The sequence below is a fragment of the Trichosurus vulpecula genome, chromosome 2 (assembly GCF_011100635.1).
Source record: "Trichosurus vulpecula isolate mTriVul1 chromosome 2, mTriVul1.pri, whole genome shotgun sequence".
Classification (NCBI taxonomy): domain Eukaryota; kingdom Metazoa; phylum Chordata; class Mammalia; order Diprotodontia; family Phalangeridae; genus Trichosurus; species Trichosurus vulpecula.
The window spans coordinates 142,382,820-142,454,908 of record NC_050574.1 but is presented as its reverse complement, the minus strand read 5'-3'; the positions used below and the strand labels follow the sequence as shown (position 1 = coordinate 142,454,908).

Sequence of the window (72,089 nt, the reverse complement as noted above, 5' to 3'; positions counted from 1 at the left end):
GTTGCAAATGGTCAATGGATATTGTTGGGAAATATATGGGAATTTTTAAGTATTAAAAGATATAGAAAGAACAGTTAGGAGTATTTACCTACTTCTCTGTTCTGTGGGGGTGAAAAATGGACATTGGTAAAACTGTCTCCTCCCCGTGTCACAGATGCACCAGCAAAATATTAGCTGTGATAACCAGCTATTCCTGGTGACTTGTGACTATTCTCTATCATTTCTTGAATAATGTGTTTAACATTTCAAGCCCTTCTCAATCTGTCTTCAACTTATCTATTTTGCATCTATTTATACATGCACATGTCCATACTTCCACCATTAAAATATAAGTTCTGGAAAACAGCTGTCTCATTTTTGTTTTGGTATCTCTGTTGCCTACCACAATGCTGCTGGCATTTAGTAAATTCTTAATAAATGTTTGTTTAATGAATGAATGAAAAAAATAAATATTGGGCACATTCTGCTAATCAGGTGAGATGCATATTGCTTAATTCCTGACACTAGTACCCATTTGTGGATTGAACTTGCTCAAAATCTCTTCTCTATTCTGGCCAAAATGGAAATGTTCCAGTGTTATTCTTTGGCTGTTGGTGATCATAGAATAGTAGTCTCTAAAGTGGGGTATGTGTACCCCAAATGTGTACAATAAGATCCATTGGAGTAAACAAAGAAAACATAATACATTCCTTTTTCTATTTATTTTGTCTAAATAAAGGAAAAGTAAGCTTCACTAATATTTAATATTCATCTGTGCCTCCCCTCAATTCTTATATCGTATGACCATATGTCACTTGTAATGCCCAAGATATCCTAAGGGGAAAATGTGAGTTTCATCATGCTGAGGGCAATAGCAGTACCCTCAGTCATTCATTTGCTTTTAGCATATTGTAAAATATTACAATTCTTCTCTTCCCAGTTAACTGTTTCGATGTATTATATTCTCTGCTTTAAACTAAACTAACCCTTACAAAATGGACAAGTAGTTTAAAAGGATTCCTGCAAAGAAATGTATTGAAATTAACACCTGCAATCAGAGGCTAGAGAAAAACCAATTAAAGGCTAGTTTTAGAGACTGTATTGGGCTTAACAATTAGCCAGTCTATCACTGATGCTTCAGAGAACTAATAACAACTTTCAGGACATAGGCCATAAGTAGTTGTGATGTGGTCCTATCTAGCAATGATATTACATTTACAATGTAGTCACTATATTAAGTCTAAAGCCATTTTCTACAGAGATCAAGGTGTCAGGGAAAGAATGTATCCTTGAGGCACTGGGGTAAATCGTGGTAATTCTGTTCTTGTAATTCAAAGAACATAGCCCTTTATAAAAGCTATTTTGTAAATGAAATTAGAGAATTAATCTCTGGAGGCTAGCCATGGGGAGTGGAACACAACAATATGGAAGGTCAAACCAATAGAATTAGACAAAGACATTCCAGCCTCTTAGAACCAATCCCAGAATCCCACAGGAGAGATACAGCCAGTCTCCAGAAAAAAAAATTCAGACTATCAGCTATGCAGTAAGAATATGGAAACAAATCAACAATAATAAAATGGCAGGCTGACATTTTTCCTACTGTTAAGTTTGTCTTTAGTCCAGTTATTCAGTAAAAAGCAATGATGATCTAATCAGATATGACAAGAAGTCAGATAGGGAATGAACATGAAAGTTTTTGTACAACAAAAGTTGGTTTCCTTATGGCAAAGTACTGTAAGGAGTCATTGAGATAAGAGATGAGTTAGACATTCTTCTTTTACAGAAAGACAAGTGTTCCAAATTTGGGGAACTTTTTTACAATGACAAATAGTTATCAGTAGTATGATAAAGAACAAATATCTTGACACACCTTTGTTTTTATCCCTATCACTTAGAATGGTGCTTAGTACATAGTAAGAGCTTAATAAACATGACTGACTGACTGACACACCCTGTCTTTTCAAGGCAAAAGTGATATTATAACAAGTGAGAAAGTAACTCCTTACTGAAAGAAACTTTTCTATAGAGGAGGGAGTTTTGAGTCAGACCCCATTGTTATGTGACCAAGAATAATGTCATCTGTTAAAATGTTCACATATGCATACTAAAAAAACCTTGGAATTAGAATTATCTAACCTGTTAAAAATCTCTCAAATGAAAAGTCATAGGTAGTTTTGAATTCACTTGCCAAAAATGTAAAAATGCGATCATTCTCCAAAGAGTTCAGAAGAACAACCGCTTGTGATCAGGGAAAATGAGAATTTATTTGCTAGATTTCAGTAAAAATCTTTGTAGAATTGGTGGGTAGGATTGAAAAATGAGTATCATTATTTAATAAGCATGGTCAATGATACATGTACCCCATTTAGATCTATTCATCTTTGTGATTTAACTTTTAAGTTATAACATTGATTAAAGCAGAGTATGAAGAAATGTTAGAAAATGCATTTAAATATTTACATCATAAACTGTCAAATGATAATTTTCAAAACTAATTCATAGGAGTTTGCTCAAATCTTGGCAGCCATCTTAAAGCATCTAAAGAGATGTAATGGAGAAGAGGGCTTTCACAAATGCTATTGGGCCCTAGGAAATTGAACGCGAAAGAAGAGGTAGAAGCTGAAGAAGCAGATTGGGGTTTGACTTAGGGGGAAAATCACCAAATAATGGATGAATATTAGGCTGATGGAGTGAGGAATGGAATAAAAATGGAATGAGAATTAGAATGAAAAGGTATTTATTAATGGTTTGATGTCAATTTTGAAGAGTTTTGTTAATAGAGTATCCCAGGGATCTCTTTTATAGGCCTTGTTATATCAGGGTTTTTGAACATAGTTAAATAACCAGAAATGAAATAATAAGGAAATAATAGAAAAATGAATAAGTAGATCAATAAATAATGTACCTGTTCCCAGACTGCCAGTTCTATTTCCAGTCTGATCCCTGTATCAATAATCCAGCTAGCAGCTTCTGTGGGGGTGTAAGATCCACCAACAACCAGCACCCAGAAAGCTGCCAACACAGGTCCTTTCAATCTGCTTTACTTAAGGAAAGCAACGTTAAGGGGTTAACAATCTTACTTTAATCCAACATACAAATAACATCCACCCAGTTCAGGGGAAAAAGCCAGCACCCTGAATTACAGACTAAATACAATTTGTAGTTATCAAGCTCTGGGTGTACAGCCAGGGAGCTCCTTAGAATGGCTGGCCCAGAGTCACAGGCCACTCCTGCTGTGGCTCAGAGCTCGGAGCAAGAACACTAATATCCTGTTCAGGGCCAGAGGGGCCTGACCTCACCCAGGCTAGGCATGGAGAAGTTCCCCACCCCCAATATCACATCAGATACAAATCAATGGCTCCCAGTTGTCTCAGTGCTGAGAAATACAAAAACATCCCACTTTATCTGCCCCATTCAAACAAAGGCCAGAATCATTAAAGGTCAACAGCAAAAAGTCCCACCTTAATTACTATTACATCCCTTTTCTCTATCATCTAGGGAAGCCACTCCTATGGAAAAGGGGTCACCCATTCCTACCAACTGCTAAGGAATTGATACTGATAGGGCAAACAAGCCAGCCCACCTAAAGCAGCAAGGCACCCTGAGGGAGAACCTGTGCCAGGTGAATTAAACAACCATCACCACCACCTTGATCATGTTTTCTCCTCAAACCCTAGATACAGCTCAGGACTTTAAATTAAACAGTCTTGAAAATAGCTATGTCCCCCAAAGCACCAAGCCTGCTTCTAGTCCAGCTACTGTAGCCAAAATTGTGAGTTGCGGAGAAGAGGCTCAATTCCTTCATTGTCATTAGCGACAAGTGATAACCAACTGTATCAACAAACACCTGAACGTAAGAGCCCTAGGAATGGCAGCAACCCCCTCCCCAAACCCAGATCACCAGTCCTGCTTTCAGCCTGGATCTCACATCCATCATCCAAGAAAGCACTCTGGAGGAGAGACAGAAACCAACATATGCCAGGCCGGTCAAATCATCACTACTACTCGGATCCTGATGGAGACAGTCCAGAACCCTGAACCCAAGAGACTTGGGAATATTACAGCCCAATACCTAAAACCTTCTTTCTGGGAAGTAACCCCTGTGAAGGTGCACTTGGCAACTCCTCCTGTACATGCTTCATCTTCTGAAAATCCAAAAAGGAACTTGTTTTCATTGAAGTTCTTGACCCTGGCAAATGCTTTTACATCATGATTGCACAGGATGTTATCAGTGGAAATTATATTTTAAATAGAGGTATTAGCATCCGTTTTGCCACCGTACAATAAGGGTGATGGGATTTGCAGTCGTCTCCATGTATGTTGCCTCTACCATTAGAATATGAGCTCTCAAAATCAGAAACTGTCTTAATTTTCAATTTGTGATATCCAGCGGTAATCACAGTTCTGTACACATGGTTAAGTGAATAACAAAAGCTTCATTGATTCATCCACCCATGCTTGTGCTGTTCAACATTTTCATCAATGTCTCCAATAAAGGCACAGATGGCACATGATGTAGGAGAAGTATATACCATACAGGCTAGACAAGGGTTTTTTTTTTTGTTGTTGCTGCTCTTGCTTTTTGTTTGTTTGTTTGTTTGTTTTCCCTTAAAAAGTATTGAAACTGTGCTGGAGATTTAACTGACTTGGAGAACTAAGGCCATAGATTCCTAAAGCCAGGCAATAAAGAGAAAAAACAAGTTGTTCCTCCTTAAACTTCATCAGCAGACCAGCATGGCTAACACAGAGACAGTGAAGCGATGTTCAAATGAATTAGTGTTGTATCCTTTAATATCCTTTCCATGATATGGCTAAGAAAATCTTTTTGTTAATTGTGAGAAGGCATATGATTGCCTCATTTTGTTCCAATTTTGAACCTGAAGATTGAACTAGACTCAACCTACAAGAGCATGTTTATCAAATTTAAAATAACATGCTAGAATGGATAATTAACACCCTGGATGAACAAAATCAAGTTTCATAAAAAGCATTGATAGGGATGAATTAAACAAGATAAAGTATGGTAAGGATTGGGACAGCTAGGTGGCACAGTGGATAGTTCACTGGGCTTGGAATCAGGAAGGCTTATCTTTCTGAGTTTAAGTCTGGCCTCAGACACTCACTAGCTGTATGACCCTGGGCAAGTCGCTAAATCCTATTTGCTTCAATTGCTCATGTAAAATTAACTGGAAAAAGAAATGACAAACCACTCTTGTATCTTTGCCAAACAAGCAAACAAAACCAAATGGCATCACAGAGAGTCAGACATGACTGAAAACTACTGAGCAACACCAACAATATGTAAGGATCAATGTAAAATCATTCATCTGAACTAAAAAATTCATTTTTATAAGTACAGTATAGAGTAACTACGGTCATATAGTACTTCATATGAAAAAATAATTAATTGAGGTTTTAGAATAGTATAAGGTCAGGTCCCTTTCATGATGAGAAGACTGAAACCTAAGAAGTTTAGCAAGACAAGTACAATTGGAATGGTCTTCAATCATCCCAAGTTTGATGTTAGTGCCAAATTCTTTCCAAAAAGTTTTATTATGTTTCTCTTCAGCAATCTTCTTGATCCTAACAAGACTTTTACCAACCAGTTTCTTTCTAATATCCTTAAGCAATTTATGTTGTCAAAGAGTTAAGAACAGTATGTGGAAAGGATGAAAGTGAAACAGGATGAAATCTACTTCATGGCAGGATCTAGCAGAAAGGATGTAGAATTCTCCCTGTTTGTCGAGAGGCTTCTGAAGAAGGGCAACAAAATGATGTATCTGACAGAGCTCATCAACAGTATTGCATCCAGGCTCTTCCAGAGTTTGATGGAAAGAGAATGAAGAATGTCACCAGGGAAGGAGTTAAGTTTGACAAAAGTGAGAAAACTAGGTAAAGCCAAGCCGCTGTGGAGAAGGAGTGTGAGCCGCTGCTTGAGTGGATGGATAAAGTGCTTAAAGACAAGATTGAAAAGGCTGCGATTTCCCAGAGCCTGACAGAATCTCTCTGTGCTCTTGTGGCCAGCCAGTGTGACTGATCTGGCAACATGGAAAGAATAATGAAAGGTCAGGCTTCCTAGATGAGCAAGAATATTTCTGCAAATTACTCTGCCAATCAGAAGAACACACTTGAAATTAATCCTAGACATCCACTGATCAAGGACATGCTCTGATGGGCCAAAAAAGATGAAGATGACAAAACCATTTTAGACCTTGCTGTAGTCCTATCTGAAACAGTAACACTAAGATCACGATACTTTCTACCAAACACCAAAGAATATGGTGACAGGATCGAAAAAAATGCTCTAACTTTGAAAATGAGCCTGACACAAAGGTGGAGGAAGAGCCTGTATAAGAGCAGGCAGATGATAGAACAGAAGACATATCAGAAGATTCAAAACCAGAAGATGAAGAAGTTTATATGGATACAAAGGAAGAGGAAGAAACAAAAAAATCTCCAAGTGGAAAAGATGAATTGTAACTCTCACCAATACAATCTACCTTGTCCAGTGAAGGTAGAAAATGTGGATTTAAATTATTCTGTTTGGGCAGGTTTGAGATTTTTTTTTTTGCTTTTTTGTGGCTTTTTTTTGACTTTTTACCCCCCTTCCCCCAGTAAAAATGTCAGGATTGTGGGTCACAGGAAAAAGCAGGATTTTGTTTGTTTATTTGTTTTTTAATTTGAAAACTTTTAAAACATTCCTCACAAATATGAATTTGTATTATTTAATTCTTTGGTGTAAAATCTTGATATATGTACAAAAATTTTTAAAAAGCTCCCCCCCCAAAATATTATAAGGTCAAAACGATACTTCAGTAGGATATGGCAGCCAACAAAGTGAATAAAACCTTAGGTTTTACTTCCTTTCCAAGCTGTATGCTTGACTCTCTGAACTTTTTCCATGAAGTCACAGAAACCTCTTTGCCTTGTAAGTTCACTTCACCCCAAGACTTCTAACATTGGAGGAATCCTGATTGCTGTGTCCTCTTCCTCTGATTAGTTGGTTCTTTCCCAAACCTCCATTTTAAGGTGGATACCCAGACCAACAATGTCTTTATTCCTTCTAGACTTTGTCTACCACGTCTTTCTATGATCTCCTCCCTGACACAACTCTTTAGCTTTCTTTAAAGTGTTCTCTTCCCCAATTAGAATTTCAGCAACTTGATGTCAGGGACAGCCTTTCTTCATCCTACATGTATTTTCATTTCCAGCACTCAGCACAGTGCCTGGCACATAGATTGTTGTGCTTGTCCTTTGTTCTTGAAGAGGACCATGATATCAGGGAAATGATGACATGACTTAGAGTTGACCTTGATTTGAGGGAGGGAGGGCTGTGCAAGGTCACCACTCCCACTTTCTTCTCCAGAGCCATCTGGATCCACTGACCAAATATTCATCAGGATGACTGGAGATGGACCAGGGTGCAATGGGAGACCCTGGCTCTTTTAGGTACTCACTTAGAGTGAGGTAACACCCATTCAGTGAATAGGCCTCTTTAAGAAGTGAATCAAGGGATGGCCCCTTTAATTAGAAAAAAAGAAAAAAAAATCAAGCGGGGGGTGGGGGTTGGGGGGGGGGGAAGACCCTCAGGGTTGCTGTTCCAAAGACAAACAGTTACCATTGACATTCACTCTAAGCTAGGAGGGCCCAATGGGTCCCTGCCTAAGCTGGCACATGGAAAGTGCATAATAAATGTTTGTTGGTTTGATTTCACTAAATGAGAGACTACACTCTTCCCTAATAAAGTTATACCTAGAATATTGTGATCAGTTCTGGGTGCCCCAGTTTGGAGGGAAAAACATTGATAAACTTTAGAACATCTGGATCATGACAACTAGCATGGCAAAGAGCTCCCAATCATGGCGTTTGACCATTGAAGATGCTGAGGATGCTCAGCCAAGAAAAGGGAAAACTTAAGGGAGACATCATTTCTGTATTCAAGTAACTGAACGGGTTTCATATAGAATAGGGAGGAAGTTTGATTCATTTAGACCCAGAAAGCACAAATTCAAACAACAGCTAGAAGCTTTGAAGTACCTAAACTGGCCTTGATGTAAGGACATTTCTTAATAGCTTGAGCTATCCATAAGTGGAGTAGATGTCCTCAGGAGGAAGAGGATTCCCCCCAGTTAGAAGTCTTCAGGTGAAATTTAAAGGTCCACATAATGTGGATGCTGTAAAGGAGATCCCTATTCAATACAAGTCAGACTACATGATATTTGAGGTCTCTTCAATTCTGAACTTGCTGATTCTGCATGCCTACAAGAAATATAGTTTCACAGTTAGGTTAAATAAAAATCAGCATCTAAGGCTTAAAATAATGAAGGTATGGCTAGATCACGATTCACTTGAAAAGAATCAGGGCATTTTAATAGACACAGCTCATTGTGAATTAACAGTGTGATACTCCAGCTCCCTTGCCCTCCCCCCCACCCCCCCAAAAAACAGTAATACAATCTTGGCATGAATTAGGAGAGGAGTAGCATCAAGGAATAAGAATGTGATAATCTTACCTTGGTTTGACCAAGTTTGTGTTCAGTTCTGGGCACAATATTTTAGGAATGAAGGACATTAATGAACTTTAGGGGATCCAGAGGAATACAATCAGCATGGTAGAGGGCCCCAAGTTTCTAATATCTGACAACTAGTTAAATGACACTTAGCCTGTAGAATCAGGGAAGAGAAGGGCATTAACATTTATATAGCTCTAAGCGCATTATAGTTACCATCTGATTTGATTTTCACAAAAACACTACAAGGTAGGTGCTTTTATAATCAAGGAAATACAGGTAAACAGAGGTTAAATGACTTGTCCGGGATTACACAACTAGTCAACTGCCTGGGGCCAGATTTGACTTAGCTTTCCTTGTCTCCAGGCCCAGAATTCAATGCAGGAGCTAATAGCTTCCAGTAAGAGCTCAGAAGTATTGCTGTCTTCCAGGCACTAGGAAGGTTGCCATGTGGAAGAGGAAGGTGATGCATATTTATTAAGCACTTAGCATGTGCTAGGCACTGTGCTAAATGCCTTATAAATAACTCATTTTATCATCAAGCAAACTTGTGAGATAGAGACTATTACTGTGCCCATTTTGCAGTTGGAAAAACTGAGGCAGACAGATATTAAGTGCCTTGTCCAGAGTCACATTGCTGCTAAGTGTCTAAAGCTGGATCTGAACTTGTGTTTTTGACTCCAGACCCACCACTGCGCTACCTACCTGCCTCGAGTCTAAGCAGAATTAAGCTTGCTCTGTTGGGCTCTAGGAGGCACAAGTAGGAACAAAGGGCAGAAGTGGCAAAGAGGTCACATTAGGATAGCTATAAAAATACTTCCTAATAATCAGAGCTATCTCAGAGTGGGCTGGGCCACCTCAAAGTGTAGTAGGTTATCCTCATGGGAAGACTTCCAGCAAAGGCTGCATAAATTTCTGTGGGGTGTCTTCTCAAAAATAATCTCTAGGTAAGGCGGAGTCAATGGCCACTTATGTCCATTCCAACTTGACTATGCAGATTTGGTATTGAGGTTTTAGGTTTTGTTATTGTCGTTTTAGTTGTTGTTGTTGCTTTCGTCCAATGGAGAGAAAATAAATGCTGTATAATTTTTTAAAAATATATTTAAAGTACATAAAAATACTATTTCATGGCAAGGAAGGATCACTTCTGTCCAGACCATGAAGGAAGGCTTCCTGGACAATATAGCTCCTACCACAGAGCAGTCAGATGGTGGACCACATGTACAGAATGAGGTATATGTTTTCAGACATGGTCAGTATATTGTTTTGGTTTGCTTAACTGCATTTGTTTATTGCAAGTGAGATTTTATTGGTGGGAGGGTTCATTGGGAGTGATAGTAATACTAAAAAGAAAATTTTATATGTGTGTGTGTGTCCATCATATATATATATGTACATATATACACATGTAATTTATATATAAGGCTATATATATATATATATATATATATATATATATATATATACACAATATGTAGTCTTACATATAAAAATAAAATTTTATGGAGATGGCTTTTATGCTAGGCCATAAAGGATGGTTTGTATGGCTACCTGCAGATACATAATAGAGGGAAAAGTTGACCATGCAGAAGTAGAAAAGCATGGTGCATTCTCTGAAAACATAGAGCGGACTTTTATGGCAACATATGGGTGTATGAATTCACTTCAGTGACAAGCTTTTATTGCAAAGGCATAGAGGGGGGCTACTAAAATAGTTTGTATAATGTTTCTATCTTCAAGTGGCTTAGAGTCTAGTAGGGGGAATAAGGGTTATACTAAAAAAAATACAGTCCACAATAAAATGTGAAAACTCATAAGCAACAAAAGGAAGGATTTCAAGATCTCCTGGGAGAGACGGATTATTTTCTACCCTGAGGCATGAGGGAAGAATTCATGGTTGAATATTATTTGATCCTTGAAGGGTGGATGTTCTTGAAAGACTGGTTAATATACAGATGATTAGGGGAGCACTTAAGGTTTGTGGAACTATGTGAGCAAAAGCAGTTCCACTAGAGTATGTGCATTTTATATGGGGATACATGAATATCTGAATTTGAATCCTACCTGAGATACCTGTTAGATATGTGATTTTGGATACATTACTTAATCATTGAGCCTCATTTTCCTCACCTGAAAAATGGAGATATAATAGCATCTACCACATAAGGTAGCTGTGAGGATCAAATGAGATGATAAATGTAAGGAGCTTTGCAAATATTAATGTGTTATATAAATAAATGTGAGCCTATGTTATTACTATTATTATTATTATTATTATTATTATTATTATTAGGAAAAGGAAGAAGAGGAGGGGGAGTCTATGCAACATAGTTGAAGGCTGTTATATACAAATCCATGTATCTAATATGAACTGTTATCCAACTGGTCCTATGATAATCACGTTTTTGCCATCCCCAAACTGAAGTTTTTCAGTCCTTTCCAAAATAATCTTCCTCAGTGTTTCTAAAGTCATCATTAATATACATCATCACTTCAGAGGCATTTCAAAATATGAGAGAGTTTTAGTTGATAGCTCTTGCATTTTTTGATAGATTTCATTCAGTTGCTGGATATGCCATCAGCTTGCTAACTTCTTGTGACATTAATCTATTTATAAACAAGTTCTAAGAATGTGATTGTTAACAGATATGGAAAGTTTCTTTGCAACTAACAGAATTGATTTATATCTGAATGGGTGGCTTCTGATACATTTTCAGTTGATTTTGTCATCTCAATGACAGCAGTAAGGTAGTATTTATTAATCTGAAATTAACATTTTCATTGACTAATCTAGGACTGGATATAGACCCAGCATAAATCCCCATGTGACACACAAAAGGACCAGAGGGGAAGAGAAATTAAGGAATGAATATCAAATGAAAAACGGTATATAAGAGACTGAAGTCATTTCTATAGGCAGAAAGGCGAAAGTAACATTTTTTCCCTTTAAAATTGTGTATCACCATGACTGCCATCAACAGTTCTGACAGGACTTTTGACCCAAAGCAAAGGTCAGCAAGAGTCAAGTCCTACTGAAAGCCATCTAGATTCCTTTTTGGATTTAAGAACTCATGTTGAAGTATTGAAGCATGCTATACACCTCCAGATAGAGAGGTGATCAACTCAGAATGCAGATGGCGGCATATATACATACACATATATACATATATGTGTGTGTGTATACACGTGTGTGTTTGTGTTAAAGAGAGAGAGAAAGGGAGAGAGAGACAGACAGACAGACAGACAGACAGACACAGAGAGAGACAGAGACAGAGAGAGAAAGATATGGGGTGGGGTATGGCCAATGAGGGCATTTGTTTGCTTGACTATATATGTTTGAAATGGTTTGGTTTTGTTTTTTTTTCCTCAATAGGTGAGAGGAAAGGGGAGATGGGTTTGAGATATTGCAGATATGAAAATAAAATGAAATTGAATTGAGCAAAAATAATCAATGGAAGGTTCACATAGATGAGGAGGGAGTTACTAGGAAGTGATGGAGATAGAGAAAAATAGAATCAACTATACATATGTATGCACACATATGTATGCACACATGCATACACATATACATACATACATATATGTATATATTAATCACCAAAGAAATAAAAGAATCCAAGTAGTGATTCAACATAGTCTTATTGATCTCAGGAGTTCCTGAATTCCCCTTTTCTCTACCTTTCTTCAATCTCTCCCCATACTTCCCAGGTAGCCAACACTCTTTGACATTATCAGTATACAATATGGCGGGCCTTCCCGATACCACACAGATCATATCAGTAGGCAACTACCTACTCTCCCTAGTCATCAAGCAAGCCCAGAAAACTGGGGAAAGCTTCCCTCGTAGCTAAAGTTCTTAATTAAGTAAAGGACCTAGGTGCCATGTTTTTTTGAGACAGCTAAGTGGTGCAGTATTTAGAATGCTAAAAACATGGAGTCTTGAAGCCTTGAGGGTAAATTTCACCTTAGCCACTTCCTGGGTATGTGACCCTAAGCACTTCACTTGAGCTTTCTAAACCTCAGTTTCTTTATCCATAACATGGAGACAGTAATAGCACCTACCTCTCAGAGTTGTTATGAGGAGCAAATAAGATAATACATGCAAAATGCTTTGTATACTTTAAAGTGCTATATAAAGATTAGGTTTTATTTACTCAGCCAGCATTTATGTAGCACTTGAAGATTTGCAAAGTACTGTATGTGTTGCCTCATTTGATCTTCACAGAAACTCTGTGAGATAGGTATAATTATTATCTCCATTTTGCAAATGAAGAAACTGAGGCTGAGGGAAGGTGAATTACACATTTATTATTACTATTATTATTATTATTTCCCTGCATAACAGGAAAAGTAACTAATCAAAACTGAAAAAAATATCTTTGAAAGAGAACCTTGGGATACGATGGGTCTTTCATAATTAGAAAAGCAACAAAGGGAAACTATTACAAACATTTGTTTTTGCTTGTTTTGCATCTTTTATTTTTCTCTAAAGAATTTTTTTTGGGGTGGGAAGATTTCAGTGTTTAGAAAAACATGTCCAACACCAACTTGAACTGACCAAGCTTTATTTATTTACTTACTATTCATTTATTTATTTGTTGAAATTATTTATTTATCATGGAATGTTGACAGAGTCCCCAAGCCTCTCCCCCCAAAATAAAACAAGTAGAAGCAACACCTTCAGAGATATAGTTGGGAGTTTATGTTCTTAATCATACTTCACTGGCAGAAAAAGTAATGGGAACAGTCATCACTACTTATCACTGGAAATAACATCTAGGTAAACACCAACATCTGCCACCTGTGTAAACAAATCTGTTATCAGAGGACAGGTTAGGCTGTATGCTATTTTAATATTCATCAGAGACAGGAGAATTTTAAAATCCCCATCCCTCTGTGTTCTCAAGAGGGGAAGAAAAGCATACATACAGCAAAGTTTTAAAACTCTCATTTTAAATTTCATGAATTACAGGTGCCCAAATCCAGTTCAGGAAACAGGATTGCTTTAGATTGGAGGAATTGGTTTAGAACTGCAGTCTGGCACAATAGAATGAGTTCTGACCTTGTACCGAAAGGATGTGAATTCAAATACTGACTCTGTTTAGTTCCTAGATTTGTCCTTGAAGGCAGGTCACTCATCCTTGGAGGATGTTTCCTTATTTGTAAAATAAGGATATTAATATTTTCACTACCTACTTCACAGAGTTAGGTCAGGAAAAAATGCTTTGTAGATGATGAAGCACCAGACAGATGTGAGTGATGATAATGACATTAACAGTATTTTCTTATAATTCATTTATATGAGAATTGGACTTACCACATTAGCCAATGAATCACAAGACAAGCAAAGGAGTAAATGAATGAATGAACGGATGGATGGATGAGTGAAAAATGAGCATTAGGCACTTACTATGTGTCAAGCACTATGATCTGGAGATACAAGTTGAAAAACACATCTGTTCTTCTTCTTAAAAAGCTCAGATTCTAATGGGACAGACATTGCATATATGAGGATGCAGTGGCTCAGCTATTCTGGGGACACAGTGACAGTGCAGAGGTAATATATCTTCTTTAGTGATCTTTCCACTTATAAAATAGTATCTATTTATGAAGTTGAACTATTTGACAGTTCTGTGGACTCTGGTGGTGAGGAGCATTTATTCTTTATCTCCCATCTGCCAAGGATGGGTGGTGGTAGTGGTAGTGGTGGCAATGATGGCTGTAGCATCTACAGAGGCAGGTGCATCACTCAGGAAGGCAACCTGGAATCAAGGCTGGTAAACACTGGGAGAGTGGACCATATTTGGGAAAGGGAAGGGAAGCTGCTATACTTGCTAGGTGGTAAGAACTTTACATTAACATAACACTTTAAAGTTTACAAAGACTGTCACAAATACGTCCTTTATAGCAAGGGTTCTGATGTGCAGTGGAGTTTTTCCATAGCTGGAAGAATAGACTGAAGGATTCATGGATATAGAAGCCACTTTGATGTTGAGGAAAGCACAGGAACTTTTGAGCTCTGCAGAGAGGATAGGAGTATTTATCGTGGTGGTGGTGGTGGATTGTTGGGCATCTTCGGATTTACATCAGCACTAGCAACTAAACAATTGAAAGGGAAGGGTACTACTACCCTGCCTAAATTTAATCCTGAACAGCTGGAGCAATATTGTGTTCACTAACCTACTTAAAGAGTGACACCTGAGCAGAATTTGCTGCCACACTGGGACTGGCTGAATTTATACTCTTTTTACTTCCTTCCACTCTTCTGCCTCAGGATAAAAATAAGTTGATGTTTATTGCATCCTGAGTGAGTGTTCATGATAAATGAGTGGACCACAAAATAGGAATTGACAAAGGGGAACCTTTGGACAAAAAACTGTAGACTTAAACACAAGCTGATATTGAAAATCTCTCTCTCTCTCTCTCTCTCTCTCTCTCTCTCTCCCTCCCTCACACCCTCTCTCTCTCTCTCTCTCTCTCTCTCTCTCTCTCTATCTCTCTCTCTATCACTCTCTCTCTCTCGCTCTCACTCTCTCTCTCTTTCTCCCTTCCCCTTCTTCCCTTCATCTGTCTCTCTGTCCTCTCTGTCTCTATCTCTCTCTCCATCTCCCTCTGCCCCCTCCCCAAAAACAGAAGGACTTAATCTATATTACATTTTCTTAACCTCACATCGAACCCATGAGACAGATACTATGGGTACTTTAGCCCCATTTTACATGTGGGGAAACACAGCCTCAAAGAGTACATGTGATTTTGTCACATAGTAAGTGTCCGAGAAGGCATTTGAACCAAAATCTTCCTGATGCCAAGTCCAGTGCTCTTGCCAATAGACCACATAGTCCCTCCTTTTGTTGGAGGTTGGGGGTGGGAAGGAAAAAGAGGAAGAGGAGAAGGATAAGAAAAGGAAGAGACATTTATATGATGCCTTAAGGTTTTCCAAGTTCTTTACATGCATTACCTATTTGATCCTCACAGCATCTCTGTGAAATAATGCTACAAGCCATTATCCTCATTATTCAGAAGAAGAAATTGAGGCTCAGAGAGATAAAGTGGTAAGTACAGGATCACATGGTTAATAAGTTCCTGAGGCAGAACTTGCCCCCAGGTTATCCTGACTCCAAGTTACAGGCAATCTATTGAGATCGCCAAGCTGCCTCAATCAGGGAGAGGAGAAAGGTGTGACTAAATAGTAATACAGTGTGTCTGTCCACTGACCCCAGGAAAGAATGACTCAAAGTCAACAAACATTTTGTAGACAACAAAAAACAGGTAAAAATGCAGGCTTACTGTCTTCAGACAAAGTATGGCAGAAAGCAAGTCCTTAATAAATGCTTATTGGCTTGACTTTATGTGTGGAGGTAAAAGCATTGAAAGGATCATGCCATCTGCACTCTATATCCTTGTCTTTATCCCCCCTCTGCAACCTTATATTCCACTTCTGTGATGCCAGGCTCTGCTAGGGCAGGTTTAGTCTTATCTTGCCTAGAACCAGGGCTCTACATCACTTCCCAACCATCTCTGTGCCATACCACTGCAATACCCCTCCTCTCCTGCTTTCTGACACTAGTTTATTTGTTGTCTTCTCACATTAAAATGTACCCTTGGGGACAGGGACTATTTATCTTGTTTGTATTTGTATCCCCAGGGCAGTTCCCACTACATAGCAAATTTTGAAAGAAAAAATATGTTGTGCTTTTCTCTGTCTCTCTGTCTCTGTCTCTGTCTCTCTGTCTCTCTCTCTCCTCTCATCTCCTCTCCTCTTTCTCTCCCTTCTATAACTTTTTATTAATTTTAGCTATTCAGTATAGTCCATCTACAAATTACCACAGTTAGCTAGGAAAAAAAATGGTCACTTCAACTATGCAGACAAACCCCACTTTCTGAAATGATAGAAATTTGTGACTTGGACAAGTACCAGAATTATTCCTCCATGACACAATTATCCAGAGGGGTCAGTTGGCACCCAGGTGGCACATAATCTGCAATATACTGTGGAAGTATTTTTAATAGCTCAGCAATGCTGCAGGATCTGGATGGTCTATGACAGTTCCAACTCATGACTCTGACACGACTATCCCTTGCTTTCCATTTCTTACCATGGTACTCTTCCTCAAACATTTTTAATGACCTCCATTTCTTCCAGGATAAACTATAAACTCCAGTATTGGACATTCAAGACCTTACATAATCTCATTCCAGCCAAGTTTATCATTACTCCTTCTCATGTATTATGTCTTCTAGTCAGTTGGGCATGTTATTTGCCATTGCCTATTTGAGACCTTCCATCAGCCACCCATTTGCCTCTGCAAAGAAATGCCTAGAATGGGGTCAGGGGATAGACATACTGCATTACCATTTAGTCACACCTTTCTCCTCTCCCTGCAAAGAAATGCCTCTCCATCTTCATCTGAACCATTAGCACCTTCAATGCTTACCTCTTTCAAGAAGAGGTTATTTTTTCCCTTAAGTTATTAGTCCCTTCTCCTTCTCTGCTTCAAATTATTTATACACACACACACACACACACACATATATATATTTATATATATACATGTATACACACATACATATATATGTGTGTGCTTGGATGTGTATGTATACATATATATGTATATACATATGTATGTATAATATCCATAGTATATGCATCTATGCATGTGTGTATACCTACCTGTGAGCATATTTAAAATCCAGTAGAATGTAACAGAATCTAAGTCCATTGAGAACATAGACAATCTGAAGTATTTGTATATACACACATACATATAAATATAATATTTGTATATATAGACACACACATAGATAGATAGATAGATAGATAGATAGATAGATAGATAGATAGATAGATATAAATGTATAAATTTATAGATAGGTGTATGTATATATATACATCCCATGCCTAGAACAGTTTCTGGCCAACACTCCCCAACATTTTCTTTCCTTACTAGTATGTAAGTTTCTTGATGTTGGGCCTGTCTTTACTTTGTATTTGTATCCTGAGCACTTAGTATATAATAAATGCCTTCCTTCTTTCCTTCTTTCATTCCTTCCTTTTTTCCTTCCTTCCTTCCATCTATTCATCCTAGAACACTGTAGCCAGAAAGGACATTAGAAGTCATCTAGTCCAATGTTCCACCAAGTGAAAAACTACCTTCCTTTTATAACAAATCTGACAGTTCATGAACACTTCTAATGACAGGGAACTCACTTCTTCACAAGGCAATCTTTTCCAGGTTTTTGGTGCATTAACTTCTCTTAGCATTTTGGTCTGGAATTAAGCACAGAAATCAGGTTTTGCACTTTCTGTATGAGGAGTGGGAAGGAAGGAGGCAGAAGGTGAAAAAGACAAAGTTCCTAACAGTAATGCAGAATGTCAGGTGGGCTATGTTGTTAAATGACAACTTCAGTGGAAGGGTTTGCTGACTATGTAGTACATACATCATTAGCCACACATCCAATATTCATTATTGACTCACTTGAAAAAAATTCCTTACTTTCTCATACAGGGCAATGAAATTTATTTCATAGTAGGTAGGCGTAAGGCAGTCAATCACTACAGACCAAAGATCCAGTTTAATGTGTATTTGCCTTCACTTGTGATTCATCTTTTTTTCTTTTTTTAAAGCCATAACATCAAATTTTCACCCAAATCATTTAATTAACATGTACTTTTCCACTTCCTCTTTAAGAATTGAGTCAGCAGTGAATACGGTCTTAGTTATTTGTGCTATAAAAATTTTCTTGCTGTTTTATTGTCAAACATCAACTCTGTCTGAAAAGCACAATAAGGAATGTAGGGGAGGGGACAGCTGGGATTCCATAGGATTTAATTGCAATAAGCAGCTTTGAAATTGTGTGTCCATATCCTTCATTTTAGATGAAGTCATTGAGAATTAGAGAGGTTAAGCGATTTGTCCAAATTCACTCAGCAAGTCATTGGTAAAGAATACATGCCAGGTTTTTCTTAATCCAAATTCATTGGGACTTTCCACTATATCATACTATCTCTATTCAGTTACTTTTTTTCTTGGTGATGAGTGTGTGTGTGTGTGTGTGTGTGTGTGTGTGTGTGTGTGCGTGTGACTTTTTTGTCCTGTTTCTAAGAACTCAAGGGAAACTATTAGACAGCTGTTAGTTGGCCTGCAGAAAATAAATTGAAACACATTTCTCTTGATATAATCCCCTGTGTCTACTGCTGAATACAATATCAATGTGATTGCTTATCCTTCTTTGTATTCATGATGACACTTTTGTATATTTTTCATCTGGAAAGAGACTATTTTCTTTTTGTTTTATCAAGAGGAAAAAAATAGCATCTGCCTTCTTTCTTTCCTAAAACCTAATGTAACTTAGTTCACAGCTTCCAGACACCACCTCAATTCAAGGCTCTAGGGCGCAGCTTTGGAGCTGGACTCCAATAAGTAATTATCTCTTTGATTCATTACTGGACTCTCAACCTGGAGTTAAACTAGGAAAATCTCAAAAATATAACTCAGGCATAGATTTCCCCAAATATGGATAACAGGGTCTCCCACTGCTTCAAAGGACTAGATGGTCATCAGGTTTGGGACATGCTTTTTGAACTTACCACAGAAAATGCACAATGCAAAGTACTCACAGGATTCTATGAACAAAAACAGAGACATAAATCATATTAGTCATTAGACTCTCCCTCAAAGGGAATAGTATGTATATCACTAGCAGCATGTTTAATATTATTGACTCACCTGAAACAAAAACAAAACAGGGCAGTTGGCTTAGGCATAGGTGCCTTTGGGGCCCCATGGTCAAACAATTTTACTTCATGTTGTATTTATGCTGTCTAAGACAATATCTCAGTTGGAAAAACTTTTTTTTTCCTTACCCCATGGCATAGTTTTACTGTTTTTAGCTACAGGTCACTCCTTATTGACTATTCTCTTCCTTCTCTAAGAAGAATATTGTCAAGTAAATCTCCTCCAGGTGGCCTGTGCCCAAATAATGAAGCTCAAAAACCCAGAATCTTTAAGAAATCCTTAAAGTTGGAAACATTTATTTACCATGGGATTTTCTATGTGCCAACTCCTGAGGCTGCTAAGTGGTACAGGGAATCAAGAATCCTGGAGTTTAAGTTATCTGTCCAAGGTCACATAACCTGTATGTGTCACAGGTGGGACCTGAACCCAGGTTCTCTATCCACTGTTTTATGCTTCCTCTCCTGTGAGATAGAAATATGTGCATCATTATCCTATTTTCCACAAAAATCACAGAGTTAGAATGTAAACCATAAGCCATCAATTCCATTCTGTAACTGAACAGGAACCTCTTAGAGGATGTCTACATGAGGCTTTCGGAATCTTAGATTTTCAAGCGGGGATGGGTCTCAGAGGCCCAAAGAGGTTAAGTTACTTACCTAAGGTCATCAGAGTTGAAAATGCCATAGTCAGGATTTGAACCTAGTCTTCTCACTCCAGAACCTGTGCTTTTTCCACTGTCTTATGTTTCTTGCCTCAGGTACTTTAGATTCATTAATGGAGTTATGGGACTTCTTCAAGGCAATTGAGACTGCCCTACTTCCCCTGTTCAACTCTAGGTCTAACACTGTATCTATCTGTGTGGTCTGTCAAAAAAGAAACCCCACAAAGCCTTTTCAGACATGGTCTTTCTTGTGGCATTTAGAACAGAGTTTGTAACTTTTCTTATTCTCTTTTCTTTCAAATGGTTTTGAACTATTTGCCCATAATATATATAACTGACACATATATAGCACTTTATAGTTTGCAAAGTGTTTTTACAGAACTGATTAAAGACTCAAAGCAACCCAGTGAGTAGGAAGCACAAGTATTATCTTGAATTTATCACTTACTACTTGTATGAGTATGAACTTTCACATATCCCTTAACCTTTCTGAGCCTTGATTGCTTTGGTGTGTAATGACATGCCTGAATTATCAATTAATCAATATCTTTAAGTACCTACTTATTCCAGGCATTGTACTAAGTGCTGGGCAAACAAATAAGAGACAGAGAGAGAGAGAGAGAGAGGGAGAGAGAGAGAGAGAGAGAGAGAGAGAGAGAGAGAGAGGGAGGGAGGAAGGAAGGAAAGAAGGAAGCCAGTTCCTGCCCTCCTCCTGAGCTTGAGAAATACAACACATAAAAGGGAGCTGGAAATCAAATGAGAGTGGAAGAAGGGAGGAAGTAGGAGGAGAAGGTGCCTGACTGAGGGGTATAATGGATAAGTCAGTGAGAGAGGTCCCAAAGTAGTATAGTCAAAGAAGAAACTGGAGATGTCTGAGTTGAGATTTCTTCCTCTTTAAATGGAGGTTTCAAATTCATAGTCCCACTCTCCAATCAGAGAGGCAGAGGGTAATGATGAGGTAGAATACCAGGTCTCTTGGGATTTTACAAGATGCTGAGGTCATCCTAATAATGGGCTTCCTAGGGTGTGGTAGAGAAGTCAGTCAGAGATGTCCCAAATTAGTATAGCCTGGTGAGCAATGAGGAGTTGATGTAGTGGTATGATGGTAAAAATTTAACTACCAGTTCTCCTCCTACCATCCGCACACCCTAAAATATGTATGGAGCACATATTTTTTAAGTTAAACTGTGTTATTAACATCTTCTCCATCAATTTCTTAAGACTAGACAGTCAACAAAAGAATGAATCATACCCTGATTTGTAGCATTTACTGACTTCCAAGGTATAAATGCCCAAACTTAAAACTTAACAATCAGCTCTCAGGAATCTGTTCTAGTCAGTTTTGGCTCACCCCATATTAGATGGCATCTAGAATCCCTTCTAGATCTAAATAATTAGTCTAATGATTATTATCTTCATTGCATAGCTGAAGAAATTGAAACTGAGAGGTTGTGTCTTGCCTTTGGTCACAAAGCAAAGTACCACCCAGATTTTCTTGACTCCAAGCCTAGCACTCTACTATGCCCCATATTTTTTTTTATCAATACCCAAGAGTAAATAAAACATAGAAATGTCCATAAGTATTATCCCTGTAGTGGATAAGGAGTAAACTTCTAGGGTAAGGGCCCTGGAGTCTTCTATCCAAAATTTCTCCTAGGATTATGAATTCAAACAAACAATAATTTTAAACAACTTTTTTAAGTACCTACTACTTATTGGATGTCATGATCATGAAAATGCTTCCTTTGATCTTTTATTCAAATGACAAGGGATAGGGCTCTAAAATGACAATAGCAGCTATGTCTATGGGAATTGAGCGAAAGAAGACATGTTCTTTTATTTCTCCCCTTGAACAAAGGTTCACTGACAATTCTGTTTGGCCAGTTGTGCTTCAGCAGTGAAAGTAGGTCACTCTCCTCAACTATTGTAGAAGAGGAAGCCCTAGTGACGGAGTTCAAAGCCACTACAAGGGTTTCTAAGGAAATGCCCTTCCAGCATCTGTCTGTGTTAGAGGAGTCTCCAAAGGCCTTCCCAACATGGCAAAGGAGGTTCTATGATACTCACATACTCACAGACTCCAGCAATTCGAGCATTAGCCATTCATCAAAGGTAGTGCCTATCTCTTTCCTTCTAAAAATGTGAATTGGTCTCAAGTCATGGAAGAGTGCAAAAAAGATTTTGAAAATCAAGAAAGAGAAGTAGAGGAAAAAATTGGGAAGAGAAATGAGAGTGATACAAGAAAATGTTGAGAGATAGAGAGAAGGATAAAGAAGGAGAAGGAGAAGAAAGAATTATAAATTTCCTAGAAAGCATAATCCTGGAATTGAACTTTCTAATAGAGGTCAATGTTTTAAGTAGCACCAGCACTGGATGTTGCTCCTATAGTAACCCCTCAATTGAAAAGTTGGAGATCTGACCTTCTAGAGAGAGAAGGGAAGATCCCGAGCATATTGCCTCTTAAAGAAAGAAGAGGATCACTCAGGTAACCCCTGCAGTCGAGGGGAGTAAATGATTAAAGTCGTTATATGGGGAACAGAGACCTGCACTTTGTCTCCCACTATTTCATTAGTAATGAAGATATTTCAGATCCAATATGAATAGGATTGTCTTCCCAGAAGCCTCAAAGTGTATTTGTCTTCTAGAGGAGTAAGAAAAAGGTTAGTTTATGGAAATGTGAGTGCTGCTCTAAGACAATCCTGAGACCAATTATCTTCTGAGTGGAACTTCTGTGAAAGCTTTAGGTTTTTTCTGCATCTGTTTATGGGTTCCCATGAGGTCTTTGCACAATCTGCACATTTACTGTAGAATGAAGGTACCATTTGGGCTACATTTGGGCTATCTTAATTCGTGTGTATTTGTTACCTAGTATGCATATAATTCCAAGAAAATATGACCTTTTGGGGTCAGGCACAAGATCCAAGTGGGTCTGTGTAAGTCCAGGGCCTGGGGTCCCTGAGCAACAGGTCATGTACTATGGTTTGGTGGTATGAAGTAGTGGAAGAAGTGTGGGACTTATAATCAAAAGAGATATTGGTTGGAATCAACCCTGTGGTGCTATTTGTGTGGCCAGTGAAAATGAATGTAATTTCATGGAGCCTCAGCTACTTTATTTGCAAAATAAGGCATGATACACTGGAGGGTGTTCAGGGAGTGAGGAAAACCTGAGTCCAAATCCTGACTAACAATTAATATCTGGGTTACCACACACAAGTCACAACTTCTCTGAGTGTTTCCCAATTTGTAAAATGTAGATAATAATACTTATAATGTTTACCTAATAGGGCTATTGTGAGGCTCAACTGTGATAACATGATGTTTGAAGCTTTATATAAATGTCTGTTCTTATTATAATCCTGTTGTATTTTTTAAACTTGTAAATAGGTTTTATTGGTCTATTTTGTTTTCACATTAATCAGATCTCCTTCTGTATCCTATCTGCCTTCCCTCTCTCAGAGATCTATCCCTTATAACAAAGATTAAAGGGGGAAAAAAGAAGAAAAAGAAAAAAAAATCAGCAAAACCAATCAATACATTGGAAAACTTTACCTGATATAATTTGCAAAGTTCTACACCTGTGGATCTTTTATTTCTGCAAAGGATCCAGCAGTGGTGATATTTCATATCTGTTATACTGAGATAACATTCTTTATTTTTTCACAAGATTTTGTTTCAGTTGCTTTGTGGTTGTTCTTTGTCCATTGTTGTAGTTATTGTTTATGCTGTTCTCTTGGCTCCCTGTTCTCATATTTTTGGATGGTCTTCAGATACTAATGGCACTGGAATAAGTCACAATTAAATTATCATTCTTTTATATCCAATGTTCTACAAATATTACACAGGTAAATAACATAACTACATTGTGTGGTTTAATAAAAATATTGGGATATAACCTCATCTTTTGAGAGTCACAGAAAGCCTCAGTACAAATTTGGAGGAGGCAGGATAACAAGAATTGTATCTACCCTTTTCCTATTCCCACATGATTTTATCTCTTCTGTTGCATCTCTATATTTTTAAAGTTTTTCACTCTAAGTAGCTTGGAGATTATGAATATTTGGGATGGAGATAACAAATAGCAACATTGTTCTCAAGTTTTTAATGAATCAATACTATATTCCTGAGATGGTGGACAATAAATAATTCAATAATGGTGCTGTTCTGCTATGTATCATTAGTTGAATTTTTCCAATATATTTTTGAATTCTTCATTTGTAGTATAGGAGTCTTTTGTCCCTGAAAAACAGTGAGCTTCTAGTTGCTAGGTTATACCATGTTAAGCATTTGGCAGGCTTTGCATTTTTTCAGCTTGAAGTTATGCGTTTGCACTATTTCTATCATTTCCTCATATAATCTGCATCAATTAAAAATATAGATTCCTTAAAGATAACCTTCCTGTCATTTCTGGGGACAATGACCTATTCCTAAAATGCCATCACAAACCTCTCTATTTCTATAAAGACATATAAAGAACTCTATAATTTGTTCAATATTTCTTGGTCAATTTGCTGTTAGCTAAATCCATGCTGACATCATTCATTGAACAAGTAAAATTCTGTATTTGGATCTTAGCCTTTTCATAAGCTTAGACTGCAGATAAACCATTTGGGGTTACATTCTACAAATCCAGGAACGTGTACCTGTGGTCACCCTTTACTCTTGCATAGTGGAGTGAGGACTATTTGTTCCCAAGGTATTTCTGAATGTTTTTAGTCTATTTATCCTGTGCTCTAAAACTATGTGATAATCTGCTTCCTCCCTTTTGTTGGGGAAGTGTTAGGCTTTCTATAACTGCCTGAAGGTTATGAGACCTTTATTTTGTCTACATTTTACAGCTTTTAATCGGATCTATTATGATCCATTTTACCATGCCCAAACTATGTGTTAAAACGGCATTGTTTAGCTGCTTATTGCTCTAAGTGTGTTCTTCCCATTAAACTTTGACTTCAGCACAGCAGCCAATTTCTTCATGTACACAGATCTCCTGTACACCTTTTCCTCAATAGCTCTGATGCCTGATGTTTCTTGCCTGGAAAAGATCATGATATTTATAAATATCACCTTCATCCATTGATTCAATTTGGCCTCTGGATTCAAAGTGAAACCCTTCAATCCTTTTTTCTTTCTTGGCTCATATAAAAAAATCACTTATCAAGCCCAAATGACATTTTTATATTGTTGGAGGAAATAGAAAGTTAAAGTAGCTGCTTAATGTTCTTCTCAGTGCAGCCACATAAGTTCAGGCCACCCTTGGACATCAAGTGATAAATAAGATGTTTGGGTGTAAATCTCTCTTTAAGCAATAAGCCATGCTTGGTTCTTTAGAGAAGTTATGAAAATGAACTTAAAGACTAGGCAGAAGCATATCAGGCTGGAATTGTCTCCCTGAAAGATGCCACATTTCATATCAATTATTCTTGTCATTATTGTTTTGGTGGCAGTTTTAGTTAGAGAACAATTTCCTAGTAGAAGTCAAATACTCTATTTTTCACTATGCTTGAGTCTAATGTATATACTATATAACTGAACCATGAGTGCAGAAATAGTTCAAAAGCTTTGCAATAATTAATAGATGTGGTGTAAATGCATTTGGGGGTGGTATGTTTACTAATTATAAATTCAATAAATTCAATTTATACTCCTGGGAATTTTTGACACACCCCTTTTGCTACTTAGTTTATTCTAGGTATTAATATTTTTTATCTGTATAAGCTGTGAATGCTTTACATAAAACACATAAACATGTAATTGGCCCAAATTCAAAGTAATCATTGCTATTTTCTTCCTTTGGTAATAAATATGTGGAATCTTCTGCTAAGAAAGGTGAAATCTGGCTTTCATCAGACAGAAAGCTGGTAAAGAACTTTGCTAGTAATCCATATGAAGCATTTGAGTTAAGAATTATGAATCTTTTTTCCGGAATCACTGATTTCCAATCCTGGAGAAATCTAGATATCCAGTAACTTCATATTATGTGGTAATTCTGTCTGTGATACTCAGATCCACCAGCAAGCTATTACAATAGTCCAGGTGTGATGTGATGAGGGCTGCCACTAGAATTATGTCAGGGTCACAGGAGAGAAGAGAATATTTGAGACATGTTGTGAAAGTAAAATGAACAGTAAAATGAAAGTAAAATGATAACAGATTGCATATGGGTGTGTGTGAAATACTGAGGAGTTGACTTCTAGATTCTGAGCCTAAGGGAAAGGGAGGATGGTGTTGCCCTCTACAATAACTGAGAAGATAGTAGGCAGGGAGGGTTTAGGAGAAAACATAATTAGTTAAGTTTTGGACATGTTGAGTTTAAGATGAAAGACAAAACACAAAAAGAAGCTGAAAAAGAGAAGATGGAAGAAGGTATCCAGGCAGGGACAAAATGGTGAAGTCCTAAGAAGTCCCAAAATAGGACAGTTGGTGGGAAATTAGATCATGACTGTCCTGGTCCCCTCTTAGAATGGAGGTTTTGGAGTTCATGTCTCCATCCTCCAATCAGGAGCCCACATTCTAACCCAATCAGTGGTACCACCAGTGTTCAACTGGCTGAAGTTTTAGGGTTTCTTCCAGAACCTCACAGCTTCTGTAGCTGTCTCAGGAAACACTAAATTCCTGGGGTACCTTGCCTTGGCTGGAATACCCTTACTTTGACATTGCCTTCTCTTCCCACCCCCAGTGTGGTGATAATGTGATTAAAGATCTTTTCCAGCCCATTCAATAGGCCTCAGGTTTGGCAAAGCCAATTAAGGGAAACTTGATTAGGAGAGGCTTGGTTGTAGGCAGGCTCACACCCTTTACTTACTAGGTAGGAGGCCCCAGGTCCACATCCTTTTGATATTTAGGTCACAAGAGGTGTGAAAGCCTCAGGTCCCTGAGGAGAGGTGCTAAGACCAGAGCCACTTGTATGTGTACTGAGTTCTGGCTAATCAGATGTGCATGAATTCAGCCAATCAGAAACCTGAGTTCTAGCCAATCAGATGCTGGTTAGGACTATACATGAAGAGAGCCCAGAGTGTCAGAGAAGCAGAATTGAGAGCAGCAGAATTGAGAAGCAGACATCAAGAAGACACTGAGACAGCAGATATTGAGAGAGAGCCAGCTTTGAGAGAGACTGCAGAGTGAAGAGTGCAGACAAGAGAGTTTTGGAGATCAAAAAGCTGAGAATCCACTGCATCGAGAGACCGGAGAACTGAGAAGCCAGAGAATCCAGGAGACTTCAAGGACTCAGAACTGCAAGGGCTTTCAGAACTTTAAGAGAGGACACTGGCAAGCAGACAGGATTCATGAGTGATTGTTTACAGAACAGGGGTGAAGGTTACAGGATGACTTGGTTCCTTGCTATAAAACTGTGTTATAATTTCCTTGTTGCTACATTGAGGTGGGCTTACTGGTTTTGGAATATAATTAGTGCTATATCGAATTGGAGTCATTGGTCTTAGGATTGGACCCTCTAGTGTCTAAATAAATGTTATACTTCCTCTGCCTTCTACGTATAGAGTTTTTCATACTTTGCAATTCTGAACCATACAGGCATGTTCATGGTCATCCTTGAGGTCATGAATTTTGCCTTACTGATACACCCACATTTGTCAAATAAAATAATTTCAAGAGACAAAATTTTGAGGCAAATTATAATCAATTTTATCAATCACATCCAGCAAGTTATTTACAAAATGGGCTCCTTAACCTCTTGATGGTCAAAGAGGAAGCATGGCCACTTCTTGAGGTTTATATACCTTTGGATGAGAGCTGTTCCAGAAGAGGGCAATCAACTCTGATTGGTTAACAATTAATTAGAGGTGAATTTTACAAAGAGAAGTGAGCTAATTCCAGTGAACTACTTAGGATGATATCTTGTAACTCTTGGATAGAAAGACTATCCTTATACCCAGACCACCCCCAACCTTGGGCAATCTAGACAAAATCTATCCTCTACTCAAGTTTGTTTGAGTGGAATTCACCTTAGACTAGAGATTGAGTGGGAATGGGTAGAGGAGAAAGTTCAACCTTCAAGGACAGAGGTTTTGAAATGAGGATGATAGAAAAGAGAGGAACTCTGGATCTCCCCAGAACACTGGTTATTAATAATCATTTCTTTCACACCCTGTGGATAATGGGTTGGCCTTTGGTATTATTATTAAAATTATCACCATCATCATTGTTGTTATTATTATTATTATTACATACAAAGGTCAGAATATAGTACATAACTCTAGAAAAGAATTGTAGAAATACCTACAGAAGTGCCCTTTATTGGCAGAACAGAAAGTTAAAACTTCATGTCTTGAATCTCCACCCCCCCACCCCAGCACTCCTCTCACCTACCTTCCTTAGTAGGCAATAATAAGCCCCTTAAGGAAAGGGACAGTCTTCCCCGTCCCAAATCCAGAGCACTTAGTGTAGTACCGTGTACATAATAGGTACTTAATAAATAGGTACTGAATAAATAACAAAATTAATGAATTGTTGAACCTTATCACTTGAATTGTTTGGCCAAACAAAATCTGAGGGAGCAGATGTTGTGCCGTCAAAGATTGCTGAGCCTAATGTCAGAAGACTTCAGTTTAAACCCTGTCTCCAACACCTTTTGTGTCTGTGACCTTGCCACTTTAACCTATGAGCCTTAGTTTTCTCATTCATAAAAATGCAAGAGTTGGAACAAATGGCCCCTGGGGACACTTCCAAATCTGTATCTAGGATCCTATAAAGTAACTGGGGCTATTGCAAGAAGTAAACCACTGTCCTTAACTCAATAAGGCAAAAATATTAGTGGAAGAAAAACCAAAAAAGATTTTATATAAACACCCTTCTATGCACATAAAGATAGCATGTCAGCCTACAGTGGGGGCAAGCTTGCCCGTGGTTCTTTCTTCCTGTCAAAATATATTTAAAATGTGCTGCAGGATGATTAAGCAGTTAACTTTAATAGCATATAAGTTTGCGCTCCCACAAAATATTTTTTCCTTTACTTTTATTGATTGCCTAACATTTTATTGAGTGGAATACATGTTTTGTGGGGAGTTTTCTGTAGTCTTATTGATTCCCTGAAATCTGAGTGGATGAGAAGCATAGAAATGGTTTTGTTCTTGGTTTTGTTTTGTTTTCTGTTTTCTGCCAGATCTTCTACAGTAACCTCTAGTTCTAAGTTATGCACCTCTATAAAATAATGCTTCTTGTCTTGAGTAGTGGCATTGCTTTGTATTAAGTAACCTACATATATGTCCCTCAAAACTTGGACATAAGTCACTTTTTTCCTCCAGATCTTATTCTGGTTAGTTTTCATTTTAACTGCCAAGAACTTTGGTCTTTTGGGGTAAATGAGCTTTAGTTCTTGAGCTTTATTTTTCTTTGTCTATGTGAAAAAAAGACATCCATTTCCTGGGGGAGCTATTTAAAGGAACTTTCTTGAATCCTTTTGTTTGTAGAATGTTCTTCTTACCCAGATACTTCAAGGACATGTGAGTTCTTGTGTGAAGGTATTTAGTCTACCTTGGGAGACTAAAACATTTCAAAGACTTTGCAAATGATTTGGAGAGACGTTGGAGTCTAAACTTTCAGCACTTTCGGGGCCATTTGAAAATGCGATTCAAATCTGTATAGCCTTATTAACTGGTTTTGCAAATCAGTTTACATGTAATTGGCACAGAGTAGAGTGCACCAACAAAGATAGCTGTGGAATAGTTTTGAAATCGAGAGAGCTGTCTTTGAATTTTTTGTCCAATATACCTTAACTATATAAATCTAGGGAAAATGTCTTAAGCTCCTTGAGTCTCTATTTCTTCATCTACAGAACAGGGATGGTGATGTTAGCAGTACTTAACTGATGAGAGTGTTTTGAGATATGTGCTTTTAAACTTCAGTCATTAAACAAATATATGATTATATGAAGGAGAATTTCTTCTTTATGCCTAACAAGAAGTCATCCAGCTAATACTTCCAATGACAGAAAACTCACTACTTTACAAGGCAGCTCATTTTAATTGGGAAAAATTTTAATTATCAGAGGGCAGCTAGGGGTGGCACAGTGAATAGAAGGCTGGCCTGGAGTCAGGAGTACATGAATTCAAACATGGCTTCAGAGACTTATTAGTTGTGTGACCCCGAGCAAGTCATTTAACCCTGTTTGCCTTAGTTTCTCATCTGTAAAATGAGCTGGAGAAGGAAATGGCTAACCACTCCAGTATTTTTGCCAAGAAAACCCCAAATGGGTTGGATACTACTGAAATGACTCAACCACAACTAATTATCAGAAATTTCTTCTTTCTGTTGAACCACAGTTTGCCTCTCACTATTTCCACCCTTTGGTATTAGTTGCCCTCCAGCAAGACACTGAGCACTTCTAAATCTACTTTCACACAATAATACTTCAAATATATGAAGAAAGTTATTCTGTCCCTCCTCAATCATCTCTTCTGCAGGCTTAATATAACCTAGATCCTCCAAATATTTCTCACGTTTCAAGTCTCTTCAACAACCAATTCACCTTCCTCTTAATACACACTACATTCCCACTCCAGCTTACAATGCCTCCTTTTGAAAAGTGGTGCCACAGCCAAATATCTTATTCCACATGTGATCTGACCAGAGAACAAAACATTCAGGACACTGTCCTTTATCAATGGACCCTGAGTCTCTAAGCTTTGTTTGTTTGTTTGTTTAGCAACCATATCATTCTATGGCTTATCCTTTGACTAGAGGCATGAGTGAGTATACTAACTATAGTAGTTGGGAAATAAGGGTACATTTTTCAATACAGAATTTGACTTTATTCTGTTTGGAAGGTACAGTTGACTGCATTGTATTGGTTGGGAATTGGTTCTGTCTGTGGCACTGATACATTTAGAAATCAATAACTATAAAAATAGCTTCCCCTCCTTTCTTCTGATCACTTCTCCACCTCTTATAAAGTCTATTTGTTGTTATTATTTCAGATAATCCTAATCAAGTTACATGTTGTTTTAATTCTGCTTTCTTAACTACGTATATATGTATACATGTACATATATGTGTAAATGTGTATGTATATACTTATTATGATATATAAAAAGTTCGAGAGACATAATTTCTGGGTAATTAATCATTTTATTAATTATGGCTAGCAAATAATTAATAAAAGGATGGTCATTTGGCCATCTCTCATAAACCAAAAAATGATCATGATGGCCTATTGACATTTATATGCACTTGGAAGAATGGGTATTCCTGACAGATGGCAATTGACTCTGATTGGTTAACAATTAATTAGAAGAATGAATAGTATAATTAATTAATAGAAAGAATAAATATTATAATGAGATACAGACCTATTCTAATGAGGGGTGGGGATTTGACTGGGTAATCTAGACAAAGCATCTATCCTCCACCCAAGCCTGAGTAGAACACAGAGAGCTTCCCCATGTGGGTGGGGTCTGAACAGGATTGAGAATGTTAAATTCAATTTCAATATCAGCCCCATTCTCGAGGAGCTGATTTGACCTAACAGAGAATGAGGAAATAGAAGGGGAAAAAATCCTGGATCTCCCCAAAAGTAATTGGTTATTAATATATTGAAATAATCATTTCTCTCAATATAGAGTTAACATATAGTGATATACTTAATGTGTGTCATATATTATGCATTATGTATATTATTATGCTGTGTAATATATATTGCTTATACCTTGAGATCAGGGACTGTCTTTTGCCTTTTCTTTTAACCCCAGAACTTAGCCCAAAGCATAGCAGGTGTTTGTTAAATGACTGACATGTTTTTCCATATTCCCATTAAAGGATCACAGAAGAATTAACAAGTCTATAGATTATATACTGGTAAAATAAAACAACATCATAACCTTCTATATTTTTGTAAGATTAGAGGGATAGACACATCTGGGAGATTAACCAGGCACAAATTTAGGAATGGACCTAAACTCAGCAGACTTTCCCATAACATTCCTCCTTTTTGTTCCCCTTCTCTTGTATATGTAAACAGATTATATTCTTCAACATTTTAATAAATCTGTGAACTTGTCAATATGGGTATTCCTTTCCTCAGCAAATATTGAAACCCAAATGTCTTCTTATTCTGTCTGATTCTGGCCTAAGCTGTTCCATAGGCCCTCCACAAATGAGTCACCCAGTATGGCAGAGGCTTTCCTTTTGGTAAGGAATTCCTGGGTATGTGAATATTAAAATAGAGATAATTATACTGCAATACAACTGATTTCTTTTGTAATTATGTATATTTTATTTTATGTATTTAAAAATATCAATCATGGGTATAGATGGAACGCTTCATTGTCCTTCTGCTATTCCTTGCTCTTACAACATGACCAGCCATCTCTTTTGCTGATCCTACATTTTTTCAGTGTTATCCCTAACTCAATTTCTTGGGCACGGGTCCTTAAAAAACATAACACATTGTACCTGAAATTCACAAGATTAGCTATTATTATAAATTTTGCAGTTTGGATGAGGGAATTTCTTGCCCATTTTTTTCAATAGAGCTTTATCTTCCTTTCATATGTGACATGTAAATTTTTAGGAAGAAATAAAAGTACAGCTGAAATGCTGCACTTAAGTTGGCCTTTTGCCACTTACATGCATTGTTCTTAGTTCTGTTCTTCAGCAAAATGAGCCTAATCTTTCCTCCAAATGACAATCTTTCAACTATTTAAAGGTACCTGGAACTAAGAGGTGTGGAATTTTAACAGAAGAGATAGCAGAGGCCAGTGCTAAAGCTAAAGGGAAGAGTTTCTAATGATGAAAATGTAAGTACCATTTTATGTATATGTATATATATATATATATATATATATATATATATATATATATATATATATATATATATATATATATATATACATATATACATATATATCGAGAGAGAGAGAGAGAGAGAGTGTGTCATACTGGCGGCAAGAGGGCCTTCCCAGGAATAATTAAATTGAATGTGAACCTCCTATCCTAGAGACAGTCACTGCTTTAGTTTTTCTTGTTAACTTACTAGAGAATGTAAGGTCCTTGAGGGCAGGAACTATTTTTTTTATCCCCTATACATAGTTAATTGCAAAATAAGAGCATATTAAATTCAGCTGATACTATGAACATTCTGAAAATCAAGTTTTCCTACTGTGATGTCACTTTCAATTTGTTCCTGTGGCTTTAATTCCTACTCCATCATTTGTGTAATCATGGGCAAGTTCCCTTACAGAGTCTCAGACCCTTACTGTGTCTCCTTATTTGTAAAACAGTGACAATAAAATGCATTTCATCTACCTCATAGGTTTGTTAGAAGGCTTTTTGTAAAATTTCAAGTATTATTCAAATGTGACTACAGTTATCCCTTCCACATCACTGAGGATTGGGGTGTGGTGCCCCCCTCCTTCCGGAAAATCCTCATAAAAATTTTTGGTACTCTCTTCATGCCAGAGAAGTCTGCATTATGATGGTATTAAAAGATAAAATATATTGATATCATATAACACTACCTATACATTTTCTGCATTTCTGAGTTTCTAAATTTTTATTTCATCTGCTGGCCTTTGCATGTCATCTGTGGCTTTTACAAAACTCCCTCAAAATTCCAATTTAATTTCTTATGTCAATCCACAATATATCAAGACCACAATGGGTAAAATTGTGATCTGAAAAGTCACTATGTGGAAGGGAGATAACTATATGGTAAATTTTATTATCGGCCAAACCCTTGTTTTCTTCTTCCTCCTAAGAATGCCATAGATTGATTAAAACAAGAAAACATATTTATCCTATTTTGTCACTGCCCATTTTGTTATACTTTAGAATTTGTATATCCCTAATATTCTTTCTGGGGAAGGTAAGGAGCACTGGATAGAGATTTGGTCCTTGAATCAAGAGCCCTGGGTTCAAGTATCATTTCAGCCACATGATGACCCCTGGCACATCAGTTAAACCTTAAGATATACATATATATATATTTAAATTTTTTAATTTTCTCTATTTTTCTTGCTATTTGTAAACATAGCTAATATGGAAATAATTTGAATGACTTCACATGTATAACAGATATCATATTGTTTGTCTTCTCAGTGGGTAAAGTTAGGGGCTGGTGGGAGGAAGAGAATTCAGAATTCAAAAATATTTTTAATTTTTTAAAAAATTAAATAAAAACATATAATAGTAGAGCAAGTACCATTATGTGGGTGGGGGGTGAGGAGTGGGGTACTTAGCCAATGAAATCAGTGGTCTGGTATGAAAAAAATCCCAATACTATCCGGTCAAATTGCAGCTAAAATTTTTTTTCTTATAATTTTTCAATATGATCTTTTTCATAACTATTTAACTTTTTCTTAAACTAGTTCTTATTAACAATAATACAAATTATATGGTTTTACCTCACTTTTTCTAGATGGCATTCATTACTATTAAGGAATTTGAGGTATTTTATCACCAGTAGTTTTCAAAGAGTCAAATGACATTTCCCAGGATTTAGTATCATTAGACTGGGGCGGGGGGAGGACTACTTTCTCTTTCAGATATAACCTTTACCATCTTAAAGAGCAATCTATTATGGAGAAATGAAGGCTAACATAATAACCTTATTTTTTTCATAAATGTCTATTGGACATGGGATACTTGAAAATGCCCTACTATATGTCAATGTAACAGAAAGGAAACATGAAATGAGATTTTCAAGGATTTAGAAAGCACTAAATTGTCACTTCATGTAGTAAATAGAGCTTCCCATTTAATAAAGGCTGAAGGGATAGAGAAGGGAATAAATTTATGAATCACCCAGTCATGTTAGTCAGAGATTTGGGGTGGAGAGGAAGGGGAGGTAAGAAGAGAAAAGCAAAGGAAAATCAAGTTAAAACAGAAATTCAGTGATCTCAAGGAACACAGTGAAAATACATTAGCTTTCCCCCAAATTTTCTTCTCATCCGCAATTCTGAACTTCCTTGTTACTGTCAAGCCTACCACTACCCTCCCATTCACCCTGGCTTACTAGTTCAGTGTCATCATCCATTCCACACTCTTATTCACCCCACATATCCAAGTCATTGGTAAATCTTGCCATTTATAACTTAACATCCCTTCTGCATATCCTCTTTCCTCTATTCATACAGTCACAACCATGGCTTAGCCATATTATTATTCATCATTATTATCCTTTTATTAAGGGGATTTGTTCTGTGAAATTTGGATTCAGTCAAAGGGCCCCCAATGGAAGACCTAGAGGGACACATATGGCCTTGAAGCCACAGGTTCCCCACCCCTGGTTTAGCCCCTCATCACTTTTCACCTGAACTACTCTGATATCCTTCCAACTTGTGTCCCTGCCCCAAGTCTCACCTCCCCTAATCCATCCTCCAGCTAGTTACCAAGGAGATTTTTTAATCTATGACACCCTACTGCTTAATGGCTCCAGTTGATCCCTATTAACTTTAATATTAAATATAAAGTCCAATGTTTGACATTGAAAGCTCTTCCTAGCTTGGCCCATTCCTACTTTCCAGCCTTCTTATACCTTCCTCCCAACCCATGCACTCTGCTATCCACCTACACTGCAGTGTTCTTAAAACGTGTCACCCCATCTCCTTTCTCTGCTTTTGCACTGGCTATCCCCATGACTGAAATGTTTTTCTTTTCCTCGTTACCTCCATCCCTTAGTTTAAAGAGTCACCTCAAATCCAAATATTTACAGGAAGCCTTTTACAATCCCCTCAGTTTCTAATGCCTACTATTTTAAGATTATCAGCAAATACTTCGTATTGTTGATTGTTGTATAACTATATGTGCCTAATTATTTCCATGTTGCCTCCTTCATTAGAATGTACACTCTTTAAAGGCAGAGATTTTTACCTTTCTTTGTAACCCTAGAGCTTAGCAGAATGCCTGGCACATAGTAAAGCTTAATTAACATGTTGTGTTTGTCCTTCAGTTTCAAAGAAGACCATGACATCAGGGAAATGATGACATGACTTGCAGTTGACTTTTATTTGAGTGAGAGAGGGCTGTGCAAGGTCACTAGCCTCACTTTCTTCTCCAGAGCCATCTGGATCCAGTAACCAAGTATTCATCAGGATGACTGCAGATGACCAAGGATGCAATGGGAAACTCACTGTTGAATGTTTAACTTTTAACCCCCAATTCTGAGGTTGTGCACTCCAAGTGTACCCGCCTAGTCTTATCTCCTATTTGTAGTAGTATGGAAGCTGAACAGCCTATGGTCTGTTGAAGTAATGCAGGTAAAGGAAGTCATCAAGTAGGATCTGTAACTTTTGGATAAACATTAAATAGCTGAGTCACTCTTATTCGATATGAATTGAAGCAGGAGCTGGATGAGGCCTTACCACTGTGTTCCCCACCCTTCTTTCTCTCCCTGTCCAATGATGAAAATGAGAGGGGAAAGAGAGTTTATTGTGGGTGTACACCTTCAGAACTCAGCACCTCCCATAATGTGCTATACTTCATGTGTGACTTGAAAGATTTGACATAGCAAATAAGTTGGATTATTTGTGATTTTTTTTCTTGCTACACTGACTTCAGAACTCAACTCTATAAGGCAAAATGTCATCATGCCATTTTAAGACCGTCATTTCATCATTGACTATTTAGGGAGTGTTGTATAAGGAAAAACACTTAAAACTATGGAGCTATCAGTGATTCAGAAAATTCTACAACTCGCTGTGACCTCAGAGATATTTTAAATCCACTCTGTTAATTTACTAATAAGGAAACTAAAACGCAGAAGGTTAAGCGGGCTGTGTTAAAGGTCCCACTGATTTTTAATAGCAGAAACAGAACTCAGAGGAAATATCTTAGTCTCCATTTCAGTTCTTTTTCTTCTACACCACTAAATTCAATTCTACATCAAATATATAACAGACGACATCTATTATATGGAAGTCACTGACATTAGAAAGACAAAAACCCAAAAGACACCCTGCCTTTGAAAGCTTTCACTGAACTCAAGTCAACGAGCATATCCTGAGCAAGTTGTTTAAGGCTCCCAGTGGCTAAGGCTCCCGGAGCTTTAGTTTCCTTATCTGCAAAATGGGAAAGATAATATCTGTATAACTTATCTGACTGGGTTTTTAAAAAATGTACCTTTTAAAATTTACAACCCTATGTGAATAAGTATGTAAGATGACGATGGGGATGATGGTGGTGATGATGATGAGTTGGGAGGGAATGAGATGAGACAAGTTATGGACAAATTGTATCCCCTCTTTGATTTGTATATGTTACTTTACATCATAGTTACTTGTGCTTGTACCATGTTGTTCTATCATTTGTAGATAGTTGTTTGCCTATTATCTCTCTCATTAGGCTATTAGATACTTGAGACCAAAGACTGTCTTTTTCCTTTTTTTTTTTCAATCTTCATTGTTTTGCACAATGCTTGGTACATGGTAAGCATTTAACAAAGGTTTGCTAACGTGATTTGACTTACTTACTAGGTTGTAGGCTTCCACAGGGCAGGGTGCATATCTCACTAAAACTTTGTTTAGATAAGAATCTAACACAGTGCTTTGCACTAAGTAGTCTCAGCTCTTCATAAATGTTTCTTAAAATCATTTGGATTGGTTAGGGTAGTCATTTAGCCACAAAGTTGGGACAGTACTGACATATTCCTCCCTACTATATAGGAATGCTGCAAAAGTAGGAAATTTTGGGTTTTTATTAATGCTTTAGATTTGATTTAGTTTGGTTTCTGAAGGTAATAGTGGAACTGTTGAGACTAATAATGAAGGAAAATGAATGGAATTTGAAGTTATGTCAGAGAAACCTTTTTAATGTATGTATATGACACCCCAAAAATCTAATTAAAAATCTGAGAGGCTAAGTGAGATAATAAATTTGAAAGAGCTTTGAATACTAAAAGGCCAGACTCAGTCTGCTTTCCATGATGTGGCAGAACAGTGTGTACTTCGGGCTGATAAGATGCTAGGAGGCCACTTTATTTTCACATTTGAGGTTGTTGGTTTTTTTAATGTATATGTGTAGTATTTTAATATTATCAGCAATGAATTCCTCCCCAATGCCAGGGCTTCCTAAAAGAGATCTCAAGCAAAGTTCTGTTCTGCTCCAATTTATGAGTTAGTACTGTTTTTTTTTTTACTTACAATTAACTTAATTTAAATTAAATTAAAAATTAATTAACAATTAATTTCATTAAATATGAAACTACCAAGATTCGCCAGAGAAGTAAGGAATTTTCTTTTTAGTTACACATGCAATGCATATACCACTCAGTGTAAAACATGGCATTTCAAAAGTGGTATGGTAACATTTCATTTTTCATTTTGTACTTCTGTTCACATTTTCTTTCTCCAATACACTGTGATGCTTAGAACTGGCTTTAGTTTATTTTTATTTTCATTTTCTTTCTCTCTCTTTCTTCCTCTTTCCTTTCCCTTTCCTTCCCTCCTCTCTTCTCTCCTCCTCTCCCCTCCCCTCCCCTTGCCTTCCCTTCCCATTCTTTCTTTCCTTCCTTCACAGGGTTAAGCTACACTTAATACAGTGTGGTTGATATTTTCCTTTTCAGTTAGTTGGTATAAATTTTCTAGGTTGTTCTTGCTTGAGTTAACACTACAGACTTGTTTTTTTTTAATCCAGCAAAGATACTGCTTTGAAAAAATGTAAGAAAGCATCAGATGTAAATGCAGGCCACCAACACCCAATAAATGTTTAAGTATGCCCAGAGTAGCATCCTCAATTTCCACCAAAGATTGTAGAATGAGACAAATTAAATGTTCATGGAGAAGAAACCCAGAAGATTTAGCTTTTCTACAAAAGGGAACTAGAGACATAGGAGATTTATGGAGAAATATGGAGTACTAATACAGGTAAAATGCATCAGGGACTAGCTATTTGGTCTGGTTTTTAATCATTTCAAACTCTCACTTGGGTTTTTCTATTGAATGTAACAAAAGCATTTTCCTGTCTGGTCATAACTCATGTGAAAGTCCTGACAAGCCTCCTTCCCACTCCCCCCCCACCCCACCAAGCCTCAAGGTTCTGAAAGGAATTAAAATGTTAAGTACCAAGAGGATTTAAAAATAAGTGATATCCTGATCTTCTAGGCTACTCAGGTTTACATCTTCTGAATTTTCTCAGAATGGGAAGGGAAAGGTCATTTTATATCTACATTAGAATCACAGAAATTCAAAATAGCAGTAGTTCCCAACATCTACCTAGTGGAACCCAGACTGGAAAAAATAATCCCCAAATTTCCTGAAAATTTTCAGTGCTACCAGCAAATTAGGAACTCTCCCTTGAGATCAGAGAACAACATTCTGGAGCCATAGGTACAGGCCTGAGATGGAGCATCGTGCTAGGAAATCAAGAAGCCCAGTGCATGGATGAAATTTAGGTGTAAGAAAACTGGAAGCATGATAAGGGTCCTCAGATAAGGACTCTTAGAGCCAAATAGAGGATTCTGCATATGATCTTGATGAGAATAAGGATCAAATTAACTTCAATAAGTAGAGGAGAATGGGGTGATATGGTCAGATCTGTTCTTTAGGAAGATCACTTTGTCAGCTGAGGGAAAGATGAACTGGAATGAGGAGAGACTTGAGGCGAAGAGAAAAATCAGAAGTCTATTGAAAAATTCCAGATGCGAATTGAGGAAGGCCTGCATCAGGGAGGTGCCTTGTCAAAGGAAAGAAAAGGACTCGAAGGGGAGATGTTTTGAAGGTAGAAATGATAAGACTGTATATGAGGGATTAGAGAGAGTCAGGAATCAAAGACAACATCTAGGTCCTTCAGCCAAGGTGACTGGAGGATAGCAGTGTCTGCAATAAGCAACAAGGATGTTTGAGACAAGGCTTGGTGTGGGGGAAGAGAACTAGTTCAGTTTCGAACATAATGAGTTTAAGATGAATAAGGGAATTCAGTATGGACTTGAGGCTTTTGCCACTCTGATTACTTAAGTCTGGATGTTCTCCAAATTGTTAGTGTCCTTCCAGGAAGCTTATAGCAGGACTAGCATATCCTTCTTTAAGAACCTCTTCCAGGAGACTAAGCCTTTCTTAATGCAGCTCAAGGTTACTAACTTTTTTTGGTTGCCACTACTAGGATGTGACCTATTTTCTCACCCACTGGTTGATCACATAAACTTCAGGGTCATGATATGCCCCTTCTCCTAAAGACACCCCCACTCTGGAGATAATTGTACTTTACCAATGAAGTTACAGGTTCTGTTAAAAAATGGAGAGAGAGAGAGGGAGAGAGAGAGAGAGAGAGAGAGAGAGAGAGAGAGAGAGAGAGAGAGAGAGAGAGAGAGAGAGAGAGAGAGAGAGAGAGAGAGAGAGAGAGAGTGTGTGTCTCTGCTCTCAAAGAGATTACAGTCTAATGGGGGAGACAACATATAAACAGCTGTGTAAAAACAAGCTATATGCAGGAGAAAGAAAAAATAATCAATAAAAGAAAACATTAGAGTTAATAGGGACCAGAAAAGCCTTCGGGTAGAACATAGGATTCTAGGTGGTTCTTAAAGGAAGTCACAGTGTACAGGCAGAGATGAGGAGGAAGAATAGTCCAGACATAGAGGATAGTTACCGAAAAATGTCAGGAGTTGGCGATGTGGAGTGTCTTCTTCCAGGAGCATTCACTATAAAAATATATCTATATAATGTTTTAACAACTGGAGGAGTGAGGAAGAATCAACAGGAGAGATACCACTAGAGCTCAGCCTTGAAGGAAGAAAAACAGAAATTCTGGAAGGCAGAAAAAAGAGGGCGAAGTATATTTTGAGGAAGGTGAGGGAAGCAGGCAGTACATGTGCATAGACATGGGCAATATCTAGTACGGGGAAAGGAATGTAGCTTATGTACCTAGTACTCATGTGAAATAAGACTGGAAAGGTATATGGAAACTAGGTTATGCATGTCCTTATTATCAGGCTAAAGATACTGTACTTTATCCTAGGGGCATCAGGGAGATAGTCAATGCAAATTTTTGAGGAAGATGACATTTTCATATCTGTTCCTTATTGTATTGGTGACTGTTTGAGGGATATAAAAGACAGAGCAGGAATGACTGGAAACAGAAAAACCAGCTAGGTACTACTTGGAGATAAAAGTGATAATGGTCTGAACTGGAGTGATGGCTGTGTGAATAACAGGGGATATGGAAAAACGATGGATGGAAGACATATTGAGGAAGTATAAAATAATAGGCTTTAAAAAGTGAGAGAATATGAAGGGTGAGGGAAAATGAAGCATCAAGGATGGTGTTCAGTTTCAGTCTAAACTACGACCCTACCAGAGTTCTTAACATCTTTAGCAATGGAGATGGCATGTTTCTGCTAAAATAACAAAGATCTGTCTAGGCTCTTCTGGATTGGAGTTTCTCTACAGAGCCTGAGCAGTGAAAACAAAGTTGACTCTAAGAAGCTGTGATCTGCCTTGGTGACAGGGCAGTTTTTCATGACACCTAGAAATCTGCTCTGTTCGGTGTATCACCTGCATCTCTGTGGAGCCCCTTCTTACGAGAACAAGATAAAATTCCTTTTGCCCTTGCTTAGGTCTGTGGGTATCCAGTAATTAACAGGCAAACTTTAACTTCACTTGAAAAGATGAAGGCTGAACCCAATTTAAGCAATCACTCAAAGTATTCCCAAACATGGGGTCATACTTTCTCCACTAGGTAAATAACAAAATTAGACATCTTCAAATATTTTCTAAACATTTTTTGTTGGTGCTCAGTCTTTTCAGTCATGTCTGACTCTTCACAACCCTATTTGGGGTTTTCTTGGCAAAGAAACTGGAGTGGTTTTCTATGTCCTTCTCCAGATCATTTCACAGACAATCACTAATATTAGACCATTAGTAGATGTCAATTATTTCAATACTTCAACTGCTACTGATGTGGTGCTTTAGCACCACGTGAAGACAGTAACACCTTGATGCCTTAGGAGATGGTCAGTCTAGCTATCACTTAGCTAATGCTTTGTATTTGTAAAGGGCTGAAAATTTCAATTCTAGTTCTTCTTCACCATCACTCTTGATGAAAGTCAAGTCAGTGCACTAGACAGAGTACAACATCTAGAGTCAGAGGCTGAGAGTTCTGCCGCTAACTATGCAGCTTTTGGCACTCTACCTAATTTATCTGGGCCTTACATTCCTAATCTGTTTAAAAGAGGAAGAAGAAGGAGGAAGGGAGAGAGAGAGAGAGAGAGAGAGAGAGAGAGAGAGAGAGAGAGAGAGAGAGAGGGAAGAGAGGGAGAGATGGATTGAGTTTTCAAATAAATGACTTTTAAGGTCTCTTCTGCTCTAAAGCTATGATCTTTTAATCCCATGATTACTTTCCCCACAGAAAGGTTACATAATTTACTGATGATCAGACAGTAAACTAGTGTCACATCTGAGATTTAAGTCTCCCATCCCTAATTTACTATTCTGCTGCTCAGCACACTGAGTCACCCTTGCTTTTTCATTCAATTAGCTAAAAGATATATGCCAACATAGAGCAGACATGTTGCAGCAGGACTTGTATTCCCTATAAACTTAATTGATAGTGAGGAATGATGAATGTGGAAAAAAAGGTCCTTACTCTGTCCTCTGGGAAAAAAAAAAAACCTTAATCCATGAGCTAGTACTTCTCATTCATCAAAAAAACAAATATAAGTTCCTCTTCCATTTAATTTTCTTCCTTCTTTCAACTGTCTGATAGGCTGCCTAGTTGCTGTGGAGACAAACCAATGGGACCGAGAAAGAAGGAAAGAATAGAACACCCGTGAACATAGAGTAACTTCTTTTGCATTATCTAGATATTGGAAATAAAGAACATTCCATTATCCATACTAGGAAATTGAGACACAAAGAGGAACTATTTTAGCTCCAGGTATAATGTGTGCTTAATTTACATAAAATGTATTTTCTCAATTTTTATATACACATAACACATAGTCTCTATGAAAGTACCTTGTAAATCATTACGTCCAACCTCCTTATTTTATAGATATGGCAGTAAAGGTCAAGAAAATTTAAAGGAAAGGAGGGAGGTAATTCCTCAAGCTATCTTCATTTAGCTTTTCCTTAACTTCTCCCAAATTCCTCTTCCTCAAATTTTAAGTTTTGTTTTGTTTTGTTTTTCCACAATTCCAAAGACCTATAAAATCCAGTGCTTAACACAACGATTGGCTCTTATTAGGCACTTAATAAATGCTCATTGACTAACTGATCTTTGTAATTTTTTTTTCTTTACTTGGCATAAGTCCTTATCTCTTCTTCTGTTCATCTGATTTGGTTATCTACATCATACCAAATGCAGGAAAAATGCACAGAAGGTGAAAGAGAAGTAGGAAAAAGAAATGGTAGTTGTGGCTATAATTCCCACAACTTCCTGCCATTTGTTGGCTTTAGAAGTGTGACAGTGAGGTAGCTAAAGTCTTTAGACTATATAATTGGTACCTCTTTTGTAGTGCCAAAGTATTAGAAAGAGACAAGAAAAATAAATGTTGGCATTTCCAGGGCCTTTGAAGACATGATACTGCTGTCTTGTTTGCAACCTTGCAGTTCTGACCAAAAGAATCACCAAGAGCTCCTGCAACACTGTCCAGTTCTCTGTAGCAACTTGCTGTGAATTAAACTGTCAGAACTCTGTTCCCAATAGATGAAAGTCTTAAGATTAGATACTGATTTTGGCATAGTGGATAGAACAGTGGACTTGAAGCCAATAAAACTGGCATTCAAATCCCATCCTACATACTCTGTGACCCTAGGTGACTCCATGCTTTGGTTTCCTTGTATGTAAAACGGTGGAGGAAGAAAGTGGACTTTGACAGTCTCTTCCAGCTCTAAAGCTACAGTCCTTTCAAGTTTTGTTTCACAGATCATGTAAGAAAGAAGAGAAAGAAAAGGTGCTCAAATCTGAAAGAAGTTTGGGTGTTTGGAGCTGAAGCTGGGAAGTGCTAAAAATGTTATACTTCATGACATGTCTGTCTAAGCTGCTTGAGTTCATTATGATTCTAGTAATCCAATTGCACTGCTGTAGTTTTACTGATCAACCTGAGTTTTGCATAAATATGAATTGCCTAGATCTAATAGAGGCAATCATCAGTGACAGAGACAAGCAAAAATGGAGTAAGCTCAGATGTAGAATCTGGGATGTAACTGTCTGAGCCACAGATTTTCTCAGGCCTGGAATAGCATTCTAGAGTCCCATATGTCAAGAGGATGACTGTTCCATTATATAGGATATTACAGAGGTCTTAGTGCAGTTTAAAACCTCAGTCGGATATGGAATACTCCTATTAAATGTGAAAGTAGGATACTTTTTTTAAAAAATCTGTCCAATAGTTTACAAATAAAGTAATTCATAATCTCCCATTTCTGGTGTTTCTATGTATTGAAATCAAAGCCCTATACAGATATTAATTGTTCAAATCACAGTTACCTTGGAAGTGGTAGTATTATTCCCATTTTGCAAGTCTAGCACCGAGGACACCTGAGGGTTTAAGAAATTTGGGCAGAACTTAGAATCATTCTAGTCACTACCATTCGATATTAAACTTATATGAAATGAAAATAGTTCAGATATTAGTGACAGAAAAGATAAGAACAAATTTTACAGGGAGAATTAAAATGGAAAAGATGAAGAATTTCATATACAAGGAAGTTATCATGTTCTCATGCAAGCCTGTGAGATACCATCTCATTGTAGTATCAATACAAGAAGGTGCAGCTCTGCTCTGAAATTTGCAGGAATGAAAAGCAAGGCATGTTCTAGGAAGAAGCCTCAGCTCAGAAATACTCATTTCCTCTCAGAAAAAAATGAAATCAAGGTTGTTTATCAACCTTCAGAGGACCCACTCCCTCAGTATGATTAACCCTGACATGTAGCAAAAGGAAAAAGTGTCTCCCACCAGTATCCTTTGCAATATAAATAATGTGTGTGTGTCTGTGTGTGTGTATTTAAGTTTCAAAGATGATTTCTGTAAATCGGTTCAGGTACCCAGAGACTGTATCCAAAAATTAGAAGCACCTGAAATAAAGATCATCCTGTGTAAATATGACTTTAATAATGGTTTTCATATAAATCTTTCCTGTTCAGCAGTCAAGAGAAGGACCTCATGACCAGGAATGCATTCAGTGGCCCAAAGGGAATTTTGCATGCAGTGCAACTGCCATTGAAAATCTTGTGATGAAGACAGAGAAATGAAAAGTGAATTTCTCTTCAGTCTTGTGATGTGGCCTCCAGATCTAACAGGAAGATTTTTTCCAGTTGCAGCTGGGAATTTTAAGCAAAGACTTCTTAGGGATAAGGTCCCTGAATGGAGCTGCATGCTGATCTCCAGAAGTGCCCTAGAATACCTAGGGTGCAACAATCTAGATGGCATTAGGGCCAAGTTCACAACTCTTATTTTTGTTCACTCCAGCTGAGAAAACCCAGTCAGATACTTTTCTGGCATTCTTGCCTTTAAACCATAGATTGTTGGCTCTCTATATCCCGAAATTAATTTCTCTACGCCTAAAAACAGTTTTCAGCTTCTAACCTGGCTCTTTTGTATATTTTTGACATACTAATGCTGCACCAAAGTCATGGTGAAAAGCAAATGACTGCTGCATTTTTGCATATACTCACCTTTGTCAAAGGCTAAAGCATTCGACAAACAATACTTAACAAATATTTATTAATATGTACATGTATAAGTTAATAGGTATATATTTAAATATATATATAACATATATCTATGCAAACTTCTATTTATCAGTTCTTAATTTCGTTCTTTTTAAAATATGTCATGGAAATACTTGTTTAAAAATAAAATGCCTGAGGACGTGGCAGCGCGGGCGGGAGCCGGGAGCAGCGGCCTGCCGCGGCGGGGCACTGCGGCACTGGGGGCCAAGGGACAGCCATGCAGTACGGCAGGGAAAATATTCTTTTTGGAATGGGAAATCCTCTTCTTGATATTTCTGCAGTTGTGGACAAAAATGTCCTTGATAAGTACGGTCTGAAACCCAATGATCAAATTTTGGCAGAGGAGAAACACAAAGAACTGCTTGAAGAACTTGTTAAGAAGTTCAAAGTGGATTATCATGCTGGTGGTTCTACACAGAACTCTATTACAGTGGCCCAGTGGATGATTCAAAAACCATTCAAAGCAGCAACATTCTTTGGCTGCATTGGCATGGATAAATTTGGTGAGATCCTGAAGAAGACAGCTGCAGAAGCCCATGTGGACGCCTATTACTATGAACAGAATGAGCAGCCCACAGGAACTTGTGCCGCCTGCATCGCCGGTGACAATAGGTCCCTTGTTGCCAATCTTGCTGCTGCCAATTGTTATAAAAACGAAAAACATCTTGACTTGGAAAAAAACTGGAAGTTGGTAGAGAAAGCCAAAATTTATTATATAGCAGGTTTTTTCTTGCCGTTTCACCAGAATCTATATTAAAAGTAGCTCGCCAAGCTTCTGAAACCAATAAGATCTTCATTTTGAATCTTTCTGCACCATTTATTAGTCACTTCTTCAAGGAACCAATGATGAAAGTTATGCCTTATGTTGACATCCTATTTGGAAATGAAACCGAAGCCGCCACTTTTGCTAGAGAGCAAGGCTTCCAGACTGAAGAAATTAAAGAGATAGCCTGGAAGGCACAAGCCCTGCCAAAGAAGAACTCGAAAAGGCAGTGAATTGTAATCTTCACCCAAGGGAAAAACGACACAATCATGGCTACAGGGAATGAAGTCAGTGTTTTCCCTGTCCTGGATCAAGACCAGAGTGAAATAATGGACACCAATGGAGCTGGAGATGCCTTTGTTGGAGGTTTTCTGAATGAAGATTGGAACATACTTTTTAATTTTTTTTCTTTTTTTGTCTGTTTTCTTTCACAACACGACTAATATGGAAATATGTTTTGCAGGACTGCATATGTGTAACCTATATCAAATTGCTTGCTTTCTCAATGGGGGACAGAGATTGGAGGGAGAGAATTTGAAACTTAGAATTTTAGGAAATGAATGTTAAAGATTATTTTTACATGTAATTGAGGAAAAATAAAATATATGTGTGTGTGTATACATATGTGTGTGTGTGTGTATTTAAAAGACTGTAGTTGTGGGGCAGTTGTCAATTTGTACAGCAAGATGTCATTTTTCTTACCAGGTAGCTCCCTACAATGTTGAAGTTAGAGGTCTGAAGAACTACAACCAAGATGTACAAAGATTTGATTTGATTTTTTTTAAATAACAGAGTTCCTGCCCTCATGGAGCTTTGGATGTAATGGATCAAGGAGTCAGTCAGACATTTAACTAACATTTATTAAGGATCTACTATTTACCAGGCACTATGCTAAGCCCTGAAGATGCAAAAAAAGGCAAAAACTGTCCTTGTCATAAAAGAACTCATAATCTAATGGGGAAGATAATCAGCAAACAGCTGTGTACAAGCAAGATATAGATAGGATAAATTGGAGACAGTCACAGAGGGAAGATGCTAAGATTAAGGAAGCCTGAAAAAGACTTCTTAAAGAAGGTAACATTTTCACCGGGACTTAAAGGAAGCTAGAGAAGACAGGAGTTAGAGATGAGAAGGGAGAGCATTCCAGGCAAGGGGAAAACCAGTAAAAATTCCTAGAATCAGGAGGATGTTGTGTGAGGAATGGCAGGGAGTCCAGTGTCACTGAATCACAGAGTATATGGAGAGGAATAAAGTGTAAAAAGGTTGGAGAGGCAGGAAGGGGTGAGATTATGAAGAGCTTTAAAAGCCAAACCCAGTATTTTATATTTGACCATGTAGGTGATGAGGAGCCACTGGAGTTTATTGAGTCAAGAGGAAAAAATGTCAGACTTGTTCTTTAAGAAGATCACATCTGGCTGGAGGATAGACTGGAGTATCGAGAGACTTGAGGCACGGAGAGCACCTGCCAGTTTGGTGGCAGTGTCAGAAAAGAAAAGGAAGCATTGAGAAGATATGTTATGAAGGTAGGAAAAAACAGCATGTGACACAATTTTCTCATGTAAGAAAAGTCATTGCTTTTTTCAAATCAAAACCAAATATTATTGCTTTAATTTTTTTTTATTTTTCATTTTTTATCATTTAGATCAATGCATTCAAGTGGCCAGTTTCCCCTCATACTATCATCAGAGTAAAGAATCAATAACTGCTTTTTTCCCCTTGGATAGGGGTGGATATAGCCAACTATCACCCAGTCAAAAAGCACTTCTTAGGTGCCAGGCACTGCGCTAAATGCTGGAGAAACAAAAATAAGCAAAAGGAAAGATATAAAAGAAAGACAGTCTCTGTCATCAAAAAGCTTAGATTCTAATGGGAGAAGAGAAGTGAAATGAAGAGAGCTGCAAAGGGGGAGGGTTGGTACCTGCTCAGGGGAATGGTTCATAGTCTGCGGATTCAGAGTACAGCTGGAACAAAGGATAGCTGATAGGGGTTCCTCCCCAAATATGGAGGCTCCAGGAATAACTAAGCAATGGGGGAAGGTAAGTGAATTGGTGTTCTAGGGCAGGGGTGGAGGCACATGTGGGCTTCTAGCCCCTTTGGGGCTATACTTGAGGAGTTAGAGGGCCACATGAGACCTCTAGTCCACCAGGTTCCCAACTCTTGTGCTAGGGTGACATGAAGCTTGGTGATAAAGTCTGGAGAGTCCAAAGCATAGCCTCTTACATTCCATTATCTTTCATGGAAACATCTATATAACCAATATCTTTTTTTTTTATTTTATACAAAGGGTGCCCCTACCTTCCATCAGAATCTGACACCTTTTGTGTTTTTCCATAGGTTAACTCTCTCCACCCCATAAACAGCAGTGGTTGACATGTGGCTCCCTCAAGCACCAGCAACTATATATGTCAGGACAACAAATTAGTAATTCTCATTTCAACTCATAAGGCCTTTGGATTCTCTCTTAGTCATGAATAGTGGAGCAAACAGCAGCTATTCCCTGAGGGAAGCAAGGTAGAATCAGAATTTTAAAAAGCAAGAGAGATTCTAGACTTCATGAAGAAAAAGTGTTTTACCCTCCCTTGTTTTCTTAGCCCAGGAGTGATTCTGAGTGAGAGGGATTCTGAAACTGCATCTGTGCTTGTTCAATGTGGTCCAAGGAAGGGGGTTGCCCCTAATAGCTTGTGGGGTACATTCCCTTATGTACCTCCCAGTCAGTTATTTCAAGTTATTAAGCAACTAACATACTGTATTGATACCTGTTCATTCAATTCACATGTTAAATAAAAAAAATGCACGAGAGAAAACATATTCATTATCATTACTGAGACACTGAGAAATCAGAGCCCCTGGTATAATAAAAGGAGCTATTACAAAAGATAGCCTTGATGTGGTGGATAAAGAAAGGCCGGATTTAGTTAAAAGGACCTAGGTTCAAGTCCCACTTCAGACACATACTTGCTATGTAGGTAAGAAAATCTTTTAACGTCTGTGCCCCAGGCAACATTCTAAGACTATATTCTTCATTGGGAATTTCCTATACCAATTAAATTATAGGTCTACTTTAAAAAATAAAAAAAATTTAAAAAGAATATTTATTGCAAAAGTGAACTACGATATTGATAGATTTTCATGTTATGAATAGAAAAATAGCATTTATTATTTCAAGCCTATACTTCTAATATTTCTAGCAATCGTTCTGCCCCCCTTTACCAATGCAAGTAATGCTCCTTCTTCATCCTAGTAAACCAATAAATCCTCAAAGCAATCAATAAACATTTATTAAGGAAGGTACATACCCCCAATGTGGAGGCATGGTAGACAAGTCAGTCAGAGAAGTCCCAAAGTAATGCAGCCAGTTGACAAATGAGATATCTGAGTTGAGTTCTCTCCTTATATAGATGTTTGGAGTTCATGGCCCTTCCCACCAGACACAGTCAGAGAGTAGTGATGAGGTAAAGTATCAAAGCAAACATGAGATCCTGTGGGATGATGAGGTTATCTCAATAATTCCTGGGTCATGGTGGAGAAGTAGGAGAAACCTCAAAATAGTATAACCAGATGAGAAATGAAAAATGGTCTTTATGAGTTGCTGGGGGCAAAAATCTTTATCATCTGTTGACCAACTTTTGGGTTATGACTTTCCCAGAACTTTGTCAATCACTGTGTCTTTACTGAAGCCTTTCTTGGAATCAAAGAATCAATTATTAACGTGAATTGTCTACATCTGTAAAATGAGTTGGAGAAGGAAATGGCAAACCACTCCAGTATCTTTGCCAAGAAAACCCCAAATGAGATCATGAAGAATCAGATACTACTGAAACAAATGAACAAAAACAATACCAATCTGTTACATTAACATTGCCATGGGCCCAAAAAGTTCTTTCCCTTAGATCATACCTTAATTGCATATGTTATCTCTGAACTTAATGCTCTGCATATAGTGATTAATAAATGTTTTTGATTTAATTTGAGCGGATCTTGATATATAGTGAAGCAGCATTGTCAGAAAGTCCTCTACCAATTCTGGACCATGTAGGCTATTCATTAGTTCCTATGTACTCTAGTCAGTGCCATAATGAGGCAGTCACTAGGAAGTGGAAGAAGCCTCATCATCTCCTTGAGTTCAGAGTTTCCTTGACTATGTATGTATTTCTTTCATCTGTTCACAATTAGTGGGCATGGGGAAGAATTCTTTGGATAGAGTTCAGGGTTGAAGTGAATTCATAACAAGGACAGGAGCAATGTGAAGTGAATACATAATCAGGATAGTAATCTCAGTTGGTAGGCCCCAGGGCTCACCACTTGAATAATAAGAAATCTGGCTATCACCCTTTAATGCCTCTTTCTGGTAAAATATGTAGATATGGAGGTTATGGAAGGGCACACAGTCATTTTTCTACTCCTAATGATACTCCGGAGAAACAATGGTGGGCATCTTCCATTTGTATACTCTTGGCTACTTGCAGAGTACATACGAAGTCAGCCTATAATTTTTGTAAGTCATTGTGTATTTGTGTAAGTGTATTTATGTTGTGTAAGTCATTTGTGTGTAGTCATTGATGATAAGAACTGGAATGCACAGGGTGAGCATAGGGAGAAAATGAGCTGAAAGGCATAGATCATATAAAAAGGATGTTTTGGGGCAGACAAATAAACCATACTGTTGTAAAAGATTTCTCTGCAGTAGATAGTAGAATAACTTTGTCATAATGATAGTAAGCACATAGCATCTGATAAAAACATTTAAGTATCTCATTCTGGTGCTCTTTCTTCCCATTGAACTAAGGGTGACATCCTGACAAAAGGATATCTTTACCTGGAGATTAGTGAATATAGAGATGAGCTAGGAATTGGAGTTACAATTGGGAAACAATTATCAGAGACAATGCTAGTGGAAAGACCATGGAGTTGGACAATTCTTCTAACACAGGCAGGCAAGCTCAGCAGCCTAGGAAGTCTAGCAGAGGTGGGGAAGTAAGCCATCTTAAAGTATACTCCACTTCCAGAATGGTTCTGTATCCCTGGAATAGCAACAATTTTATGGTGAAATCCAGTGTCACAGATTTCCAAGAATCAAAGAGAGTTGGTAGGATTGCAACAAGTCTTCCAGTTTTCCCACGAGATTTTACATCTAGGAACCTAACACTAAATACTAGGTTTAACAGCAGATACAAGGGGATTCTGGGAAGATGGCCTAGTACCGAGTACGTAAAAAACTTCAAGGTCTCAAGATTTTCCTCCACAAAAGAGATAAAATAGTGCCTCTGGGAGAACATAGAACAATGAAACAAATAAGAGTAAGGGCCAAACAGTGGCTCTCTTGAGACAGTCAGAGAAGACCTGAAGAAAAATCCTAGGATGAGATTTCCTTGCTGTGAAGAGTAAACACCTCCAGGCTAGGGTCTGCTTTAACAACTAGCTGCAAGCTGCTTAAACAAGAAGCAGCAAGCCCTGGGATCATTTGGTTTGAGAGGCTGCTTCTGGCCCCAGCCATAGGAAATTTTACCCCCAGGACTGTGATGAGAGTTGGGCATCTGAGCTGGGGAAGATAGAGGGAACCTCTGCTGAAAAGGAATCCCAGACCCAGCTGTGCTTCGAAGAGTGGCAGGGGGGAGAAGGAACCAGCACACATCCGGTGAATACCGAAGCAGTGGGGCAGGGGAGCCACTGGCTGTGGGCACTTACAGGAGCTTGGAGGTCCTGGCATGGGTTAAAGGTCACAGGAAAGAACTAAAAAGGATCAGAGGCCAGAGGCACTAAACATCAGAATAGTTCTTTAAAATCGAAGTAGAAATGAGTAAACTTGGAAATTTAGAAAAAAAAAACCTTACTAAATGAATAAAACTAGGAATTTTTTAAAATAAAAAACAGATTAACCCATAAGTAATTTGAATACTTCACAATCCCTCCCCATTTAGACACGTAAGTTTATTTTTCAGAGTCATAAATCTAGAGTGAAGCAAATTTCTCACTGCTGTTTTCACTGCCACCAGACAGCCACCAGGTTTCAGGGGCACTGACTTTTCTTGAGCAAGGGCTGAATCCGTATAGATTTTTGAAGGCTTTGATTCCACTAAAATTAGGACCCATGATACTTAAAAATGTGGAAGTTATGTTGCAAAGGTCAGAAATAGTCTATGAGTTTCACATATAACAATGTCATACTGGGGGCAGGTGAAGAGCAGTTGCTATCATGATTTCCTTAAGCTGTAATCATGAATAAACTAGTGGAAAACATTATGTCTGAGTGAAGCTTGGGCCTGCGTTGCCAGGTACAGGGGCTTCCTACCATCACACCTTGAGCTATCATAAAGCAGTTCTGGAGATTATAGAGGGACTTCCATAAAGATAGCTCTGACCAAAGACATATTAAGATGGAACTCAGTTTGAAAGCATTACTGGATCAGTACAGAGAGGTTTTTTTTTTACTAACTTTGCTCATACCAATTTATTAAAGACAAGTATAGCCAACCTTTCCAAATTTGATCCATGAGGATCAGACTACACTCTAAAAAATGCTGATTTGGAGTCAAGAGGCAACATATCCTACCATAATTTCTTATTTCTGAGTAGTTTAACCCAATAGTTGGCAATTTCAAATCAAGAGGGAGATTGTCAACATATTCTTGAGCTGGAAGAACCTTACTACATTATCCAATAAGGAGTCTTTCCCATGAACAAGGGAAAAAGAGAGTAATGAAATAAAAAAGATTTTTGTTTTGCTCTCCAGGTAGGATACAATGGAAATCAAGGTGCAATCATCTCTTTCTCTGTTTCTCTGTCTCTCTGTCTGTCTTTCTCTGTCTCTGTCTCTGTCTGTCCCTCTGTCTCTGTCTCTGTCTCTGTCTCTCTCTCTCTCTCTCTCTCTCTCTCTCTCTCTCTCCACACACACACACACACACACACACCCCTAGAGAGGATCTTAGAGATCATCTAGTCAAAATGAGGAAAATGAAGCCAAAAGAGGAGAAGTAGTTTGACCCTAGTCACATAAGTAACAAATAACTGAGCCAAGGTTTGAATGCAGGTCTTCTGACTCCAAATCCAATACCCTTTCCACCATCCCATGCAGCCTTCAAGCCACCTTGGGGCAGATTTGTGAGTATACCCAGGGAGAATAGGTTCATGAACAATTAACATTGTGCTAGGCACCCTGGGAGGTCCTCTCTCTTACTAGTGAAAGAATCTGGAGTCTCAATCTTACACCTCTAGGCAAAATAGCTGACTACACAGAACTATTACCTGTAAAGCTGAAAGCTGTGCTTGTTTACAGAGTTGAGTGCTGTGGCCAACAGCAGAAAAAATAATTTTGTTTTGTTTGGATTGTCATAAGACTGTCCCAACCCAGCCTATTGGGGAAGTTGGGGGCAAATGGATTTGAATGCATTTATAGCTTTATTTATTGAATCAATATTCAGCTTGTTTTTCCTTTCAATTCATAGATTGTTTACACAAGAAGGGGTCTTAGAGATTATCATTTTAGGCCTCCTCATTTTGCAGATGAGAAAACCATGGCCCAGAGAAGTTAAAAATGACTTGTCAAAGGTCACAAGGTAAATAGGAATTGGGACTTGAACCAAGATCTCCTGATTCCAAGTCCCACATTAGCCCCCATGCCACTGTACATCAAAACATGTTGAAACACAACATGGACTCCCCAATGAAAATGTTATTGTGAACAGTTTAACATTAAATCTCAGAGAATATAAAATAAAACAACAAAAACAACTTCTCAAAATTAGTCTCCATAAAAGAATAAGGAAAACACTTGCTCTGGGACTCAAAGGAACTAGGTAACAGAATATACAGCCTTACAAAATTGCATTGCCTTAAGTATACATCATTCTTAATGTCCATTTTCCAATCTTCAAAATATCCCTAGGAAATAAGACTGTTTCTCATCTTTCCAAAGATAGAAAACAAATTGGACAGTTTCTCCCATATTATAGTGTAAGGCAAAGAAACTTATTTGAAGAAAACATTAAGTGCCTTTTCCAAGGTTAAGAGCAAAAGGGTACCAGTTCTAGAAATGATTAAAGACAATCACTGGTGCCCAGCCTCCTGGGGAAAAAGCACTTGGTCCCAGTAAAGATTAAAGAGCAAGCCCACTCAACTGCCACCTTTATCTAATCTCTTCTTTTTGAGTAGATATACCCATCCATATCCATATTCTAGTCATGAAGCCCCCAAGTCTATTTTCCTCCTATTTAAAAAGGAGTAGAAAATGATGACCTTCATTGTCCTGTCTGATTCTAGATCTCACATATTAACATTTAAGGATCATAGATAATAATTTGAAGGGACCATATAAACAAATGAGACCAACACCATTATTTTACAAATGAGGAATAAAAGGCTAAGTGAGGTTCAGTAACTTGCCAAAGTCACACAGCTAGCAAGTATTAGTTAATATTTGAACTCAGATCTTCCTCGCTTGAAGCCCAGTGTTTGATCCCTTGTGCCTTTTGCTGGATAATATCTTCTAGGGTTTATCCCTAGTGTACTTCTTTTTTGTTGTTGTTGTTCAGCCATATGTGACTTTTTGTGACCTCTATTTGGGGTTTTCTTGTCAAAGTTACTGGAGTGGTTTGCCATTGCCTTCTCCAGCTCATTTTACAGAAAAAGAAACTGAGGCAAACAGTATTAAGTGACTTGCCCAGGTTCACATAGCTAGTAAGTGTTTGAGGCCAGATTTGAACTCAGAAAGAAAAGTGTTCCCAACTTCAGGACCAGTACTCTATTCATTGTAGCCCCTAGCTGCCACTCTATTTCTTATATCATGCCTATTATTTTTTGTGACATCTGCCCTGATGGAAGTAAGTAAACAATTTTGTCTTTTGCCCTGTCTCATAACTATTTTCAGTTTAAACACTCTTGATTGGATGTATGAATCTTCATGCAAATAAAGTTTTCTTGAACCCTTTTTTTCTTGACCTCTGTCCCTGGCCAAGTTTCCATTATTCCTGTATCATAAGCCTTGGCCCAGAAACCCAAGCTACTTGTTGTCTCTTCCTTTATCCTTTGAATCACTTCTTCATTTCCCATTTCTGCCTTTCTCTGCTGAAGCTCCTACCTTCAGTATCACTGATGAAAGTCTACAAGAAGGAGAGAACCTGTGTGCAAATCCTGTCTCTCACACCCACTGACTTGTGAAATTGGCCAAGTAATTTAACCTCTCTGGGCCTTGGTTTCATCAGTGCTAAAATAAGGGGGTTGGACTAGATGTCTTTTTTTATCCTTTCTAGCTCTGTCTTAAGTTTCTTGGCCTTGTGTTCCGTGATCCCTAGAGATGGTCTTTTTTTCCCTACCCACTTGGAGTTCCAAGTAGCTCAGAAACACAGCAACATGAAGACAGTCAAGGAGTACTGTGGGGCAGTTTTGTATCATAGGTGTATATGGTAAATGCTTACCAACTAGAAGCCTAGGGTTCCAGGGTGGGAACTTGGAGTGGTACAATAAAGAGTGTTGCTACAAATACATAATAATAATAATAATAATAATATCTATTTTATTATATATATATATATATATACATATATATATATTAGACCTGTGTTTCTGTCTTTGACTCATTCATATCTTAAGAAGATATGAAGCTTTCAGGGGCATCTTACCTTCCTGAGACATACTGGGTTGGGATAGAATGGACAGCCTCATAAGACTGTCAAACCTAATACCTGAACCCACACTTCTTGATTGTTACAAAAGGAAATCCAATGCCACTTAACATACATTAGTGCATTGTTTCAAAACTACCATTTGAAATAAGTGTTAGGTGCTAAAAATATTAGTATTATACATTTTAAATATAAGGAAACTGAGGCTGAGAAATGCTAAGTAACTGGTCAATAGTCACATAACTAGCAAGTTTCAGAAGTGAAGTTTAAACCTTGGTCTTACTGAATCCAAGTCCAGTGTTCTATCCACTAAACCAGGTAGCTTATGTCAAAAATGCAAAAAATATTTGCATTTCTATGAAGCCCTTTCTGAAATTCTACTCATTAGTGAGCCTTCCTTCCTTTGAACTCCCATATAAACACCTTGTACTACTTTCATGATATTTCCATATTAACTCAGGAAAGTCATCTAGTTGTCAGATACTCTCTTATATGTTATTAATTTGTACATGTGTGTCATATTTCCCTAAGAAGTTTTAAGGTCCTTGAGGGTAAGGATGCTGCCATATTTTTTATCTCTGTATCAAGTTACATTATTTGTATACACTAGATATTGACTTAAATATTGAATTAACGAATACATGTATGCATGAATTTTACCCCTGGAAACATTGTCTGATAGCCTGACATCAATGAATATATAATCCATCTGTCTGATGGATACAGTCTATTGCTGATGGATATATTTAGGATTAAAATGTACTAACTACAACATCAGAAGGCAGAGAGAATAAAACAAATTAATACCAAATTATACATCTGCAGGAGACCAAGAGAAAAAAGTTTAAACAATGACCTATTAAATATTTTGGCACAGGTAACTGATTTTAATGCTCTGTTACTATTAATGCCAACTGAAGTGACAGTTTGTTGCTCAGATTTCCTCATAGATCAGACACTTAAAAAAACCCCTTGGTCTGACCAACCTGTCAATCCCCTTTAAAACTCCATTTTCTAGCTTTCACACTAATTCCAAAGTGTTCCATTTTTTGCACAGAAATGAAAACAACACCCTTGTTATTTAATGGAATCAAGAGACCACAGCCAACAAGTAATGTCTTCTTTTACAGAATGTTATCCAAGTCTGCTTTTATGGAGGAGGGGGGAAAAGAAAGTACGTCTCATTTACTTAGAGGAAAAATGGATGACAGAGATTGTACTCATCATTGGTACTGGTTCATAGCAAGAAAAGCAAAGTCTTGTCAAAATCGTCACTGTGATTTGTATTTACAGTATGTGTTCCTGAATGTCTAAGACCCCTGAAATCAGGCAGCTGATGATACAGATATTTGGTCTACCATGATTCCAAAAGGAAAAATAAGATGTGATGTTCCTGGCCTTTTATATAGATAGATTGTCCCACATTTCTATAGATAGAATAACAGTTTCCTTCTCCCTCCAAAATATCTAATTCCTACTCAGTGTCTGAAATGCTACCCTTTTGGTGTCATCCCTTTATCCTAATGATTTTTAAAGTATTCTAAAAATACTGCCAAGCTGCAAAACATTTGTCTCTACTATTCTAGATTAGAACAATTTATCAGCAGGGTGGCATGAATGGAATATACACCAAGGTGAGCAATACTAAAAGTGAACAAGAAGGAGCAAGAATGGAGGACGTGATGTCCAAGCAAACTTTGCCAGCTTTGCTTTAGTTGTTATTCTTTATCGGACCATCATCCATCTCCTACTCCATTACTGGCGATTGGGGAATTACTGGAATAATGTTATTTTAGCTATCCATTCTTGTATGATAGCAGCATGGATAGATAGGGGAACAGATTAGAGGACACAAAAAGGCCTGGAATATTTTCAGCTTCCTGCACAATGCCAAATGGTGATGAGGTTCCCACAAAGCTCAAGACAGAAATTATAAATTCCAAAGAGCTTCCTGCAGTGATCTATGCATTAGAACATTAGTCCCTGAGAGAAAACAAAAATCAGGAGACTGAACTCACTCAGAATGTAATGGAAAGGACAATGCACACAATCTTCCATCAGAACAAAGAGGCTTACAGAAGGTCAGAGATGGCAAACGTACTGGAAGCAATTTATTGTATAAACATTGGGTGGGTCCTTTAGCAAGGAGGAAAATCAATAAATAAGCCAATTTGACACACAGATTGGAAACAGTGGGGCCACAGATGACCAAGAAGTCAGAAGTAGAGAAGAGAAAATATTATCTGTTCTGGCATTTGTTGGATCTGCAATAAACAAAGATGAATACAAACAAATGAATCAATGAATGAGTGGATAGGCAGATGGACTTAGTATTATAAAAATATATGTATAGTGAAAAAACAGTTGTCATACTTCTCTTGCAATATACTGTATGGTATGTGGATTCTGTGCTTGCTGGATGCCTTGGTCCTCTAGGGTACACCTCCTACTTCTTTCTGTTTTCAGCTCCTTCCTCCTCTCTTCTAAAAAACTGAGATTCTATTTGAAAAGTTTATAATCAAAACTCAAGGGCAGAAAGATCAAGTTTTCTTGCTCACAACAGACCATCAGTTCATGAAAAGCTCAGAATGTTGGCAAAGTATTTTAACCCAAAGCTTGAGAAAACATTTGCATGCTGTTTGAGGAAAAGATTTAATTATAAAATGTTATTCAACTAGAAGCACAAGGACCTGCTTTAACCCACAAGGCCATTCTCAAATCCAGTGTGATTTCCTGAGAAAACTTCCAGCATATTATATAAGAATAAGAAGCACAACAAGCAGTGTTTCAAAGTATGTTTTCTCTAGTGTAGATTGTGGCAGTTGAAATATTTTAACAAAAATGAAAAAAGTTAGGAAACAAAGTGCAAGGTATCATAAAACAAACTGCATAAATTCAGACACATTAGAAACAGTTTCAAATAGTATATGGCAGACAAATCATACAGGAATATAGAAATAAAAGAGAAGGTTACTTTCTAGGAGTAAAAGTTTCAAAAGAAATTCATGTCTTCATGGCAGGTAGGTAGTGCAATAGATAGAGAGCTGGATCTGGAATCAGGAAGACCTGAGTTCAGATCTGATTTCAGACATTTACTCACTATGTGACCCTGGGCAAGTCATTTAAATTCTGTATGCCTCAGTTTACTCAACTGTAAAATGGGAATTATATTGCACCTACCTCCCAAGGTTGTTGTGAGGATCAAATAAGATAATAAAAGTGCTTAGCACAGCACCTGGCTTAGAGTAGGCACAGTAATAAATAATTATTTCTTTTCTTCCAATTACTAAGTAGAAGAAGCTTTGTAAATAACTGCTAGCAGCAGCCATCCATCAATGATTTGTTTTTGTAAGTTCACAGGTACAAAGGGAGAATGTGGTTCTTTGTTGAATTACTCACATATGAGATAAAGGGGGTCACTAGGAGTGACATGGTTGTCTCATCCAAAGAACTATGTGTGGCCAAAGACAGTGAGATTGAAATGGGATAACTTCATCCTTTACAACCTTGGATTTGTTCCCTACAGAGGTTAAATTGTTTTGCTCTGTCCTGTACTTCAACGATCTTAAACCTTCGATTCTTGAATCCTAGAGTTTGAAATGACAAAAGAAGTCAACCATCAGAAAGATAATTCCTCTGTACAACATACTCAATGAACTATCATCTGGGTATTTGGGGGGTATGCTTTTGACAGCTATAATCTCAAGTCAATTAAACATGCCTAATTATTATTTTTTTGTCACATAAGCTGCTAGCAAGCCATGTTCTCCCCATTCTATAGAGTGTCAGCTCCTCCTGGGCAGGAGATGTTTTGTTTTTATTTTTGTATTCTTAAGCTCTAGCATGGTGTCTGGCACATATTAGCTACTTGATAATTCCTTATGGATTGACAGATTCATCTTGTACCTATGCAGGTGATTAAAAAAAATAAGTGCAGGAGATTATGTTTATTCATAATACATTTCATCTAGCTCAGATTCTTGCATCCTTCCAATCCAAGTAATTCTGGACAGCCATCTCACAAAGGATCACAAGAGGAGACTATGTAAGATTGGGTGTGTTTTGCTACAAATCTTTTACCATCACTGGGAAAATAACTGAAAACGTATTTCCTACTGACTAAGTCATTAGCACATCTGTCTACCTATTTAATTCCATCTGTCAAATAGTCAGGAAGATGTCTACTCACTCTGCCATGTTTACAGCTGTCAAGATTACTTGCTTTCTTACTATGACTCTTCTCACTTTCCACACTGAACCACTAGAGAGTGAGAATTCTCTACCTTCTCACTTTGCCGGTCGGGAATATAATCCATAATTCTCCTCACAGTATTTGTAATGACAGAATGTTAGAAATAAAAAAAGAATGTTAGAAATGTGTAGGATACTTTACCTATACACTTATAAACCAATGAGTAAAGACCCCAGTCATAGCATATTAGATGATGATGATGGTGATGACAGTGATGATGATGATGATGATGATGATGATGATGATAATGATGATGATGATGATGGTGATAAATATTGGGGGAAATAAAATTTTCTTCCAAAGTTTTTTTTTTCCTATATTTTTCTCTCACACATTTTTCTCTCAAGAATCTTTCCTTCTCAAACAAAAGCACACACAGAGCCTTGGGCAACCTTCCTGAAAAATGTTTTGTGGGTTTTTACTGGAAAGATAACAATCATACCCAACACCTGCTACAACAATGCAGCAATTAGCTAATTGTTCATCCGTGGATCTATGATTAAATGCTGCCATTAGCTGGACCCCTCTTATTTCCCATTGAGCACACAGACTGTATGACGTAGCTAGTACTGAAGAAGCTGTATACAGTAAATTCAAGTTAAATCATCTGTAGTCTTAAACTATTCTGGCAAGTACATAATAATCTGGGTCAACAGACAGAGAAAACAATGGGGATATGTCAGAACATCTTCCTTATTTTAAAATAAAAATAGAACAAATTCTCTCTCTCTCTCTCTCTCTCTCTCTCTCTCTCTCTCTCTCTCTTTCTCTTTCCCTCCTTCCCTCCCTCTCTCTCTCTGTCACACACACATGCACACACACACACACACACACACACACACGCACGCATGCATATGAGTACACTTTTTTTCTCTTTAGTTTCTGAGATATCAACTCAACGTTAAGTTTAATTTTGCCTAGAAAACAAAGCATCTCCCAGAATGTTAAAATTGACCTCTTTATCGAAAAAGAACTTGGTTCAAGAATGTTTTTTGTATCAAAGAGGAGACACAATCTAAGTAACTAGAAAACTAGATAATGAATCAGTTGTAAAGGCTGAAAATTGATAATTCAAATGCTTTTCTGTAAGATCACCCATTTTATTAACCTCTGTCAGTTTGATTTACAAAATTCCTAGAAATGGAAAGGAACCTTAAAGACAATCAAATTCCTCCTGTCTTTCTCTACTTTACTGATATAGAGCAGCACTTCCTCTGTAACTTAGAGTCCTAGATTTTTTATGGACACTGAGGGCAAGTGCTTTACCTATGGGTATGCTGCTATTCTGTGTCAGAGGCAAGATTTGAATCCAGGGCTTCCTAGCCGCAAAGCTGAATTTCCATCCACGATGCTACACTTCCTCTCATTTTAAAGATGTGGAAACTAAGGCCTAGAGACTTAAAATGACATGCCAGAGCCATATAACTATTTAGTGGAAGAAATTATATTTGTTATATGGCAAATTAAGCTATATATGAAATTAGTTTATGAATTATTCCTCAAGTCTCACATGAAGTAGTGATATATCTAAAATGTGAAAAATACTTCTTCCTCTATGAAGCCCTTCCTGGATACTTTATCCACAGGGATTTCTCCTCCCTTTGAACACCTCTATAAAGAATATGTTCTATTTGCATGATATTTACAGACTCAGAGGTCATCCAATGATCATATCCTGTCTTGTATTTAATAATCTGTGCATGTATTTTTTTCTCATAATAAAGTTTAGGCTCCTAAAATGTAAGGACCTTATTAATTTTTTAATCCTGCTTTTTCTGAATTCTAGGTATTGGATTAAATATTGAATTAATGAATGTCATTCCAATTAACTGAGAACCTAAAAACATGAACAAGACTAATTAGCCCAAGAAAACTTAAAAAGGGTTTAAACAATGCAAAGTTGCAAAGACTAAGGACAATATGCTATTAATCCTTGATTTCACCAACAGAAGAGATTATTATTGGTTGGTAGTGGCTAAAAGAAAAATCTTACCAGTGTTAGAGTACAGAAGCATAGGAGACATAGTTGGGAAAGGAAAAAGAAGAAATGCAGAATGTAAAAAGGGAAGAAAAAACTATAGAAAACAGGAATGACCAGAAAGTAAAAACTAAGCAGAAGATAGAATAGAAGGGAAAGATGAGATAAGAGCAGAAACAGCGCAGGAGTGTAAGGACAAACAGCTGTACTTACTCTAGTATCCCCAGAAGGCATCATTGTGTGAGCATAGCAAGATAATTGATGCCCCTACTGATAACCATGAGTCATTAAGAAAAGGTTGACTTATATTGACTATACCCTATTTAACAAGGGAAGTGTGTAATACAATAATAGAAGTTTTTTTCAGATGCTAATTAACATATTTAAAGAATTACACTCAACAAGCTAAAATTCAAAGAAAATTTCTCAAATGACTAAGTAGTGACCCCTATTAAAAAATCTCCTAGCTAATTCCTCAGTATTTGTTTCATAAATTTTGTAATTCACTTTAAAAGACCAATCCTATGACCTACCTACACTTCCCTTCCTCACAGATGAAGTTTCCACATATTTTATTAAGATTTAAGCCATATGCAGCAAGCTCCTATATTTATCCCCTTAGCACCTTAAAAATGTTTCCACCCTCATCCTTTCATCTTTATATTTTATATCTGGGGAGAAAATGGATCTCTAGTATTGCCAAGATAAGTCTTATATCTTTCTAGTTTATTTCATTCTTTTATTACTGCCACCCCCAAGAATATTGCTGCAGCACTTATGCCTCCTTCTCTCTAGTAACTCCTAGAACTTTCTACTACCCTTGTCCTCTCTGCTTCCAAATGTACCACCCTCATTACATTTGAAAAGAAAAAAATATCCTTCTCTTGATTCCCTCTCAACTACTATCATATTTCTTTCTTGTTTGGTAGAATAAAAAATGTGTCTGTACTTAATGTTTCCATTGCCTCACTACCCACTTGCTTCTTGATGCTTTATAATGTTCCTCATTTCCTAGTATTCTATGAATCTGTATTCCGCAATGACCTTTGTCTTACAAAGTCCAAAGACAACTTAATTCATTTTCATTTTCCTTGACTTTTGTACAGGATGTGACAATGCTGAATGCCTCCGTCTTTAAATGAAGCCTACCCCAGTTTCTGTTACCCTGCACTACCATAATGTTCCTGTTACTTTTTAGTCTGCTCTTCTTTGCCTTATCCAAGGATTCCTCTTATTGTCTCTCAAATATGTGTGTCCCTAGAGTTCAGTCTTTAGCCCTCTGCTCTTTTCACTTTGGAATTCCTCCATTGACTATCTAATTGTTCTGGAACTTGTAACCTAAAACTTCCAAATACATTATGACTCCATCTTTTCCATCTAATTTTTATGAGCTCTTATTCTTATTAATAATTCCTTCTCAGGGTATCCCTTGCCACCACCTTAGGTCAGCCCTCTAGAGCCTCATACACTATTAAATGTTTCTCCTGCTTCCAGACTTCCCTCTCTTCAATAAATGAGACAAACTCTACCCAAATTAATTTATTAATTTTCCTAAAATACCATTGTTATAGTTTCATCACATCATTCCCTTGCTCAAAAAAAAGTCAGTGACTGAGAACTTTTCAGATGGTAGAATTGTGTGGGAGCGGAATAAAGTCCATATTCCTGAGCTTAGAACTCAAAGCTTTCTACCCTAAATTGACCTTTCTATTATCATTGCATTCTTAACCCAGACATAAACTTGCTATTCCAGCCCAATTGATTTTCATGTTGTTTCCTTAGTATGCCTTGTGCTTTTCCACATACATACCTTTGTTGCAGCTGTTCCCCATGTTGATCAATCACAAAGCATATGTTAAACTCCAAGAACTATAAATACCAATCCAAATGAATGAAATAATCCTTACTTACAATGAAATTATATTCTGATGGAGAGGGGTCATAAGGACATATACAGAATCAACAGAAAAAGAATGCATACAAAGCAATTAAATATAAGGTAATTTGAGAAAGAGGGGAATTGTTAGGAATGTTCTCTCCACTCTCCTCCACATTTATAAACTTACTGGTTTTTCAAGGAAAAACTGAAAACTTGCTTCCTCCATGAAATTTGGAGCTTCTGCCCCAAAGCACTGGACGCTTCAGGGCAAAGTCACGTTCAGCACTCAGAGAAGTTGCATCTCTACAACTCCTTTAGAACTTAGCACAGGCCTCCCTGTTTTGTTTTTACCTCTTTATCCATATGTGTTGCCTCTGTTAGGTACCAATTAGTCAATCAATAGATATTTATTAATACCATGTGCCAGGTACTTTGCAAACCACTGGAAATGCAAAGGCAAAAAATGAAACATCCTTTGCCCTTCGGAGTCTTACAATTTAATGGGGAAGAAGTACAATATGGAGGTATATATGGAATAAATTCAAACAACGCAAATAAATGCAAGGTAATGATGAAGAGATGAAGATTTTAGGAGAGATAGACTCTCTTTATTTCTTTGCCTCTACTGGCATGTAGTAGATAATAATAAGAGTAACAGATGGTGTTTATATGGCTCTTTATGGTTTGAAAAGTACTTTACAAATGTTATGTAATTTTATCCTCACAATAATCCTAAGAAGTAGGTAGTATTATCTCCATTTACAAGTGAAACAACTGAGGTAGACAAAGGTTAAGTGTTTTGCCCACAGTTATATACACGGTCACTTTCTGAGGTGGGATTTGAACTCAAGTCTTCTTGACTCAAGGTCCAAGTTTTACAGAACAAATCCTTTTATTAAGGGGATTTGGTATGTGAAGTTTGGATTGAGTCAAAGGGCCATACTTGAGGACCTAGAGGGTCACACGTGGCCTCGAGGCCACAAGTGCCCCACCTCTGTTCTATCCAGTGTATTGTTTAGCTTCTTCCAAATGTAAATATGCCTGAAATATTATCAGTAACTAATCGTTCAAAATAGCCTGTCACTCCATTGATAGGCTGCTTGTAGGAGTATGATGGACAATTTACCAATGTTATGATTCAATAAATATATCAACCACCTATGTTTTGGTTATTTGGGAATGACCCTTTCTGGAAAACATGTCCTCTGTCTATTTTGGATAACTAAAAAGTTGCTGTGTTAGATTTTTTTAAGCTATTAGGATATTCACTCTTGTGTTCATGGTAGAAGGGGAATGAAGAAGGAAATAAGCTTTTATATAGCACCTACTATGTGTTAGGCACTGCACTAAGTTGCTTATGAATATCTCAATTGAGTCGCACAACAACCTTGAGAGTCAGGAGCTATTATGACACCCATTTTATAGTTAAAGAAACTGAGGCAGATAGAGGTTAAGCAACTTTCTCAGGGTAATACAGCTGGTATTACCTGGGGCAAAAATTTGAACTCAAGTCTTCCTGATTCCAAGCCCAGAAATCTATCATGGCACCAGGGTACCATTATAATTTAAGCCAAAGCAAAACAAAAAATCCTAATCAACTCATTTGATCGACTGTATTGAGCTCTAGCTCCATCACCAAAAAAAAATAAAATTTGTCCTAGCCTTTTTTTTCTTTTTTCCAAGAATCCCCCCCTACCTTTTTTTTTTCAAAATAAGTGAGCATTCCATAGGGAATGATAAAATGGCATCCACATAAATCTTAAACCCCAAAGAAAGGGACATTTGCCCCTTTTCTGGGAGCAGTTCAGCCTCAGTGCTTCAATGTTGACATTCTCTACGTTATCCTTTTTGAGGCTTTGATTTTTCTGCTTGAAAACGATGGACTGTTGGACCTTTGAAGTACCATGAAATTGCCTACTTGAGACTGAATGACTTCCTATCTTTTCACATTCTCCTATCAGTCATTTCAATGAGAATGGATCGATGGAAAGGCAGCTTTGCTTTCCTTTGGCATACTTAGACTGGATCCTGAGAGAATTCCTTTGTGTATAAAGGAAAGATATAATCTTGCCCCTTAAACGCAGAGGTGATTTTAGACTAGCTGGTAAGTGGCAGAATTTAAATGGTCCTTTCCCAAGTTAGAGAGCCAGGGTTTAACATTTTGTCCTTTGAAGAGCCTGACTCTTTAAGATCCACACGTTGGTTGGTTTGGATATAATATATATTTATTAAACAAATAGCCATGGTTTGGTGCTTTCACATCAGGAGAAGGGTTTGGGAAAGTAGTCAACATTAGTTTGACATAAATATTTCATAAACAATGGAATGCATGAGAAATGTATGAGGATGAAAAAAACATATAATTTATGAGGACGCAAAGGAAACCTATTGTCAGATTTTTTTCTTTTTTTACTAGATAGAACTGTTTTCATTTCCCAGCAGGGATGCTCCTATATTTTTGTTTCTTCAATTTATTTCTGTATTGCATAATGAAATGTTATTGTGGAATCTGAGCTTGTAAAAAAATCCCTTTTTAGGAGGGTTGCTGGTCTGGAGCTGAATCAGATAGTGCCTGAAAACGCTGTTCATTCAGTCCACAGTGGTTCATCCATGTAGTAAAGGCCCACAAAGCAGCCTAGAAATAAAAGTCCTTCTACTTTTCAAACATTTGCTAAATGTGTGATTCTGGTCTAATTCTATCACCTATTTGAGTTTCAGTCTAATCGTCTACAAAATAGGCAGAAGATTATATGCTATCTTCTTTACAGTACACTTGTGAAAAAAGTGCTTTGCCAAGTTTCAATGCTGTAAAAGTTTGAGTAATTGCCGTAATTTACAATTATCACTCTTAAACGAGGTAAGAAGAGGCTGAAGGGAGAACTTTCTTGGCCCATTTTTATATAGCCTTTTTTTTTACAGGTGACTGAATCAAAACAATGTGTTGTCTTATAGAACCATGTAGCTTAGATGTTACATTCAAAATGCATTAAGAGACATTTCATCACTGACTGCTACATATAGTAGTACATTCTAAGGATCTAGGGAAGAAAACTTACAATGCTGTCAATTGCTATACTCAATAGAGTGGTGCATTTGTGATTTCGGTGATACAGCTTTTCCCTCAATCAGTGCACATTGCAACCCAAGTACGCTTATATTTCATGGACATTTTGTCCTAGATCTTCCATACATTCTACATAACACATGCTATATATAAATATACATACAAACACACATATACATATAATATATATACATTATATGTATATATACATGCACGCACACACACACACACACACACACACACACACACACACACACACATATATATATTGCTCCAGTTACATTTTTTGTGGATACCAAACTACTCCAAAGGCAAGGAAAAACACTAAGTTATATTTTTCACAAAACATAACCCTATCACACTTCTGTCTTACAGAATCCCTAGCATCCTTAAAAGTGAGTTCCACCTATAGCAAATTTATTACAGATGTTTATATCCTCCCCTTCATTTGTCAAGATTTCTTTGTATGTCTTTTGTTCTTAATATTCTGTGTATATGTGGTTTTTCCACACATAGAATGGCAGCTGCTGGAGGGCAAGGACTGTTTTATTTGTGTTTCTATATCCCCAGTGTCTAATACAATGCTTGGCACTTAGTAGACATCTAATAAATGCTTGTTGAATGTTGGATGAATATTGTATGAAACTTAGAGTGTGTGAAAGACATATGTCCTCCAAGAAACTTAGCTAAAATTGTTGTACAGATAGAACCACTCATTGAAGAAAGCATAGACTTGAAAACAAAAAGATATTGCCAGTGAACATGATGCAAAATATAAATTCTTTGCCTGGTCTTCACCAACCTCTATAGTATGTTTCCAAATTGCCTTTCTAGTCTTATGGTGTTCTAATTCCTTGCTCATAACCTCCACTTCTGGAAAACTGGATTCTTACCTTTCCACAATCATACCCTACCCCCTCTGCTTGTACCCATTTGCTCATATGAAACACTGCACCTGAAATTCATTGGATTATAGATTTAATATTGGAAAAGAACTTGAAGGCAATTGAGTCCAAATCCTGCATTTTGAAGATAAGGAAACTGAGACCCAGAGAGATTAAATAAATTTTCCATGTTCACATAAGTGTCTGAGGAGATCTAAACCCAGGTCTTCTGGAATCTACCACACCATTGTGACTCTCCATGAGGGGCGTCTTACATTTCCTCTCATGTCACCATCTGGTAAAATCCTTCTCTTCTTTTAAAGATCAGCTCAGATTTGCCTCCCAATAAAGACTTTCCTTATTCCTCATCACTCTTCCAAAACTCTCTTGTGATTTTCTATTTTATATCTCCTAAATATTTTATCTTTTTCTAATTTCTGCTAAAGTTATTGTGTATATGTCATCCATTCAACAAGTATTTACCACAACAAGTATGGTGTGCCTGTCATGAGTAAGGCATTGTGTTAGGCCTTGAGGGGTACCAAAAATCAAAATAGTCCCTGTTCTTAAGGAGCTCATATTCTAATGGGGAAGATAGGAGGGGATGGCACCACCACAAAGGCAAATACATGACCAGAAAACAATAAAAAGGGAGATTGTTGCCAAATGGGACATCTGGAAAGGACTTCAAGATGAGGAGGAAGCCAAGTTGAACCTTAGAGAAAGACAAGAATTCTATAATCAAATAATTTGAGAGCTTGTAGAGACCTCCCCAGCTTAGTCCACCTCATCCCTGAGGGGAATTCCCACTCTAATATCCTTGACAAGTAGTCCCTCTGCCTCGATTGGAAGACTTCCAAGGAGGGGAAACCCTTAACCCCTTGAGGCAGTTCAGTCCATTTTTGGACATCTCTAATTGTTAGGAACTGGATTTTTTTCTTGACATCAAGCCTGAATTGTCCTACTTGCAACTTGAAGCATCTTTTCTAGTTCTCGACCCAAAAAAACCTAGTTTAATCTTGTCTCCATTTGATAGTCCTTCAAACACTGGAAGACTCTCATCATGATTCTCTGGGTATACTTTTCTCTGGGCTAAACATGCCCAGTTTCTTCAAGGACAGAAAAAATCATTTCACGCATGGGGAAAAACTTGGGGATGTATGAAATGATCAAGTTCAAGAAGCTACTAGTAACCAAGTTTGGTGGGAATGATGACAAAAAAGCGTAGACAGTATGTAAAGGACTGATTGTAGAAGGCCTTAATTGCCAAGATAGTGAGTTCGTACATTGTTCAATGAGCAAATGGAATCCACTAAAAGGCTTTTGAACAGAAGGTGACATTTTCAGACCTGTGCCACAGGAAGCTTATTTTTCTTTATGTGGAATATGTATTGAATGATTCAGTTGGCTCCCTGTACTCTTGACTCTCCAGAATTTCTCTGCTAAGCCATAGAAACTTCTTCATCTTTAAAAATCACTTTACTTCTCAAACTGGAAGAAGTACCCCTGCCCCTGAAGCCTCTCCCTCTCATTGGTTGGTTCCTCTCAGAACCTCCACTTTAAGGAGAAAGACCAGACCAACCATGTCACCATTCTTCTTGAGATTGTCATACCCCAATTCCAAGCACCTGCTTTTCTTCCTTTCCTTCCCTCGTCCCTCTTTTCATTTTCCCTTTATGTGTTATTTGATCACATCTCCTTTGAAGGGCAGGGGTTTATATTCTTCCTGCTTGTATTTGTATTCCCAATATTCAGTACAGTACTGGCACTTTGTGAGCACTCAATAAATGCCTGTTGACATGATTTGTCTCCCAATGGCAGTGGCAAAGGCAGTGCCTCCCTTGTTTCTTGTGGCTCTCTTTAACTCTCTTCCTTTTGGGATTTCTGAACCATGATCTCTGCTGTGACTGCATCAGATGGCACAAACTAGATGTTCACCTTCATGAAGGCGCAAAAGTCTCCAGTGCCAGAGGTGGTAAAGAAGCATGAGAAGGCTATGTCATTAGGCTAGAGGAGGGCAGAGCATTCCATGTGGGCCATATATCTCACATCGGGCAAACCCCTGAGCCACCTTTATCAAGATGCTGCCAGACAAGCACTGGCACTCTGCTTTCTATAATGCCACCTATGAATCCAAAGAAAACAAGAAAGTGGACCTAGTGTTGAACTGCAAGGTTTCCATGTATATGTCCCTCAAGAGCAAAAAGATCTAACATAGCTCCAAGGATGACATGAAGAAGAAACTGACAAGGTGACAAACACATTACAACAAAAGCATTATGAGGAATTGAAGGACAACTGACTACACCCAGGCAGAGAAACTGAAAGAAAACATAGTGATCTAAGTTATAGGCAACCATTTCCAGCCCTCTCGCATTAGCTTCAGTTCAATCTGACCTATCCAAGCCCAGCAGCAAGAGCAGGCTGGCAGACCAGAGGGGAAAGAAAAGGGTGGTCCTTTACTAATTTGCCAAACTTGCCCTTCGCCCATGAACACCTCTCTCAACCTTGCCCAAAGTTTTCTGGACTTCCTAAACCACCTTTGCCCTTTTACTTTCCCCTGGAATTGAAACAAACAACCCACTGTGTGGGAGTGCACATGTACACACACGTATTCCCAGATGGAAAGGGGGGGGGTGTATTTTTTTTATTACAACCCCTTCCCTCTTTGTTCTACCCGTTTCTCTCCCCCTCTATGCTGCCGATTTCTAACCCTGATAATTACTTTGCACGTGTCTGTTTACTTCTGTGAATGAGTGAAATATTGTGGAATTGCAGAGAAACTCCCTACTCCGCAAAGGCTGTCCCCAAAATCACTACTCATATGGAAGCATCATCAGTCAAAAAGAAAGTTCAGTTTTAAAAAGAAAATGGAGGGTGGGAGGAAGGGAGGGGGAGAGAGAGACAGACAGACAGGCAGACAGACAGAGACAGAGAGACAGAGACAGAGAGACAGAGAAAGAGAGACAGAAAGACAGAGAGAGACAGAAAGGCATAAACAGAGAGAGTTAGAATTTAGATTGGAAAGGTGAGAGTTTCAAAAGGAAGAAATTAAACATCTCCCATTACAGTATAAAGTCCTTGGGGGAAGAGATTATCTAATTTTAATCTTCGTATTCATAGAACCTCATATTTAATAGGTGTTTAACAGTTTTCAAATTAATGATTTGAGCTATGCAAACAGCCATAAAAATTAGCAGATTTGACATACAGGCAAATACACATAACCACAGAGATTTTCTTTCTTTCATTGCTACTGAAGGGCTGGTGGTGGGTGGTGAGAAACCATTGGGAAGATTAATACACTCTTGTATTCTTTTGTGAATCTATGTTACCCTATCGCTAAAACTGTAAGATATTTATTATGTGTTATCCTACAACTATGATCATTTCAGCATAAGCACCAATAACGTAATTTGGAGGGCACAACAGTCCTTCACAAATCCACGAATTAAGTGATGTTCTAGTTGGTATCTAGAATATAATAATCTTTCTTTTTTACAACTGGAAAAGAAGGGGTAGGAGGTGGGTAGGGGAATGGATACAGCTTTCTTATATAGAAAGACTTTGCTCATTACATGGTCCTTTAAATCACAGGCTTTGGAAAGGTGCTATTTTAGCTCTTTTTATTTCAACCTTTAATTACTACCTCTGTGCACCGGAATGTTCTTTAAGTAGGTTCTGGGAATTGTTGATTTCTATTTTTTTAAAGGATGGATTTATTTTGAGGAGGCTTGGAAAGTACACATATCAAAAGGCTACTATTGGTTTCTTCAGGATTGTTATGCTGTTCAATCTCTGGTAGTCTCATTTATTAGTATTCGTAGATGCTATCTCAATGGCCAAGAAAACCACAAAACATAGGTTTTTCAAATAACAAATCTCAACCCTGTCCATTGTCCAAAGATTCTTTTTTTTTTTTTAAAAAGGAATAGAAGAACTAATAGCACACCCACTGGTGATCTAAAAAGTCCTTTGGTTAAGTGTTTTTACAGTATTTGAGTTAAACAGCAATGACAGATTTAAACCATTATAAAACATTGCTCAAGGCTAAAAAAGCAATCACAAGACCTAGGATGATAATAAGGTCATTTGTACCATATGTTTCAAATTTCCATTAAAATAAAACATAGATTTAGGGATGTCTTTTAATCA

The 72,089-nt window shown here is 37.6% G+C and overlaps 1 pseudogene; it reads left to right on the top strand.

The window, feature by feature from the left end:
* The first annotated feature begins 45,714 nt into the window (after positions 1-45,714).
* On the top strand, positions 45,715-46,628 carry LOC118838379 (annotated as a pseudogene).
* The last annotated feature ends 25,461 nt before the right edge of the window (positions 46,629-72,089 follow it).